The sequence below is a fragment of the Botryllus schlosseri genome, chromosome 2, assembly GCF_051294905.1.
Source record: "Botryllus schlosseri isolate E-star chromosome 2, Bs_hap1, whole genome shotgun sequence".
NCBI lineage: Eukaryota > Metazoa > Chordata > Ascidiacea > Stolidobranchia > Styelidae > Botryllus > Botryllus schlosseri.
Genome location: NC_137237.1, coordinates 15,315,204 through 15,385,802, shown reverse-complemented (window position 1 = coordinate 15,385,802; position 70,599 = coordinate 15,315,204). Strand labels below are relative to the sequence as shown.

General features: G+C 39.6%; 7 protein-coding genes across 9 annotated transcripts; 3 read left to right on the top strand and 4 right to left on the bottom strand.

The window, feature by feature from the left end:
* Positions 1-2,944: 2,944 nt before the first annotated feature.
* Positions 2,945-4,196, bottom strand: LOC145433877 (uncharacterized). The gene is made up of 5 exons (XM_080311130.1): positions 4,059-4,196; positions 3,941-3,997; positions 3,713-3,820; positions 3,165-3,329; positions 2,945-3,022 (listed from the first exon to the last, which is right to left on the bottom strand). Exons 1-5 carry the CDS (start codon positions 4,119-4,121, stop codon positions 2,945-2,947), a joined length of 471 nt encoding a protein of 156 aa, XP_080167256.1. The 5' UTR covers positions 4,122-4,196.
* On the bottom strand, positions 4,162-6,929 carry LOC145433861 (uncharacterized). Its single transcript, XM_080311116.1, has 13 exons — positions 6,897-6,929; positions 6,781-6,834; positions 6,657-6,716; positions 6,544-6,597; positions 6,232-6,339; positions 5,903-6,031; positions 5,439-5,525; positions 5,195-5,284; positions 4,917-4,994; positions 4,703-4,816; positions 4,571-4,639; positions 4,381-4,494; positions 4,162-4,316 (listed from the first exon to the last, which is right to left on the bottom strand). The coding sequence occupies exons 1-13, from the start codon at positions 6,927-6,929 to the stop codon at positions 4,224-4,226; spliced, it is 1,083 nt and encodes a 360-aa protein (XP_080167242.1). The 3' UTR covers positions 4,162-4,223.
* Positions 6,656-9,500, bottom strand: LOC145433788 (uncharacterized). Its single transcript, XM_080311043.1, has 11 exons — positions 9,420-9,500; positions 8,454-8,519; positions 8,303-8,386; positions 8,160-8,246; positions 7,915-7,980; positions 7,774-7,857; positions 7,644-7,718; positions 7,130-7,346; positions 6,980-7,063; positions 6,781-6,834; positions 6,656-6,716 (listed from the first exon to the last, which is right to left on the bottom strand). The coding sequence occupies exons 3-9, from the start codon at positions 8,363-8,365 to the stop codon at positions 6,999-7,001; spliced, it is 657 nt and encodes a 218-aa protein (XP_080167169.1). The 5' UTR covers positions 8,366-8,386; positions 8,454-8,519; positions 9,420-9,500; the 3' UTR covers positions 6,656-6,716; positions 6,781-6,834; positions 6,980-6,998.
* Positions 9,501-10,032: 532 nt separating this feature from the next.
* LOC145433830 (uncharacterized) lies at positions 10,033-11,028 on the bottom strand. Its single transcript, XM_080311083.1, has 5 exons — positions 10,905-11,028; positions 10,505-10,586; positions 10,367-10,438; positions 10,242-10,307; positions 10,033-10,173 (listed from the first exon to the last, which is right to left on the bottom strand). Exons 1-5 carry the CDS (start codon positions 10,943-10,945, stop codon positions 10,033-10,035), a joined length of 402 nt encoding a protein of 133 aa, XP_080167209.1. The 5' UTR covers positions 10,946-11,028.
* A 5,660-nt stretch (positions 11,029-16,688) lies between these two features.
* On the top strand, positions 16,689-22,008 carry LOC145433789 (uncharacterized). 2 transcript variants are annotated; one of them, XM_080311045.1, is made up of 4 exons: positions 16,689-16,990; positions 17,117-18,247; positions 18,412-18,641; positions 21,063-22,008. In XM_080311045.1, the coding sequence occupies exons 2-4, from the start codon at positions 18,159-18,161 to the stop codon at positions 21,188-21,190; spliced, it is 447 nt and encodes a 148-aa protein (XP_080167171.1). In that variant the 5' UTR covers positions 16,689-16,990; positions 17,117-18,158; the 3' UTR covers positions 21,191-22,008. The 2 variants fall into 2 exon arrangements, with proteins under 2 accessions (XP_080167171.1, XP_080167170.1); XM_080311044.1 differs by having other exon boundaries at positions 16,689-18,247.
* Positions 22,009-37,718: 15,710 nt separating this feature from the next.
* Positions 37,719-40,130, top strand: LOC145433787 (sialate:O-sulfotransferase 2-like). The gene is made up of 3 exons (XM_080311042.1): positions 37,719-38,816; positions 39,350-39,554; positions 39,623-40,130. The coding sequence occupies exons 1-3, from the start codon at positions 38,540-38,542 to the stop codon at positions 39,882-39,884; spliced, it is 744 nt and encodes a 247-aa protein (XP_080167168.1). The 5' UTR covers positions 37,719-38,539; the 3' UTR covers positions 39,885-40,130.
* A 2,599-nt stretch (positions 40,131-42,729) lies between these two features.
* LOC145433784 (uncharacterized) lies at positions 42,730-64,311 on the top strand. Of its 2 annotated transcripts, XM_080311036.1 has the most exons (14): positions 42,730-42,860; positions 44,837-44,914; positions 44,983-45,060; positions 45,131-45,214; positions 45,284-45,370; positions 45,450-45,638; positions 45,794-46,436; positions 46,496-46,588; positions 46,836-46,973; positions 47,315-47,379; positions 63,404-63,449; positions 63,523-63,684; positions 63,965-64,095; positions 64,216-64,311. In XM_080311036.1, the coding sequence occupies exons 1-14, from the start codon at positions 42,783-42,785 to the stop codon at positions 64,258-64,260; spliced, it is 1,917 nt and encodes a 638-aa protein (XP_080167162.1). In that variant the 5' UTR covers positions 42,730-42,782; the 3' UTR covers positions 64,261-64,311. The 2 variants fall into 2 exon arrangements, with proteins under 2 accessions (XP_080167162.1, XP_080167163.1); XM_080311037.1 differs by lacking the exon at positions 46,496-46,588.
* The last annotated feature ends 6,288 nt before the right edge of the window (positions 64,312-70,599 follow it).

Sequence of the window (70,599 nt, the reverse complement as noted above, 5' to 3'; positions counted from 1 at the left end):
TGTCTCGACAATTCATTGTAATTTCGAAGAATAGTAAAGTAATCACACTATTGGGATTTCGTCTGGTACGAGTACTTGAAAATGCGACCAGAAATTGCTAAAAGTGAGCAAAATTTTTATATTATCAATGCGAACCATTCGATATCACCAAGTAGAGTTGTAAAAAGTAGGTTTAACAAGACTTCAACTGGAAACTGAGCAGTCAACACAATGACTTGGACTCGGACTCGAGTCATAATACCATGACTCGGACTCGACCCTCTGCTCGCTGACTTGGACTCGGACTTGACTCATTGGTGAATTGAAAATGACTCGACTTGACTCGAGTCAAGACTATAAAAGTGAGATTGACTTGTCACCCTGTTTCAATATGAATATACTATTTAATTGTTTCTACTTGAGTAGTAATTTTAATGAAATGTAACTAGCTAACTCTGATGCTCTCTTTTCGATGGATGTTTCCATCACGTCGGTGATGGTGCTCTTAGTCTATAGCTAAATAAGGAAAGCACTTTTTATTTTGTAACATGCCAGTAGGTTTTCATCTGCTCACTTTTTCAGTGGTCACGTTTCTGGACTATATCAAAATAAACCGTTTAATTTAAAGTTGAAATACCAACTGTTTGCTTTCTGACATGTAGTAAGTAGTTTTGTTGCTCGAACACGATAATTTGGCAAGGGAAACTTATAACAGCTTCGTATACAAATCCCAGATGGATTTTTCAATGAAAACGACGGGTCAGACGACAGCTTACCCAAATACAAATCGTGGACTGACTGAACAAATGTAATAGCAGACAAAGATGAATATGCTTGTCTCAAAGATTAAGCCATGCAGGTGTAAGTACGAACTGAACGTAAAGTGAAACTGCGAACGCCTCATTAAATCAGTGCTTGAAGATATGTCAGATTATGGATGTCACTGCTACTACGCTGGTCAACTTCCTTTATGGTTCTCACAGTCTTAGTTGAAAATGACGTAATTTTCCCACGGGGACATCAGATGAAGTACCTTTGATCTGTGTAACCTGGTGTAAACTGATTACCACAGTCCAGGACGATAAGAGGATAATATAGTTGGGTTACATTTATTAGGCTTACCATATTTTGGAAATCCCAAAAGAGGACACTTTTTCAGAAATTTGCAACTTGCAAAACCGGAGTAAAATTCTGAAAAACCGGTTAATTTTTCCCACTTTGTGATCGATTGACTAAAAAAAAAAAAAGGTCATCACTTCTGCTCAGAGCTCAATAACATTTTTTACCCCACATTGCCAGGTGGATGACTAAAAAAAAAAAAAAAAAAAAAAAAAGGTCATCACTTCTGCTCAGAGCTAAAATCAGCGTTTTCCACTCCGCAAGCCCGCCGGAGCGTCAGTTCTGTGCTAATTTGCGGCATAACACTGTCAATTTGCTCTAAATCTGCCTAAATTTTCAAAAAAGAGGACAAAATCTCAAAAAAGAGGACAAAAGGGCGTCCTCCGAGGACACTTTCAAAAAAGTCAAAAAAGAGGACAAATCCTCTTAAAAGAGGACGTATGGTAAGCCTAATATTTATCATCTGTAGTCACACACAATGTACAATGCGATAAGACACAATGCCAAGTGATGAACAAATAGGACGATGTCAAACGACACGCATACAATGGCGATCCTTTTAATCTGGCATCCACCTGGGCCTAGTGTCCGATGTCACGCAGTTCTTTTCGATCTTGAACTTGTTGAGGCCCTTTATACTGCTGGTTCTTTCCATTCCTTGTGGGTGCTTTCTTTCGTTGGGTCTTTTACTGGGCGTTTTTGGTCGTCGTAAGAACGGCAACGGCAGGGGGACAGGAGCCCAGATAAACCTCCGACCGGAATCGATCCAAGTCCGCCAGATTGGTGAGCGCTCACCACTGCGCTATCTTTCCCGTCCATTCGACAACTTCCTATCTTTTCATTGTATCGCAGTGTTGCAGTCTTTTGAAATGATGAAATTGCTAATAGAAGTTCTATTATAGAAATGACACTGTGGTCCGGTGTCAACAGATTACAATGTCATGACCTGGAGCCTACGATATTCATATCGTAGGCCCCGCATGACCATTAAAAGTTTACAACATTTTAGAAATACAAAACATATAAAGTACAAAACGACATGGAATAAAGTAAAATTGTGTCGTAACTCATAACTAGACGTTGAAGAATTACATTACTTGACAAAATAAAACTACTTGACAAAATTTTCAGGAAAATATAAGCTTCAACAAAGTCCAGGAAAAGATAACTTGAGAAAATTACGAGATGCGCCTGATCCGTAGTCCGCCGTTTACATTGCAAATTTCGTGATAGTCCGCCGGTCCGCAGTTCCGCCGTTTAGTATTACATGTTCCGCTGTTCCGCCGTTTAGTATTGAGCTATTTTCTCATGGTCCGCCCGGTCCGCAGTTCCGCTCGGTCCGCTGTTTAGTATTACAGATTCCGCTGTTCCGCGGTCCGCCGTTTAGTATTGAGCTATTTTGTTACGGTCCGCTCGGTCCGCAGTTCCGCTTGGTCCGACGTTTAGTATCGCAAGTTCCGCTAGTTCCGCAGTCCGCTCGTTCCGCCGTTTAGAGTTGCCCTCCAAAATTCCAGTGTTTCAACCAGGGATGTGCAGTCGAAGTTTCCTTAAATTTTCTCTGGCTGGAGTCAAATATGCAACTCTTTGCCATGTGACTTGATAAACCAAAATAACCCGAACTCCAACCCCAGAACGAACCCTGACTCCAATCATACTTTCAAAATACCCCTAAACATAACCCCAACCCAACCCTAAGCCCCTAGCGTTAAACCACACGCTCAAATTCCGCATGCTATTGTGTGACATGCTCATGTGTCCGCGATCCATACAGGGTGGAGTCGGAGTTTGCTAAAATGCTCCGATTCAGACATCGACTCGAGGCGATTTAAAATCGAACAAAATGTTGTCAAATGTTACCAAAAAGTGCTGTTGCGATTACACAAGTTTTCACGTTTTCCACAACTTTCAAGCACTTAATTTCTTTCTGCACGCACAATCTTCTTTTTAATTAGAAAAAATGGTGTCCCTTGATAACCATAATAAATTATAATATATTTATATATATTTACTATATTATTATACAATAATAATATTATAAATGTACTAAATCGTTGCGCGATGAGTACCTGTTCTGGTAAATAGCTTCCGCTATTTGCTATATCATCCGAAACTCTGGTTTTGGATTCCCCTCTACTTTCCGCCGTGTTTTGCTCCTTTGGTTGCGTTTTCCGCAGCAACTTTTCTTCGATCGACTTCAAAAGTTCCGAAAAGTTGTCATCATCGACATCGGCCTCTAACGGCGAGACGTATCTCAGAATATTATTCGAGGCACGGTCCCAGCACGAACGTCGTAAAGTAAAGGCAGAGATTTCGGGTTATGTAAAAAGTAAACATTCTAGATCCAGTCTTGACTAAAATACTGGAAACTGACAAGTAGAAGCACAAGTATTATGAAATCATAACCATTTGAAAAAGCAGTGCAAGTCGGACAAACCAAAATGAAGTATTCATAGTTGACAAAATTCATATAAAAACCTTACGTACTCTATTTACCCTGATAGAAGTCGACGCCTCAAATCTTAGCAAATTTGCATATAGTTCACACCAATCTCGAGCGCCGACTAGCTGAGAATACCGCAAATATCCTGTGAAAACAACAAGTAAAAATGCTAACCTCGGATTTCTTATCAGCCTTGTCCTGCTTTGGTTCGAATTTTTCCGTTCTTGCTGCAGTAAACTCAGGAAGCCTGGTCAGATCTTCACATTCATCGTCGGACAGGTCCTAATAAATATAAAACGGCTCAAATATATATGACATAGCGGCATGAAAATTTACGACAATCAATTCGAAATAATAGTAGTAACTGGCGACAGAATAAGGTAAAAGCAAAATTTCACTCACCCAAGAATTGCATTCATCTTCCAAAATAAGATCGGGATCTTTCAACACTATGTCAACCTGAAACCACGCATACTTAATAATAACAAACAAACAATAATATGAAGAATGATCATTCTACCGGTTTCGGCGTTTCCTGGATGTTACGTGTTTCAAAATGTGGAAAATTCTTGATCTTTTTCATCGGGGGATTGCCAATGTTAACTTTTTGTTTGGACTTTTGACCCAGTTCATAACTCGGAAATATAAAGTATGCGATAAAGCAAGTCTAGATAGCTCTGTAGTGTCAAAAAGACAGCCAATATCTTACAGGGTTCACTTCCATCACTTGCGTAATTTCTTCCCAAATAAGATCGGAATCTTTGAACACTTTGTTAACCTGGAAGCACATGCACAATATACTTATAGCAATAGTAAATAAAACGAACGAATGGAAATTCTACCATTTTCGGTGTATCCTGGGTGTCACATGCTTTCAAATTTGTCAAGCTTTTGACCTTTTTTATCGACGAATCGCTTACACAAACTTTATCGTTAGACTTTCGATCTAGCTCAGTCTGAAATGCGAAGAATAAATTATCAACACGAAATCTAGATAGGTCTATAGTGCAAAATAATCGGGCCATATCTTACAATGCTTGCTTCCATCTCTTGTGCGATTTCTTCTAAAACAAGATCTGAACCTTCTAAACTTTCGTCAGCCTGAAAATATATGTATAATATATATCCCATTTATAAACACAAAACGAATGAATGGTGATCTACCTGTTCTGATGTCTTTGAGGTTTCAAGTGTTTCAATATCTAGCAAATCCTTGATCTTTTTCGTGGAGGAATCGCTGATGCAAGCCTTATCCTCCAACTTTTGATCAGGCTCTGCCTGAAATACATAGTCTGCGATGTAAACATTGAACTATATCGAATCAAAAATAGCCATCTTTCACCGATAAGCCCAACATTGAAAATATTACAATACAAACCTGAGGAGCATTCCGACATGGTTTGGGTGAGACGTATGTCAATCCAAAATTCTCAAACGTTTCACTATTTTGAAGATCCTGAAATGAAACAATCGAGCTACTGTAACATGGCTGGTAAAAAAGCGGGCGAGTTCATAAAATTTAACATGGTGACCAATCTACCGAGAGAAAGTGCGCCTGCCAGCAAATAAAATCTATTTGAGAATACATTTCAACCAAAATTGTAAGGAGTTATATGAGTATACATTGATTGTTGCGGAAAATCTGGGTCATTGTACCTGCCGCGGTAATTTCCTACGCTTCTTTATCTTTTTAGGAGAAGAACTGTCCGAGCTATCTCTCACACATAACTTTATATTCGGCTCAGTCTATAAGTAAATTCATATGAACAAATCAACAAGGGCAATACAGGTACAATCAAAACTCTTCGAATACATATGTCGGACAAAAGGTTTTTCTAAATCTCAATAACACATTTTATTACCCTGTACTAAAAAAATTGATAGTATTACAAAAGCTTACATGCGGATGCTGTGGAGCGTTACCAGATGACTTTCCACAGACATCTTTCTGTTCAAGTTGTTTCACAATTTCAACATGACTTTGATCCTGCAGAAAAAGAAAGGACTAGATCAGGAAAAATGTGTGATTGTTCAGCAGACTAGTGTCAACAAGAGCTTGAAAAGTGTCCAAACTCAATTGCAAAAATGCCTATTGGAATATAATAATCATGCAACTTTTAGATTTCTGGTGAAAATAGGGGTCATTATACCGGTAGGAGTAATTTACTACGCTTCTTGATCTTTTTAGAAGATTTGTTCGCGCTATCTTTCACAAATAACTGTATATTCGGATCGGTCAATAAGTAAAATTATATGAACAAATCAATACAGGCGACCACAATTGATACCATGCAAAGACACAGGAAGCATTAACACACTTCATTGACTTGTAAAGAAAAACTTGAGATAGTTAGAAAAGCTTACATGCATATCTTGTTGCGAGTTGGCAGATGGATTCAGCGAGACATCTTTCAATTCAAGTTGCTCCACAGTTTCAACTTGAGAGAGAGAGAGAGAGTCTTTATTTTCATCGAACCAAAATTGATGTTGATCCTGGAGGAAAAGAAGGAAATAGATCGGGAGTAGTGTATCGATTTTGAACAGCCTAGCTCCAAATAAGCTTGAAAAGTGTCTTGAAATTTTGCGTGAATAATAATCATTCTGCACCGCAGAATTGCTGATTATATACCATTCAGGAGTTGATCAGTAAAGTCAGCAAAACAACATAAATTCTTAACAACACAATATCCAACCTGTTTTGGAGCTTTGCTTGTTTTGAGCATCTTTTCTCTTCTCATCTCCTTTTTTGCTTGCATATCCCCCATGTCACTTCCAAGACTACGCACTGCAACAGGTTCAACCTGTGAAGTGAGAGAGTTATGAAATGCAATGATCTATCAAATTTGTTATATAGTTTGCAACTTTATCAAATGTGTGATAAGCTTCGAAAGTTACATTTTATCACAGAGAAACAGGGGTGTATGCAAATATACTTTCAGCCTATAGTCACATCGTAGTTTTTTTTATTTGATTCCAACCCAAGTGATAAGCATGACAGTTTATACCTGTTGTGGCGATGAACTTTGTTTGAGGAGATCACCGCGAGACAAGTGTGCATCCTGAAATGTGATAAGGTGTGAGTACAGGCGCATATAATCGGATGAAAATAAACAATCACCTTCGACACGGATCGACTCCTATACTTGATTCCTTCAATCGAAACGTTCCTTCCACCATTCTAAATTGATAAGAAAACGATAGAGAATCAATCCATATTCAATTATCTATCAGGAAAATGATACCTGTTGCAAACAAGCATTGTCCCCATGACCCAATGTTCTGTATTTCACATTCCTCTGTAAAGTTATTTACAATTACTTAGAAATTTGCAACTCAGTAAAGGATAGACCCGCTGTACTTGCTTGCTAGCCTCAAAGGAGCTGCAAACCATCTGGATCAGCATATATAAAAAGAGGCAATCGATAATACAAATTCACTTACCCTGGGTTCGTTATTTGGTTTATGTCGAGGTGGAGACGGATATCTGGTATACTCGCAGCTCCCCAATTGCTCTATTTTTGGAATCTGAACGAATCGTTAATCAAATATATTTACAAAGGAAGCTCAAATGGAATTTGCGCATTTTCTGACCAAAGCCACGCTTGCAGAAATATCCGACTGGGATTTCTTCACTGGATTCTGCCTTCCTGCTACGTCTGCTGAATTCGATATCTCCTGCAAATGAATAGATAGCATCATTGTCAAGACTTTGCAGCGTGTTTGAAAGTCGAAATACCTGTTGCAGGGTTTTCTTCTTCGAACGGCATTTTTCAGACGCTGGTCGACGCTTCTTTTCAGATCTTGACTTCTGTGGAATTTTTCAAGCAAAGAAAGTATTGAAGGCTACTGGAAGCGCACATAAAACAACAAACAACTGTACCTAAATATTTATCAAGCACACTTATTCACTTAACCATTACTAATAATGAACTGTACTGCTATATATCTGATTCAAAACTTAGCTGAATGCAATCACAATTAGGAAATTCACTGACTTAAATTTCAAGATGCATGTATGGAATCGGAAATGTAGATCAACTTGCAATGAAATCTTGTGTATCCAACAGGCCTATTACATCACAAATATTCAAAATAGGTCAAATACCCGTTGCTTAGGCATAGGTTCAAGTCGACATGGAATGCGTCTCAAATCTTCCTCATTATGCACCACCAATACCTGCTACCAGAAATCATGTGTTAGAAATGTTCCAGTAACTATTGTAACAAATGCATACCACAGATTTTTTTCTGGTGATAGATCTCGGTGACTGATTGACGTTATCATTCTCTAGCACCCATTTACCACATTTTCTTTCCCTCTTCAAAATAATTACATAGCTCACCTCAAGTCCTCAATACTCAAAATTAATGGGTACCTGAAGACAAGCATTGCCCTCGTGCAGAATCAACTCGGGATTAGCATTCTTTCTTGGTTTTGACTTCTAAACAATATAGATAACATCACTTTCACGGCGTGAGAATTAAAGTATGAAGGTTGTTAGGTAGCTTAACTGTGTATGACAATATTGCTGATCGAACATACCATCGCAAATACAATATCATTAAAGTCTGATACATCACTAATCAATAGGGTTTCCAATATTACAAAAAGTAAACTTACTCGAGATCTCAGAGCAGAGTTGGTGGGATGCGACATCTGGTTCGGATCACCTTGGTCCCTGACTTTCAAATGTTGTTTCCCCAACGCCTGTTATCAACAGGCTCATTACATTGAAAACATAATGAGCTGAATTCAATTCATACCAAGGATTCCTGTCTCATGTTATCCAATGGAGATTCGGTGAAAGCAATATCTTCAGATATCATTTTACCGGGTTTACGACCAGTCTTGAAAAGAGGCAAAATAATAATATAATAATTTGAGTCTTTCAGATACACTTGATAGTTAACTCACTTTTCTCTGACTAGTTTCTTCCGTCGGGATTGATCTAGGCTTTGATCTTCTCTCCCCCGTTCGTTTCTGCAAGGTATATATCTATTCCATTTAATACATTTTAAAGTATATGTATGTCTCGGTACATGTATGGCCCTATGTGTACACAGATATCTACCCCAATGACTTTAGAAACCTATACGATATGGAGTTGGGTAGCGCATCTCGTTGAATCGTCTGAGATAAACAGAATTGATAACAAAAGTATGTTCTATACATTAACAACATAGGTATCTGCAGAAGAGTATTGATGTGCTATGAAGAAAGCTAATAGTTATCAATCAATCAATTTAATGAAATAGGAAATGACACTACACGGAGCTTACACGAGATTTCACAATCTGACTTTGAGGTGAGTCAGATGCCCTCAACGAATTATCTCGTTTCAGATTCCGTTCCTCCAAATCCTCGCATTAAATAGAATGTTTCAAAATTTACCCAAGTGGTAAAATGGCTCTTTTCGTTATCAATGTTCTTGCTCTCGTGTGTCAGCCACTAGTTGTGCTCAATTACACTTCTACGGAGTGTTGTTTGGATGCCATGGGCCATAATTTCTATGGAAATACTCAAAGTGACACCTCGGATATTTCAATGACATTTCTACGCGAAACATGAGGATTGTTATCGCACAGATCTACTTCATAGCGGAGCCTTTGTTTCGAATTTGAAAACTTGGATTTTTGTTTCTGCAAAATGATGGAGTTGAATCAGCAATATTGATGAAAAGTGACATTAGACAGGCTGAAGACTGCAAAGATATAACTATAAACAGTCCATGATGATACCAAATCAAATTTGTTATCAACATTGTTGTTCTGCGGATATCTTCATCCACCACTTACAAATGCAGTATTTCTAGTTAGTTTTGAATGCACCCAAATCTACACGGTCGGTAAACAGATATACGTGAATTGATTGAATCCTTACTCGAATACTCTTTCCTGAACTTGTGCCACTGGAATTTACGGACAACTCGTCCTGTTTGCCTCTAATCGACAAGGTCAAATCCCGCAAGATTGATATACATGCTCAATTTTTTCAATAATGGACTTTAACTTAAATAATCCTCTTACCAGCATTCGGTCATGACCATTTTTGAATGAATTTCTATGGTTCCGCTGCACATCCTTCATCTCGTTAGCAATCTTATTCTGGAAGGTGTCAAAAAAATAATGTTAATATCTGTTATAGCATGGATCCATGAGTGAGTGACGTGCTGCCTTGAGTGAAATGGGACCAGCAAAGAAGTGCCGTTAAGTGGGGTCCGCAAAATGGGTTCCCATCAACTATACTAAACTACTGAACTACTACTAAATTTTATTTATTCTATATATTTTTATTGATGTCTCATCATCATCGTTGCCAATTCATAATATGGCATGCCTAGCAACTACCATAGAGAGCCTACCGGTATGTCATCCCGTGGTTTCACTATGCTATTGATATCTGGCGTAGGCCTAAGTGTAAAAAAGTGGAATGATTCTAAATTATATCCTAAAATAACTTACTTCTTCGATTGCAAGATACTCTTTAACTAATGTCAAGAACGGCAAATTCCGAGAGTCATATTCGCTGTCCACCTCTTCCTTTTCCTATTAAAGTGAGAGTAGTAAACTCCATAATGATTAGGAATGGTATGAAATCCCACCTCAAGATAATTTTTTGGCACAGGTTGTTCTCGCTAAAAATTGAATAGATTTGTGTAAATGCATGTGATAATTATATTCAATGGAGATTAACACTGCTTACTGCGCAAGGCATACAGGACAATGGTCTCATGCAGGATACCAAACTATTCCAAGCTTTCTTTAGACGCTAAAAACAATATTACTTGGTGACCATTTGCATATTGGCAAACAGCAATACAAACTTACGTTGTTATCTCTGTCAATGGGCTGGAAGTTTTGGAAACTAGCAGGATTCACATATTTTCCGTGTGAGGAAATCTAGAAAAAATTTGTGATGCCTAGTAGGGATACATGAGATGCAGTATGACATTTTATTCAACTCACATAGTTATCCTGTTCCACGAGAGGAAAATGGAAACCGATCGAAGATGACGGAAAGGCATCTTTAGCACGACGGATTGTAGCACTGAAACAGCATGATGCACAAATCTTGAAACTTAGAAACAATCAATGTATATTTTGAATGTAATCTATTTTCCAAACAGACTATATCTTATGGTTCACTGGATGTGACTGTAAGGCATGAACATAATAGTGTAGATCTGCCACCCGATCTGCCGTCCGTTAGCTCAGTACGAATGTAAGTCACAATGAATGAACAATGAACATGACATTACTTGTATTTCTGCAGCAATCGCAGAGCTAAATGCCGACTGTCACCTAATGATTGGCCGCAACACCACCACAGCTCATGCATATAAGAGAAGGATTAAAAAAAATTTACCTGCTACGAGGGCAAGAATTGCGCATTCGATAAGACGACATCGCTATCAAATTATTAGAGGCTCTTCACAAGGATAAAACTACTCGACAATGAAATACTGTAAAATTATTTTCCGTTTTATTTCAATAGCTATTATGACATCACAATTTGTCACGTGATCTATCAGCTGACTGAGTTGCCAGGGAGCCAAAATCACAATTTAAGTTGCCAGCTTCAATTCTCTTCTTTGAGTGAAATTTTCTATATCATGAAGAATCTGACTATAAATGACCAATAAATTAATACAGATTGTAGATTATCATCCAAAATTTAAAACGGATTCGAAATAAAAAAAACCTTTCCACAGAGAAAGATACGGTATGTACTTCGGAAGCGAGTACCGTGACAGCAGCTGATTTATGAAGAATATTTTATTGTTACGTCATATTGAGTCTCGAGATTATCAAGAGTCCACATTTCAACAACTCAACTAACAAGAGTTTGGCAAATATGCGACGATGTTTGGACTAGTGCACATTATTCAATCATGGGAATTCGATAATATTGGCTGCGGATACAGTAACCCTTGACTCGTGAGCCAAGTTTTTGCCAAATTTTCCATAAATTAACATAAAGTAGACCTATATTATTTTAATATTTTAGACAGATTTATTTGACTTCTGGGTAAGGGTAGAGTTCCCTTGGAAATAAGCTCATCAACACGACGCACATCAACGCGCAATCGTTGGTAGGCTACACCACAACGTGGCTCCTTTACCAAAAATGTTGGACGCCCCTGCCTTATAAGCTCCTGTACAAAATCCCACACAACTTGTTTAGCTGGTGCACTAGTTGACATAAAAACGATGGAAAGGATGAGACACTCGATGGCCCGATTCGGGGACCTCTGTAACAATATGTTGTGATTAACTGCTGGTCTGAAATTGCCTTCTACTTCTACTTTACAAACTGCAAATAGCGAAAAGAAAGTAAATCACAAAATATTACTAAGTAGAAGTAGAGAAAAAATTAGATTTACTTGAGTAAATACTAGAAGTAGACGAAAATTACTTGAGTACTTTGAAAAAGTAGTACTTCGTAACTGACAACCTCTGTATATAACACAACGTGAAGGTATATATTCTTCTCTGCTTTATGCGATCATTGCAGTATCGGGCATAGGGTTGCATTTAAAACAAATGGTATTTTGAACAGTGTTTTAAACAAAGGCCTTTACGCGAAAATCGTGTCAGGCAAAATTAGCCGAATACTCCTTCTCCAATCCTATATGATTTCAATCGAAGTCGAGTATTTTAGAATCGTGTCCAGAATGCAACATCTCTGTAGCCTGAAACGGCTATCTTTTATACTAAATTTAGAAATTATCTTTGCAGTGCAAACCATCGGATGTTTTTATCATGCTATAACAACATCACTTTGATTTTGAAGCGATACCAATCTCTGCACATGACGGATTCAAATTGCTTATTATAATGCTCAAAAAGGTATATGTATAGAATTTTCGTTCTGCGACAGATTCATCAAGCACCCAGGGATTCCAGCTCACTTTGGGCTTATTTTATGGAACGCCTAGTCCCAGAACACGGTGAGAATATAATCCGTGTCTTGTTTACGTGACAATATGGTGAAATCCATATTATTACCAGCAGAGGTGGTCAAAGTGATCAAGAAAGCTACTGAAGTAGAAGTAGAAGTAGCGTCGAAAAAAATCTTCTCGAGTACAAGTAGAAGTACTTCTTCCATAAGCAATCTAAAACTACTTGAAGTAAAAGTAGAATTGACTAACTTTAAATCTACTCAAGTAAGTAAGTAGTTGTAACAACGGCTGTAGTTAGTTCGCATGGATTGTCAAAAGCTGCAAATTGAGCTATGCGAAAAGTGCAGAGCTTGATTCATATTGATGAATACCGGGATGTATCCAATTTTCAACAGCATAAGCATTCGTCCGCATCATGGAATGAAAATGATAGTATTGATTGATACGGAAATGCGATACTAGTCCTCTGTTTACTCGAACAGCCCGTTTTACAAAATATCATGGTATTGGCGCCCTCCCCCATATTATAAGGCCTGAAGTTTAGTTGAAGAGCAATCCGGAGAAGTTGTATCGGATACGGTGTAAACACTTTGCGCGATTAGTAAAGGTTAATAAAAGATATGGTGGATCGTAGAAATGCCATATTGTGTAGCTTTATCTCCTGAAATTAAAGGCATTACTACAGTTGCTTAAATACTTCAACATATATGCTCTCCAGACAAAAGAACTGAAACTAATTAGAACCCAAAGTATTATGATGGGAATTGAAAGAAAAATATAAATACCACTTCTGAAGAGCTTCTTGGAGGTACAGAACTTCAATATACAATTAAATAGTATATTCATATTGAAATGAACCCGAATATTTTCGGCTGACACTCGTCAGGGGTAATCGTCAGCAACTAGTAGAGAATTGGAAAGAACATTGTATATCAACAATCGTATCACAAAATATGACGTCACCAGCATGAAATTTCGAATGAGAGAGCGTTCAATGTACTATTTTTAGGTGATACACGAACTCCTTTTGTTGACAGAGTTTTGGTTGGTGTATTTTGATAAAAGTTGATTCCAAGGCACACAAATGGAATTGTGAACGGCCTCGACCTACGATTCGAAATCGGTCGTCTCGATAATTATTCGCACAAATCGGATTATCCAACATCCCAATACCACTTCTAAAAGCGGAAAAGTTACTTCATGTCTTTAGTCCAGAAAGTTTCAAAAGTGGTATGCTAAATCAGGTCTAAAGCTGAAAAAGTCAGAGTCCTCTTTTCCAGATTAGGACACGCCGTGGACTGCTAGTTTACGATATGATAAGTGAATTCTAGATTGCGAAACATCAGTTTCAAACGTTGTGATGGGCCATATATCCTGTGATGAAATATTTCATATGGGCGACAATGCGGTGTGAACGGAACCTGTTACTCGGAGGAATCAATCGAACACTTCTTGGTCCAGTGCAGCAGATACGACGAACATCGAACTTCGCTTAAAGGAGCCGCCGATCAACTAGGCATATGTTTTGTACTGGACAATTTATTATATATAAAGTAATGGTGAATATATATATATATTCACCATTACTTTCGTGAAATCATATGGTCACTCCATATCCACTGTGCGCGACGAAAATTCTGGGCTTTACTCAACTTTTATGAAAATTAAATGTTGATGCTCCGTCAAAGCACCCTCGAAATTTCTCAGGCTATCTTCTTGAATGGAGGATTAAACCACTTCTACTTGACAAACTGAAAATAGCGAAAAGTAAATAAGTAGACCACAAAATATTACGAAGTAGAAGTAGCGGTACATTAGATCTACTTGAGTAAGTACCAAAGTAGCGGAAAACTACTTGAGTACTTCAAAAAAGTGAAAGTACTTCGTTACTGACCACCTCTGATTACCAGGCACGTAATAATACACCTGGATTATCCATGGCGCAAAGCTATGTTTAGATGTGGTCAGTAACTCAGGATATTATACACCAAACTTAAATCAAGTTGGGTTTGACACCTCTTGGTCAAGGAGCTCCTGCCATATAGCCCAGTTCCCGTAATCTTCGTGGAAAAATTGTGTTTTTCACTGCAACTGTCGACCCAAACTGTAACTTATTTTAGATCTTTTATATATTTTGACATAACAAAGACAGTATCAATTCAATTCAATTCAATTTATTGCTAATAATTTCATCATTTCAATACACCACAAGACTGCGACTCTGCGATACAATGAAAGATAAGAAGGTGTCGAAACGACTTGAAGTAGTCTTCGATATCAGACACCCCCCTGACCTAGGCGATATAAAAAGTAGGCATGCACACTGCACAGTGCACACTGAATGAAAAATAAAGGAAGATAATATAAAAGGACAGTAAAAAGGTGGCATATGTCGGAAGGCGAGATCGATATGTCAGGTCGTGGTGCGGTAAAATAGATGGTTAATTTCGTTAAAGAAGCTATATTTACCCTATATTTTCAATTATCAATGTCAATCCCATATGACGTCACAATTGAATATTCGTGACGTCATTGCTTTAAAAACAAAAAACAATAAAAAACATGTTTTAAACAAGGGCCTTGTTCTAAACATGTTTGTTTTAAATTGATTTTTGTTTTAAACACAACCGTAATAGCGCATCTGCAATTTACGAAATACGCAACATAACAGTATCTTCAATGCGCTGTCTGCCTTTACGCATGACTATGTAATGACCAATTGATTTTCCACTTATTTCGGCCAAAGTGTCCGAATCATGTGAAGTAGACGGTATATGGATTAAAAATATATAACAGCTACATCAGAAAGGGAATGTATCTGCACTGCACTTCCTGGTCGCCGTCACAACTCCACGATTCATACCACGCCGACAGTTCGTGAAGTCGAGAGCGCATTGCTTCATTGCGCTACGATCGTCAGTGAGGCTAATTCTTCTGTGCCTTATCTGGCTATTGTTTCTCTGTAGCGACCTTATACATAAGAACGCGCAATATAAAAATCCTTGGCCATTTTGAGGAGATTCTGGTGCTCTGACAATATTGATAGTAGGCATTATGAGCTGTTTATGATGAATTTCGCTATCACAAATGAGGCAGGCTCGTCCGCGTCTCGTCTCTCCTTTCGCTCTGTATTTTCGGAGAATAAATAGGAAAATTGCGTGATTATACTAGTGTAAAACTTTCAAAATTAGTCATTCATGAACGGCGACAGAAAATATCAAAATCAATGAAAGTTTTCACAATTTTCTCTTACTCATCCTCACGACAGATGAGGCACAGCCTCACTTGCCTCCCGTGACCGCACGTCACTGATACCAAGTACCGAATATCACAATTCAATATTGTGCAGTACAAAATTGATGCATCGCTATTACAATAATAATAGTTATAATTACATTTCTAATTTACCAAGTGCCGAATCCAACATGTAGAATTCACTGGTGACTAGGGCTGGACACAATGATTCGAGTACTCGAATCTGAATCGAGTATTAAATTTAATGATTCGAGTCGAGTAGTAAAAGACGATTTTTTCGAGTACTGAAATTGTACGCTCCTCGCAACTGAAAGTTAATGAACTAACGAGAATTATAGTTTTGATAATATTTTCCACTGAGGAAGCCTTGAAACCTTGATTGACCGTGTCGCAGCATGATAGACATAGTACAAATCTACGAACGTTACTGGAAATAACACATTTCCGAAGTCATGATCGTTCCACAACATTGTCAAGAAGTGCAATGAAGTCGGTATGGTCGAAAACATACCGAAGTATCATTAATGTGACGGGTAACAGGCATTATGTTCTTCGTGGTGGCATAAAAGGTACATATTTAAACTTTTACATAGTACATTCTGTTGTGACGTCATAATGAGTGATACTCGAATACTCGACTCGACTCGAAGCATTTTACGTGATTCAGAATCGAATCACTCAGGTACTCGATTTTGCCCAGCCCTACTGGTGACCAATTAATGAATTCTCTATAAATGACATTATGCACCAGTTGCTCAGCAGTCACCGGTATTGGCTTCATGAGATGATATTTGAGCGCGTGTTTTCTCAGGTTTGGCCAAATGTTCAGTGAAGCGACTTACCAAAATACCGGCATATAGGCTACATATGGTATATGCCGTATATGATCCTAATTTGAATGACAGTTAGCTACGTCAATTGTGTAGAAATTGCCCGAGGCAATTAATAGACAGTATACTAGTAAAGTCTGCGTCATTTTCTCGTCAGGATTTTTACGTCGACAAAATATAGCCTACCAGGGTTCATATACCGTTCTAGAACAGGCAATTGTAATGAGTTACGGAATTTAGGTAACATATAGTAGGCCTATATATACACGTAGTTACGAGCAAAGTTATCAACGACTGAAGTGTAAGCATTAGCAATTTGAGCGATTTCACCTAATGTTCGACAATTTACCAAATATATCCTATGTATTATATACTTCTAAGCCGATTTGTCATGCGAGATCCCGCCCCTTGGCTGGATATAATTGGCGGAATATAACTGGAGTATCCAGATTATTCTCCGTGTAGTGGCCTGTTATTACTGCACTGTTCTCAGCAATCATTTGTGTTACATTGGGTCGGGACCGCTTTCGGCGAAGATTGGTCTTCAAGTTCTATAGGGCAGTTAGATATAATTCCAACATATTATAGAGCGGGTTCGTGTAGCTCCGACACATCGATTCAAGTGGAAACAGTATAAGGATAGCATTGAATTAATATATCTAAAGCTAAACGCTCATTCCTATACCCGTAATAACCAGAGACACCTAGATCTGACAGTAACCCAGTAATATTACTGACCATTTCATGTCGCCAGCGTCCTGTTACCATGTTATAACTAGGGCTGGGTAAAATCGACTACCTGATGAGTGATTCGATTCGGAGTAGACAGTAGAGAGAGTATTGAGCTTCGAGTCGAGCATACAAGTACCACTTGTTATGATGTCATATCACGATCAGTAAGACAGACGTGAAGTGTTCAAATATGTACCTTACAATACACGCATATCGTGTGTATTGTGTATCATGAGTCGGTGTATATATGCCGCAGAAACATCAAGGACAAACATAAACTACGTCCTTTCCTTTCCTGTAATAATGCCGATTACAATTATACTGCATAAAAGAATTTTGGGTGATTAAATCCCTGTAGTCGAAAACATCTGATGCTCAATTCGGATTTGAGTACTCCGATGGTTACCCATAGTCCTAACTGCAATGTACGAAAGACAGTGATTGTTGATATACGAGACGGATATGAATCGGCAAGCAGATCCTATTATTGTTGAGTTGTTGAATCCCATGAATGTCGAATTTATATTCGTTCAGTAACTAGCGCTTGCGAACGATTGTAGCAGAACTTGTGAGAAAATTTAGAAATTATACTGCGGTGGCGTGCAAGTAGAGGCGATCTTCTGTATCTGCTGGATATTTCTATTCGGCTTCTAGGGAACAGTTCAATCCACTATTGCCTCATACTTATCAATATGCCTATATGGCTGTCACCGGTCATACTTCATCGCATTTATTTTACGTTTGGTAACTTGTTGCCCTCTAGTTATAAGTAGGTGTTTACCATCGTCACGAATGGGGAACTAGGGATGAAGATCGTACTTCGCTAAGCGAGAAAAATACACGATATTCATTTAACGGATTTCGCTCTCCTTGCCGGACCTTACATTGCAATTCGAAGGCATGATCACAAGAAATCGAAAATCTCTTGCTGTGGGAATACTGGGCGTAGCAGTGTGTACAGCGTTGATATACAATCATTCTTCCAGAAGGTGAGATCATTGAAGTTATTGCGCTCATTAAATATATTTATGATAACTCCTGGATAATGGATATCCTTTTTACGATGGATGTAAAATAAGTTGAAAGGGTACTGTGTAATTAGCCTATATTAAGAGTCAATATCTATGAATGTAACAAAAATATACGCATTTAGGACGATTCGACGGAGCGAATTAGTTCAAGACAATAAGGAACATTTACCATTCGTACTTCAGCAGTCATGTTGCTACGATAAAAAGAAAACAACCACTGTGGAATATCCTCGGAACAGCGGAAATCTTCAGCGAAGTCCACCGTTTTCCAAATCTTCAAGTAGGCAGAAAAAGTTTAGCGCCGATAAAAGAGGTTGGAGTTACAAAGGGGACGGTCAATATCGATGCAGAGGTACGCTACCGTTTATGAACAGTTGACCACGGGTCATTCCAGAGACTTCGAAAATCGGAATAAAAATAATCATCACTGAATTTACCTTCCGGCACAATTCAAAAATAAAATTATGGCAACGGGCGCGTGCACGAAGGGTTATTATGTATGGATTACACGTTTTGTCAGAGGTGGGCAAACTGTAGAGGTTTATCTACACGCTCCTCCTCGCCATCTCATCCGTTAAATCGGTGTCTTTAAAAAGCCTAAAAGTGGGCCGTGCTACAAGCCAGCAGCAACGGAATCAAAAAATAACAAATATCGGCCTCGGTGTAAATGACCATTGTATTCGACAAACACCATGAATACCAAAAACAAACAAACGAGCAAAATGTGTCCCACGAGCGACTGTTCTGTGTAGGGTTGCATTTAAAACAAACGGTGTTTTAAAACACTTTCTTTAAGGCGTTTTAAACAGTGTTTTAAAAAAAGACGTATTTTTCAAGCTGTAAAATTATGCCATAATTATGTCAATACTTTAAAAATGCATGTTGTATGAGCCTACGGACAATTACCACCCGATGTAGCCGACGTATATCGATATAGGATGATTGGAGCCCTCAAAATAGTCGGTTCAACAGCAATAGTACATATATTTCGTCAAAGGAGCTATTTTTACCCTTTATTTTCAATTGTCAATGCCAATCAACTATGACGTCACAATTGAATATTTGTGACGTATTTCTTTAAAAAAACCATGAAAAACAATAAAAACTTGTTTTAAATTAGGGCCTTGTTTTAAACATGTCTTTTTAAAATTGATTTTTGTTTTAAATGCAACCCTAGTTCTGCGGCAGGCGAGGACAATTCGGACTTTTTGTACATACTCAATATTCGGGTGTTAAGGAGATAAAAATACCACCATCGATTCAATTATCGTTGCGCCAACGTTCCGAGTGGAAGCTTCCCATAGTGGCAAATTGACCATAGACCATAGACCATAGACCAGGGGCGGGCAACTTCTCCAGTCGGCGGGCCGGACATAGGAAAATTAGGAACTTGGCGGGTCGGATTGCTGAACATTATTCGCCCATTTATCCATATATACAAGGAATAAATCGTATTTAATGACTGAATTTCAACGACAGCAATGTAACTTCAAAGCCATTTCTCGCCAATAATGACGAAGACAATGTGGATTTGAGAACAGCATTGTCATACAGGCACCACCATGTCTGCTTCTCTCTGATCAATCAACACACGGTGAAATCCTTAATTAAGATTTCAAGGCATTCGATAAGCCCGGTACCCCAAATTTACCAAGATATCAATTCATTAGGGTTTAGTAGGTGACGAGATAGCGAGGTTGTTCAACTGTGAGGCCTATTTTTATCTCGATATTGAATTCATGCGGTCGCGGCCTCTACGAAATTTGAAAGTGGCCCAGACCCGTGTTGAGTTGGCGACCCCTGGCATAAGCGATGTCTTACAGAAGCCTATAGAAGTGTGCCGTGCTACAGGTCGACGGTTGCGGAATCAAAAATAAGAAATATCGGCCTGGTGTAAATGACCATTAGTCGACAAAAACCATGATTACCACAAATGCCATTTGGGTTGAGTACATCGTAAATGCCGATAAGGCGATAAGTCTTCTCGATTCGACGAACTTACGCGTATAAGCTCCACCCTCGCTCGCTGCGCATACATGTGTATAATGAGTAATGACATACAGGCACTAAAATTTGACGTATGTAAGCAAGTAGTGGGGAATCTCGGAAGACTGGGGCCGCGGGCCCCTTTATCTTGTAAGACGGAAAACTGTCCGCGGGCCAGACAAAATCCCTTCACGGGCCGGATCAGGCCCGCGGGACGTATGTTGCCCGCCCCTGCCATAGACCAATATATAAACGAAGCACGATTCATGGCTGTTGTGCACAGGGTGCCGATTTATCTTGGAAATGTCAATTCCTTTTCTGGGTTTAGGTTTCGAAGCCAAGTCATAATCCAACACTGAAATTCATTCCGCATCATCACGTCTGAATCTGGCAATAACGTAATCATTCAAATGTTGTTCCACGTGCAGATGACGCCACATCATCTCCATAGGCACATCGGTGGTAACGATGCTGATACTGGTGATATGACAATAAACTGCGTTTCGTCATTCGCTCCCTACCAATACTCTGAAAGGTTTCATGACAATCGTAAGTTGGCACTGAGTCCAACATGCCTAGCACGATTGCCCATAACCAGGTAGGCCTAGTACTCAAAATGTTCTTGGCTTTTCTTTGCTACCACGGGTATCGTGTCAGGCAAAATTAGCCGAATACCCCTCCTCCAATCCTATGAAGCCCAATCGAAGTCGAGAATTTTAGAATCGTGTCCGGAATGCAGCATCTATAAGCCTATTTTTTGTACTAAATTGAGAAATTATCTTTGCAGTGCAAACAATCGGATGTTTTTATCCTGCTCTAAAAAACCGCACATCTTCTTCAATTTTGAAGCGGTACCAATCTCCGCAAATGACGGATTCAAATTGCATATTACAATGCTCAAAAAGGTATGTATAGAAATCTGGTTCTGTGACAGATCCACTAAGCACTCAGGGATTCCAGCTCACGTTGGGATTATTTAATGCATGGAACGCCTAGTCCCAGAACACGGTGAGAATATGATTCGTGTCTTGTTTCCGTGACAATATGGTGAAACCCACATTATAACCAGACACGTAATAATACACCTGGAATTACCCATGGCACACATCTATGTTTAGATGTGCTCAGTAGCTCCGGATATCATACAGTACACCAAACATAAATCAAGTTGTGTTTAACACCCATGGTCAAGGCGCTCCTGCCATATAGCCCATGTTCCCGTAATATTCGTAGAAAAATTGTGTTCTTCACTGCAACTGTCGACCCAAACTGTAATTTATTTTTGGTCTCTTGTATATTCTGACATAACAAAGACAGTATCATATTTTAACAAGCGAGAATTATTAGATACGCCAGAACAGTATTCACCAAATCTTTTTACATAACATTTCACTTTGGACAACATTTCAGGTACCATACTCTCCTGATCCCTCAAAAACATGTTATGCTTATTGCATATACAAACTACGTTGACGCTTATTATGACCATTGTAGGTTGATCTAATTCATAGTCATCAAGGTATGCATTTTGTCCGTCACAACTCTTTAGTAAGGACAGGGAGGTCGGAATTAAATAAAAGGCAACTTCCCTACTAACACCACATCGTGTCTCGTTGTGGCACGTAAGCATTAAAAACTCCATCCTCGATGTTAAAAAGTAGACCGCTGGGTGTTCAGGATCTACGCTCTAGCCCAGTGGTTCTCAACCAGGAGGGCGCGTAAAAGCATCTGAAGGGGGGGGGGGGCGCGAAGAAGCGGTCAACTAGAAAAATATTTTGCTCTCTGCGCGATTTACCTCCAATTCACGCGTGTTTCTCTATAATTAGACCGAATTTCATATTTTTTTAAAAGTATCTTATCAACAGTCATAACCTTCCATGCCATCAAACAATCTGTTGGGGTTGCTAGCATCCCGGTTGGATTTTGTGAGATGACGATAAGGGGGGGGGGGGGGCGCGAAATTGTTCACTATCATAAAGGGGGGCGTGTCTTAAAAAAGGTTGAGAACCACTGCTCTAGCCGCTCGAAAGACCTCGCTGGCTAATATAATTCTGTTCGGTATTTGATTTATTTATTTATTAATTTATTGGTTAGAAAACTGATTGTTGCATAACAATTAACATCCGTGCAGTACGATGCTGACTAATGACCATGTCCGATTGGATACGCTTTGTACGTCGCGAAAGACGTGACCAAAATCATATTCATATATATACATATACAATACATATACATGTTCACAGCGCACAAACGGAACTATTGATTGACGGATTTCCCAAACATATTTCTATAGCGCAGAACGCCATCCTTCATCGCTCTGTTTGTAGCGAGCGCCATATTCCAGGTCGCTAACACATACAGGGGCGTTGGCAACCACTTTGGGGACCACTGCGCTGGAACATATTTGACACTTCATGTTCAATTGCTCATGCCGGGTCGACAGCCATACGTGACGAGTGTCATCATTCATGATCGACAGAATTAAATTTTAGATCATGTCAATATTACCACAAGTATTGAACCTGTAGTTATTGTGACTAAATCAAGTTAAAGTATGAACAGCAATCCCCAAAACTTGTCCAAACTACTTCAAGTAGAAATAGAAAAGAGTAGGCTTGGACAATGCTCATGTAGTGTGAAAAGTAGATACGGAGTTCTCGGAAGGTATGAATAGCAAAAATAATAGGTGCAGTGTGAATCAATGTAAGTTTGTCTAATATAAATCTTTTTTACGTCATTGGTGCAACTGCAATGCATTAACAGGTTTAAACTCGAGCGGTTGTTTAATATCTGACTGATTTCGTTTTTTAACAAACTTTGAAGTACATTTGTAGAGGATAACACACTGCTGATTCTCCAGGAGCTCGCTATTAGCACGCAAAGCTGCCAATTGTTCAATTCTCATATGTGAGTTTGAGCACTAATGAGCCGAGTTAGTGCACAAAGTCAAATGTCTCATCAACTCCGATAGTATTTAGTGGCGTTGCGGTATAGCACTAACAGGAATAACCAATAAACACAGGTACATTCAAGTAACATAAGTAATTTAGGTCAGTGGTTCTCAACCTTTTTCACCTCGCGGACCGGTAAAAATTCAAAAAATGTCTGGCGGACCGGTGAACTTTCAAAATTGAAATGAAGCCAAAATGTAAAGTATGCAACCGTTTTTTGCAATTATATGGTGCTAGAGAGCGATATTTAGAGGGTTTTGATCGTATTTAATTATATTCATGATGGCATCCACGTGATTTTATGGTAGTGAGTCTGCCGAGTCGAGGTAAAATTGCCTTGTCCAGATAAACGTGCTACCGCCGAGAGTCCTTTACAGTCTTTCGCGCCGAAGGCCGTCGGTTTAACCGACCACGCCAACTCTAATAATAGTCTTCTCTTTGACAATATCGAGCGATGAAGGGTATCGGAGTCGAACCAAGCACCTTGTCGTGCTACATTGCTCATTGCCCACTGCCACCAGACGCAGGCTACTCTGGCAACTACCTATACGAATACAATGCGTGCTGCAAGAAAACACATTACAGCAGCTATACCGCCCATCCGCAAATCCGAGCCGAAAAAGCACTTCGTCAGCCCATCCCCAAAGACGCTGGTCTTGGGATCCCCACAGGGCGATAAGTCAAACTTCCGGGGGCTTCACCCCCAGTCCCTACCATTGGGTGGATGTTTTCACCTGTACTTGTGAGTAGTATAGTCGATCGGTCGTGACGGGCTATAGGGTTCTTATGGGCGGGGTGGTGAGGTGCCTGAAAACCGGGGGTGGTGAGGTGACCCTTATCTCTTATGGCGGGGGTGGTGAGGTGCCATTGTGTCTTATGGCGGGGGTGGTGAGGTGCCATGTGTTCTTATGGGTGCGTCGGCATATCGTACTTTCGGGTGTAGGCATCTCTCGCACATCGTACTTTCGCATGTCGTACTTTCGCGTATAGGCTGTGTTGGTGATTCGGTATGTGTTCTTATGGGTGCGGTCGTGATTCGCCTTTTCGGGTATAGGCCGCGGTCGTGATTCGCCGTGAAAACTCGTGGTCGTGACTCGCCTTTTTTGCTATAGGCGGTTGCGGCGATTCGCCTGTCGTGTATTCTTACGGGATCTGTGGTGATTCACCATGTGTTCTTATGGGTGCGGTCGTGATTCGCACTTTCAGGCATCTCTCGCGCGGTGTTGAATATGTACGAGTCACCAACAATAACCGCGCAAACGGAAACGTGGTTTGTCGTGAGGATTAAGCAGTGCGTGCGACCTATATTTCGAATGACCTGTGCGCTGAATTATTTCTCGTCCAGCCGCTACTATCGATTATTACACTATTCCATTCAGTGCGAAATAGTTTGATCGTAAATTATGATATATGATGTCGTAGTTTAGTCGTATCAAATGACCGATCGTGTTCTCTCTTTCCTCGCTATTGATTGCTACCTGAATAATATTTTCGGCTTATTCACTGTTTCGCGCCTACAAAATAGTCTGCTGTTCATAGTCACAGATTCATCGCGATAGCACAATTTTCACACCTCGATCAGTAGAACAACACCGCGCTAACCCAGTTGTCGAATCACATAGGTCATACATTTACGTGAAATGAAATATTGTATTGCGATATACAAATATGCAAACTATTCTTTCAATTCGACAAGTCTAGTTAACTGATCGATTTTCAATCTGCCGACACAGTTTTTAACACGAGTGAGTTGATATTTCTTCCCGGGTACGAGCGAGGCTTTGTTCCATTGATCCAAAACCACCTCACCAGTATCATCCTTCAATGTAAAACTGTGTAATTTCAACTCCTTTCCGGCACCAGAATTGACCATCTTCTCCTCTCGAGAAACACAAGTAGCGGCGATCGAGACGTATTCATCTTTATTTCCGTATACCGATTCACAGGTCAATAATGGGTATTCTTCAGTCGTATGTCTCGATTTTCCATGTATGGTTACTGACGAAGCCCGTCCCAGTAATACAGCAGGTTTTCCAGTAAATTTGTCAATTTGGATCCAACCGGATTTGACCATGAGTTTTTTTCGTCTGGAGAATGCTTTCTCAACGACCCCGAACAATTCACGATTGAAACACGTGAAAGATATCTCTTCGTTATTACCGTCGATGAATATACCTTTGATATATTGGCTAACGCCACCTCTTTTGGGTGATGAGACGAATTTGACGCCGACGTGAAAATTTGAAGCGGCTCCGACTTGCATAGTGTTAATGATGCTGTTCGATGCCATATCGTTTGGTAAAGTGTCAACTTGAAATGTAACTCACTACACAAATCGAGTTGAATCGTATTTGAATGTATTGATTCGACCCAACTCAAATCCTTTGACAAATCCTATTAACGCGATCTGTTGAATCGAACGTAACCTGAATATTACTGACGCCAACATTCACCCGCATCGGATCATTCACACATTCCACGCCGCTGTTTTAACACTTATAGAATCAATACCAACTATCTCTAACCCGATAATATTCAATCATTTTGGTAATTTGCCAACTTTAAATCCATTCGCGGGATGTACTAAAGGTAAATCCAAATAATCCAGAATGAAATATTTGGACTTTGACATTGCGTGAATTGAAATATATTGACAAACATGACTACCAACTTTGATCCAGTCACATTTCAAGATCATACTTTGAAACAATCCTTGAAACTGACAACTCTATTCACGACTCCGTTTCCGTTTGTAAAATAGAGTTTTAGAAATACTATCACTATGACAACTCAACATTTTAACATCTCGCCATGCACAAACGAGTAAAATACAAAAACCTTGGTAAGTCAATCCGTTTGTAGTAACTCACCAAACCAAAACAAAAAGTGTCCGTATGAAAAGTAGACAAGACTACGCGAGTAATCACTACAACCTACAAACATACCAACTCAGTTGTATCCATATCCCATATTTTTTATTCAACTGTAAGATGAAGTAATTACTACTTGGCGCGCGGTTTGAGATTAACACATTACATTTGAGTATACGAGATTTGAATGTCTGACCAACGTAGTTGAGAATTCTTACAATCGAACGATGGTGTTATATTCAAAGTTATCATGCTGTGGACAAAAGGATTGACGCATTGATTTGACATATGAGATTTGTAATAGTCGATCATTACTTGATTATTAAATTATGACATTATTAGACCAGGGTTGTGTTGAAGGTTATTACGATACCAACAAACTTTTCAGAAACATTGTTATTAACATATCGATTTGTAAAACTAGATTAACATGTCTGAAATGTTTTGGTTGGGAAGATTAAGCCGTGTTCGTAAAAACCACGCAGCGTATTGTGGAAATCAGGAAATAATTTACAAATATAATTGTCTCCAGTAACCAAGACTAAAGATGAAACAACAATTTTCTTTGTTGAACAATAACCGGTACAATACTTTATCGTCGTAATATGCGGTGGGAATTGAAACACTTTCGCACATTTCCCGGTGTCAAGATATCACACTAGGTGAATTGACATATCGCCGCTTGATTAATGCTTAATCCGTTCACGCCATTTCACACACTTTGATCATTACAAAAAACAAATTGGAATATGTTTGCTAGATGCATTCAATTCGGTTAGAAATGTCTGGTACACAACAATCGTAATATCAATGAAGTACTTGCTACACTGTAATTCACTTAACGTGTTTTGCATTGTTGTTCATTTGTAGTATTGATTGTTTTTGAACCCCCAAATAATAATTCCCCGACATGAAACCAAACCGTTGAAAGTCGTTACCATCACAACGAACCAATTTGTACGATGTTTGCTAAATGCATCCTATAGTTAGGTGTACTAGAATTATTTGTCTAACACATACACCGACAATGCAATCGAAAATTTTTCCGTTGTCATTGCTAGAGTAAATGTCATCACAATACTCTGTCACTAAAAGACGTTACTTGTATGTGATTGAATCCCTAACAATTATCTCACTAAACCGAACTCCAAAGAAATTTTACTCACTCGACGGATATGAAACAGCGTCGCTTAATCGGTCTATATCGTTTTTCTAAAGGTAAATCATATCCATCCAATAGAAAACAATTTTCACTAGCTTGGTAATGAAACCGAAGTCTTCAGTCGATATTTTGTTTGCGTCAAATACTTTGTAATAAACACATTTGAGTGGTTGAGCTTTACATCATCAAGCTGTCATCTGTAAATCGAGATTACATCCGACTTGTAACTCTATCGTTTAACTAACCGAGTTGTATGCACAGTTTGATATTTTGGTCATTTAGTGATTGCTGAACATACCAAACGATGCACACCCACCGCCGAAATACTGCGTTGATCTTAATTTCCATCATCGTGATAATCGAAGTACATTTCTTTCGAATTCGTAACAACCGACTACGACATGATAAATTTTTGACAAGTTTACTTAGAAGGTTTGTTGCATATCGCGAAAAATAATATACCACTCATATTGATACTGTTACTTCATTGATCGATATTTTCAAACGAGTAAAATTTATTACTTGAGTTTCTCCGCTTAATGTAAATGTAAAGTCAGTCGTCTTTTAACATCCCAAATACATTGATAAAAAGTAGGCAATCAAACACAACACTTTGTACGACACTAATTATTGTTCCACACATCTCATTTCATACTAAGTGTATACGAAAGATATTCACGACACATGAAAATATTCGCTCATGCTACGAACATACGCAATGATTGGTGGTGCTTTCAAACTCTTTCGATATCACAAGAATTTTATTGTCTGAATGGGTGTTCATGTATCTTAATAATCAAATAGTTCAACACAGAACTAGTACTAACAGAAACATCAGAGAGTTGTTTACACAAAAGTTTGTATGTGTACAGTATGCGAATACCATGTGTAAGTCCAGCACAATTGCAGTATCCATCCGAGTATAGTCAACACAAATTTATTACAACGGAGCCACGTAAACTTTCGTGAAAGAAAAGCATACTCACTTCCAGAGGGTTATGTCAACACCATAGCAGTAAATCAGCTACTCCAACAACAGAGTACATATGTTTTCTAGTTACGGTGCTTACATCTTACACACAAATCAATCTAGTTTGCTAACGAAAAGTGCTGAGTCATCAAGTGATTGGCCTAGCAACAAAACAACTAGTAGATATTATCATTCAAAATATTCCTAACCCTTTACACACCAGTGACAAATCATACAACGAATATGTTTTGTGGGTCGAATTGTTGTTCAGTGTCAAGTCTACCTGTTGAAACGTACATTAAAACAGCGCAATTCAATTAAAACCACGAATCTATTTTCATTTCCTCACAAACTGTCACATACAGAAAAATAAATTTTATTCCGCCAAAACATACTTGTAACCAATCGCTTTCATTAAACACACAACACCATAAAAGTATTTACTTTCTACAACATAGACATTCCGACGTAGTCAAGAAATATTTTTATTAATCAAAATCATCGACTTCTGTTTACGGCGTTAGTGTGTGCATGTCATACATGTGGGATCCGTATTAAAATGGACACGACACGACTGAATGTAAGGAGATAGAAGTCTATCGCATAGATTTACATGTGGTCTTCGCTACGGTTTCAAAAAACGAATCATCTCTTTTGCATTGATCGAGACCGAGCAAGTTAGTTAATGGCCATGATTGTGTTTGTCATATGCGAATGATAGGGTTACTGTCAAATCTACATACAACAACCTTCTGGCACTCATAATAGCAATTTCATTCTCTCCCTTCGTAATTGTAGACTCACGACAAGTATATTGTACAACTCGACAGCTACGTTTAACAACACCAACGACACTAAACATACGATACCTACCCAAGTAAAATTACCATTTTCACTTGGAGGTCAGTCGTTACCTGAGTAAAAATACCGTTATTCTTTGAAGATTTATCGTTTAATCAGAGTAACAAAACATTTTCACTTGGGGGTCTATCGTTTCCAAGAGTAACAAGCCGCCTTTCCTTTGGAAATCTATTTTTTCCCTGGGTAACAAACCTTTTTCACTTGGAAATATATTTTTTCTCTGGATAACAAACCTTTATCACTTGGAAATATATTTTTTTCCCTGAGCAACAAACCTTTTTCACTTGGGAATATATTTTTTCTCTGGATAACAAACCTTTTTTACTTGGAAATATATTTTTTCTCTGGGTAACAAACCTTTTTCACTTGGAAATATATTTTTATCCTACAGCAACAAACCATTTTCACATGGAAAACTACTTTTACCTAGAGTAACTAATAATTTTCTTTTGGAAATATATTTTCTCCCTGGGTAACAAACCCGTTTCGTTTGGAAAACTATCATTTACCTGAGTACCAATACCGTTTGCACTTGGAAATCTATCTTTTCTCTAGGTAACAATACCATTTTCGTTTTTGAAAACTGACAACCACACCCGACAATTCGATATTTTTGTATATTGTTACAACGGGCAGTGACAAAATATACACCAACAACGACTCCGATACATTTGTGCAATCGCATATTTACTTGTGTTGGTGCATCCCATCAAAATCATCGGTTACCCACATGCAATGTGCTCTTGTATATCGAAATGTATGTTTGGGAAATTGGACAATAGGTTTCGATAGGTCTGTGATGTCCGGGTTCGTGCTTTGGATTTTCCAGAGTCAAAATGTCTGAATAAAACACCTCCTCGACGATGGTTGGTATGTGGATAACGGTGTTCGGAAAACGGTTGGATTTATGTCACCCATCGCGATAACAATTCCAGGTCGAGTTTTCCCCGCATGTTTACTATATTGTGTCTTTATTGGTCATGTATGTCTCAACATTCAGTTTGAAATCGGAAACTCTGATAAAGTACGTAACTGGATCCGGATATCAACTCTGAATCGATAAACCAATGAACAATATTCAAAGTAAACATGTTACACCCTGTGTTTCCACGAAAAAATACCATCCAGACATACGTCGCGCTTGTTTGCCCACACCAGTATATGCGTAAATGGAGGTGTGTGACATTGCATGCAATGTGTTGGTATACAAACATCGATCCACAGACATTATCATAGCCGGTAGTTTTGATGTAGATCGAATGTCATCACACCCGATAACAATACCAATAAGCCACATTGCAATGACTCTGAGTCCGCGCTATGACATCGATATCTCGACACCGTTCACTGATTTATTCGATGGTGTTATCGCGTTGTAACATTACAAGATAGTCATGACCCTATCTCCGGACAGACCACCCAGATTAATTGGATACATCGGTCAATATCCGTCGTGTTGTCGACACCGAAGTTTTCTGCTGCAGCGTTTGACCAATGTGAACTATCGAAGTACGGGTGCTCGAAATGATTGCGATCAGTCTTTCATTCACGATGCATGGATATCGCTACTCCCACATAACGACTCCAAATAAATATCGTGCAAATCTCGGACTGATACTGTGATCCAATAAGGTGTGTTTCTGTGGAATGAAGACTGCAATCGTACACCACAATAGAACACTACCTCGTGATTTCACACGCAAGCATATTACACACTTTCGTAAGGGTCCAGTTCGTCCGGCGACATTTCGAAACGGTCATCGCCACAGGAGATCGAGGTTGGTCTCGTCATATCGGAGCATTTTGAAACTGTCATCACCACAAGGTTATTGACGTCGATTCTGTTGGTCATGTCAATCCGTTTCACAATCCACCGTTTTTCAACTCCCCGCACCATAGTGTTACGACACAGACAAGAAGCGTCGGTGGAAATAATAAAACACGGAAAGCACACTTTGGTGTTATTTGACATGGATTTTACACCCGACGAACCTTACATTCGAGCGATGCATTGGAATGACGCTTGTATTATTGACGTAGAAGGAACAGAAATGTATCGATTTATTGGTTTCGTACATATCCAACTAAAAACAGGGTATGTGATTGTGCGTGGTTCGCATATTCGACTGTGAACGCTCTATTGGTATATGCTGTATAGTTCACTTTCACCGTCGTGCGAATAACCCATGTTACGGTTCCATGTTTGTGTGTCTGTATGTCATGCTTCAGATTGACTCAGAGTCATTGCAATGTGGCTTATTGGTATTGTTATCGGGTGTGATGACATTCGATCTACATCAAAACTACCGGCTATGATAATGTCTGTGGATCGATGTTTGTATACCAACACATTGCATGCAATGTCACACACCTCCATTTACGCATATACTGGTGTGGGCAAACAAGCGCGACGTATGTCTGGATGGTATTTTTTCGTGGAAACACAGGGTGTAACATGTTTACTTTGAATATTGTTCATTGGTTTATCGATTCAGAGTTGATATCCGGATCCAGTTACGTACTTTATCAGAGTTTCCGATTTCAAACTGAATGTTGAGACATACATGACCAATAAAGACACAATATAGTAAACATGCGGGGAAAACTCGACCTGGAATTGTTATCGCGATGGGTGACATAAATCCAACCGTTTTCCGAACACCGTTATCCACATACCAACCATCGTCGAGGAGGTGTTTTATTCAGACATTTTGACTCTGGAAAATCCAAAGCACGAACCCGGACATCACAGACCTATCGAAACCTATTGTCCAATTTCCCAAACATACATTTCGATATACAAGAGCACATTGCATGTGGGTAACCGATGATTTTGATGGGATGCACCAACACAAGTAAATATGCGATTGCACAAATGTATCGGAGTCGTTGTTGGTGTATATTTTGTCACTGCCCGTTGTAACAATATACAAAAATATCGAATTGTCGGGTGTGGTTGTCAGTTTTCAAAAACGAAAATGGTATTGTTACCTAGAGAAAAGATAGATTTCCAAGTGCAAACGGTATTGGTACTCAGGTAAATGATAGTTTTCCAAACGAAACGGGTTTGTTACCCAGGGAGAAAATATATTTCCAAAAGAAAATTATTAGTTACTCTAGGTAAAAGTAGTTTTCCATGTGAAAATGGTTTGTTGCTGTAGGATAAAAATATATTTCCAAGTGAAAAAGGTTTGTTACCCAGAGAAAAAATATATTTCCAAGTAAAAAAGGTTTGTTATCCAGAGAAAAAATATATTCCCAAGTGAAAAAGGTTTGTTGCTCAGGGAAAAAAATATATTTCCAAGTGATAAAGGTTTGTTATCCAGAGAAAAAATAGATTTCCAAAGGAAAGGCGGCTTGTTACTCTTGGAAACGATAGACCCCCAAGTGAAAATGTTTTGTTACTCTGATTAAACGATAAATCTTCAAAGAATATCGGTATTTTTACTCAGGTAACGACTGACCTCCAAGTGAAAATGGTAATTTTACTTGGGTAGGTATCGTATGTTTAGTGTCGTTGGTGTTGTTAAACGTAGCTGTCGAGTTGTACAATATACTTGTCGTGAGTCTACAATTACGAAGGGAGAGAATGAAATTGCTATTATGAGTGCCAGAAGGTTGTTGTATGTAGATTTGACAGTAACCCTATCATTCGCATATGACAAACACAATCATGGCCATTAACTAACTTGCTCGGTCTCGATCAATGCAAAAGAGATGATTCGTTTTTTGAAACCGTAGCGAAGACCACATGTAAATCTATGCGATAGACTTCTATCTCCTTACATTCAGTCGTGTCGTGTCCATTTTAATACGGATCCCACATGTATGACATGCACACACTAACGCCGTAAACAGAAGTCGATGATTTTGATTAATAAAAATATTTCTTGACTACGTCGGAATGTCTATGTTGTAGAAAGTAAATACTTTTATGGTGTTGTGTGTTTAATGAAAGCGATTGGTTACAAGTATGTTTTGGCGGAATAAAATTTATTTTTCTGTATGTGACAGTTTGTGAGGAAATGAAAATAGATTCGTGGTTTTAATTGAATTGCGCTGTTTTAATGTACGTTTCAACAGGTAGACTTGACACTGAACAACAATTCGACCCACAAAACATATTCGTTGTATGATTTGTCACTGGTGTGTAAAGGGTTAGGAATATTTTGAATGATAATATCTACTAGTTGTTTTGTTGCTAGGCCAATCACTTGATGACTCAGCACTTTTCGTTAGCAAACTAGATTGATTTGTGTGTAAGATGTAAGCACCGTAACTAGAAAACATATGTACTCTGTTGTTGGAGTAGCTGATTTACTGCTATGGTGTTGACATAACCCTCTGGAAGTGAGTATGCTTTTCTTTCACGAAAGTTTACGTGGCTCCGTTGTAATAAATTTGTGTTGACTATACTCGGATGGATACTGCAATTGTGCTGGACTTACACATGGTATTCGCATACTGTACACATACAAACTTTTGTGTAAACAACTCTCTGATGTTTCTGTTAGTACTAGTTCTGTGTTGAACTATTTGATTATTAAGATACATGAACACCCATTCAGACAATAAAATTCTTGTGATATCGAAAGAGTTTGAAAGCACCACCAATCATTGCGTATGTTCGTAGCATGAGCGAATATTTTCATGTGTCGTGAATATCTTTCGTATACACTTAGTATGAAATGAGATGTGTGGAACAATAATTAGTGTCGTACAAAGTGTTGTGTTTGATTGCCTACTTTTTATCAATGTATTTGGGATGTTAAAAGACGACTGACTTTACATTTACATTAAGCGGAGAAACTCAAGTAATAAATTTTACTCGTTTGAAAATATCGATCAATGAAGTAACAGTATCAATATGAGTGGTATATTATTTTTCGCGATATGCAACAAACCTTCTAAGTAAACTTGTCAAAAATTTATCATGTCGTAGTCGGTTGTTACGAATTCGAAAGAAATGTACTTCGATTATCACGATGATGGAAATTAAGATCAACGCAGTATTTCGGCGGTGGGTGTGCATCGTTTGGTATGTTCAGCAATCACTAAATGACCAAAATATCAAACTGTGCATACAACTCGGTTAGTTAAACGATAGAGTTACAAGTCGGATGTAATCTCGATTTACAGATGACAGCTTGATGATGTAAAGCTCAACCACTCAAATGTGTTTATTACAAAGTATTTGACGCAAACAAAATATCGACTGAAGACTTCGGTTTCATTACCAAGCTAGTGAAAATTGTTTTCTATTGGATGGATATGATTTACCTTTAGAAAAACGATATAGACCGATTAAGCGACGCTGTTTCATATCCGTCGAGTGAGTAAAATTTCTTTGGAGTTCGGTTTAGTGAGATAATTGTTAGGGATTCAATCACATACAAGTAACGTCTTTTAGTGACAGAGTATTGTGATGACATTTACTCTAGCAATGACAACGGAAAAATTTTCGATTGCATTGTCGGTGTATGTGTTAGACAAATAATTCTAGTACACCTAACTATAGGATGCATTTAGCAAACATCGTACAAATTGGTTCGTTGTGATGGTAACGACTTTCAACGGTTTGGTTTCATGTCGGGGAATTATTATTTGGGGGTTCAAAAACAATCAATACTACAAATGAACAACAATGCAAAACACGTTAAGTGAATTACAGTGTAGCAAGTACTTCATTGATATTACGATTGTTGTGTACCAGACATTTCTAACCGAATTGAATGCATCTAGCAAACATATTCCAATTTGTTTTTTGTAATGATCAAAGTGTGTGAAATGGCGTGAACGGATTAAGCATTAATCAAGCGGCGATATGTCAATTCACCTAGTGTGATATCTTGACACCGGGAAATGTGCGAAAGTGTTTCAATTCCCACCGCATATTACGACGATAAAGTATTGTACCGGTTATTGTTCAACAAAGAAAATTGTTGTTTCATCTTTAGTCTTGGTTACTGGAGACAATTATATTTGTAAATTATTTCCTGATTTCCACAATACGCTGCGTGGTTTTTACGAACACGGCTTAATCTTCCCAACCAAAACATTTCAGACATGTTAATCTAGTTTTACAAATCGATATGTTAATAACAATGTTTCTGAAAAGTTTGTTGGTATCGTAATAACCTTCAACACAACCCTGGTCTAATAATGTCATAATTTAATAATCAAGTAATGATCGACTATTACAAATCTCATATGTCAAATCAATGCGTCAATCCTTTTGTCCACAGCATGATAACTTTGAATATAACACCATCGTTCGATTGTAAGAATTCTCAACTACGTTGGTCAGACATTCAAATCTCGTATACTCAAATGTAATGTGTTAATCTCAAACCGCGCGCCAAGTAGTAATTACTTCATCTTACAGTTGAATAAAAAATATGGGATATGGATACAACTGAGTTGGTATGTTTGTAGGTTGTAGTGATTACTCGCGTAGTCTTGTCTACTTTTCATACGGACACTTTTTGTTTTGGTTTGGTGAGTTACTACAAACGGATTGACTTACCAAGGTTTTTGTATTTTACTCGTTTGTGCATGGCGAGATGTTAAAATGTTGAGTTGTCATAGTGATAGTATTTCTAAAACTCTATTTTACAAACGGAAACGGAGTCGTGAATAGAGTTGTCAGTTTCAAGGATTGTTTCAAAGTATGATCTTGAAATGGGACTGGATCAAAGTTGGTAGTCATGTTTGTCAATATATTTCAATTCACGCAATGTCAAAGTCCAAATATTTCATTCTGGATTATTTGGATTTACCTTTAGTACATCCCGCGAATGGATTTAAAGTTGGCAAATTACCAAAATGATTGAATATTATCGGGTTAGAGATAGTTGGTATTGATTCTATAAGTGTTAAAACAGCGGCGTGGAATGTGTGAATGATCCGATGCGGGTGAATGTTGGCGTCAGTAATATTCAGGTTACGTTCGATTCAACAGATCGCGTTAATAGGATTTGTCAAAGGATTTGAGTTGGGTCGAATCAATACATTCAAATACGATTCAACTCGATTTGTGTAGTGAGTTACATTTCAAGTTGACACTTTACCAAACGATATGGCATCGAACAGCATCATTAACACTATGCAAGTCGGAGCCGCTTCAAATTTTCACGTCGGCGTCAAATTCGTCTCATCACCCAAAAGAGGTGGCGTTAGCCAATATATCAAAGGTATATTCATCGACGGTAATAACGAAGAGATATCTTTCACGTGTTTCAATCGTGAATTGTTCGGGGTCGTTGAGAAAGCATTCTCCAGACGAAAAAAACTCATGGTCAAATCCGGTTGGATCCAAATTGACAAATTTACTGGAAAACCTGCTGTATTACTGGGACGGGCTTCGTCAGTAACCATACATGGAAAATCGAGACATACGACTGAAGAATACCCATTATTGACCTGTGAATCGGTATACGGAAATAAAGATGAATACGTCTCGATCGCCGCTACTTGTGTTTCTCGAGAGGAGAAGATGGTCAATTCTGGTGCCGGAAAGGAGTTGAAATTACACAGTTTTACATTGAAGGATGATACTGGTGAGGTGGTTTTGGATCAATGGAACAAAGCCTCGCTCGTACCCGGGAAGAAATATCAACTCACTCGTGTTAAAAACTGTGTCGGCAGATTGAAAATCGATCAGTTAACTAGACTTGTCGAATTGAAAGAATAGTTTGCATATTTGTATATCGCAATACAATATTTCATTTCACGTAAATGTATGACCTATGTGATTCGACAACTGGGTTAGCGCGGTGTTGTTCTACTGATCGAGGTGTGAAAATTGTGCTATCGCGATGAATCTGTGACTATGAACAGCAGACTATTTTGTAGGCGCGAAACAGTGAATAAGCCGAAAATATTATTCAGGTAGCAATCAATAGCGAGGAAAGAGAGAACACGATCGGTCATTTGATACGACTAAACTACGACATCATATATCATAATTTACGATCAAACTATTTCGCACTGAATGGAATAGTGTAATAATCGATAGTAGCGGCTGGACGAGAAATAATTCAGCGCACAGGTCATTCGAAATATAGGTCGCACGCACTGCTTAATCCTCACGACAAACCACGTTTCCGTTTGCGCGGTTATTGTTGGTGACTCGTACATATTCAACACCGCGCGAGAGATGCCTGAAAGTGCGAATCACGACCGCACCCATAAGAACACATGGTGAATCACCACAGATCCCGTAAGAATACACGACAGGCGAATCGCCGCAACCGCCTATAGCAAAAAAGGCGAGTCACGACCACGAGTTTTCACGGCGAATCACGACCGCGGCCTATACCCGAAAAGGCGAATCACGACCGCACCCATAAGAACACATACCGAATCACCAACACAGCCTATACGCGAAAGTACGACATGCGAAAGTACGATGTGCGAGAGATGCCTACACCCGAAAGTACGATATGCCGACGCACCCATAAGAACACATGGCACCTCACCACCCCCGCCATAAGACACAATGGCACCTCACCACCCCCGCCATAAGAGATAAGGGTCACCTCACCACCCCCGGTTTTCAGGCACCTCACCACCCCGCCCATAAGAACCCTATAGCCCGTCACGACCGATCGACTATACTACTCTTGTGAGCACATCCATTCTACTCAGCGTAAGCAGAGAGTTTACGTAGCTTAATCGCGCCAATAGAGAAAATTTTCGATCATTCACGAGTGAAGCAGTTTTCTCGCGGCCAAATTTTTGGCCCAAGCTTGATTATGTGTTGGTGCGTCGTGGCGTGGTAATGGCTGATGCCAAAATACCAATAAATCATTACGTATTTCTCAGAAAAGGGCACCTAATAAGCAAGACATTTAGGGATACTAAATCGTGAAAAGCGCGAAAAGAAATTGAAAAATGTTAGAAAAAGTTTCAAATAAATACGCTATGATTTATGTTCATTTGCGAAATAATTTTGAGCCCTATTCAAGCTCGGCCCCTCTCCAATTGGGCGGTTTGTGGTGCCCCAGTTACGGTCCTGCACAAAATGAATGAATCGAAAACCAATGATCAAACTGCGCTGTTTAGCGAGGAGTCGGCTCGTATCTGTTCTGTGTACTTGCCGCTCGCATATCGTCAAATGACACGTCTTGAACTTCAAGTCAAATCGAACATGTTTCCAGCCCTAATGTTACCTCAGGAAGTTATCAATCAGTTTAAAATTTGATGTTTTATTTATTTTATCAATGAACAAGCCTTCAACATTGCATCTTGAAATTAAAGTATAAAATTCTAATATGCTTGGCGGACCGGCAGGAATGTCGTCGCGGACCGGCGGTTGAGAACCACTGATTTAGGTGGTAGCCGTGTAGTGAAAAACAACTTGGAGGTACGCCATGTGTTAAAAATCGAATTAGTGCTGGCACCGCTGGTACACGTTGGGAAAGAATTTGAGAAACACTGATATAAGAGATGCTCGAATTAGATGTGATAGCGATCCTTTCCATTGGTTACTTCAGCCCTGTTAAACTTATGTATGTCTTGTCCAGGGTGAAGCAGAAGAAATTTGTCTTTGCTGGAATAAGAAACGGAAATGAATGTATTTGTAGCTACTATCCCCGTGCATTCATCGCCATAGAAGAAGGTGGAAATAAATGCAAATTACCTTGCGTTGGTGATGAATCAAGAATGTGTGGTGGCTACAGAGACCTAACGATGGTATACCTAGTGAAATCACAGTGTAAACCAGGTAACCCAATATGTATTCTTTGTCTGTTCAATAAGGCCTTGGCATGAATGAGTCTTTTAACGAAGTATTTGAAAAAGGTAGTTATAAAATTGTTACTTTATTTAAAAAAAACTCATTAAATTTGGTACTCAATATTGAACAAGCATACCATTATTACCGACCAAACTGAATTTATTAGCATCAAGAATCAACTTTAGCAGATACGATTATGAGAAGAATTCATTGTTTTTCGAGCATTATGTTGATAGACGTAATTTAATATATGTACGTGTTGTGCTACTATGGTGACGCTATAATCATATAGTTGGTATAGTTATTGTTATCCCACATAGCAGCATCACCACTGGCATTTACAGAAAGAAGGAGCGGGGTCCTGTGTGCCCAAACACTTTGACATATTAACGTCACGTTTGAATAACTAAATGCCACAATGTTTTTGTTCGATAAATTTCGCCTAAATTTTCAACTGGCCCTCTAACATTTTCACCCTGGCTACACTTCTGATGAATCGCTGCTTACTCGAATCGTTCCAGCTGGTCCGCTTGCCAATATTGTGAACGAAAAGTCGGTGATTGGATGCTATCGCAAGCCTAATAATCTCCGCGCATTCATGGACGAGTACTCCGTCATTGGGGACATGGTCGTAGCGCGATGCCTGCTTCAATGCGAGTATGTTGGCCTGGTATTGGCTATTCCGACAAACACGAATGTTTGTTACTGCGGCTTGACTACCGCAAAGTAAGCACAGTCTGATCTGCAACCTAAGTTAATCTTTATCTGACCTGTTATCAACATTTGCGTTGCAGGTTCGACTTGTCTCGACCTGTGAATATGACTCGATGTTCAGGGAGCGATCGGAATTACGTTATTGTATATCGCACGAATAGTGAAGACAAGCGGTGTGAGCATAAACGATTTTTGAAAGTAGGGGAATTGGATCGGAAAGTCGGCCTGATCAGTTTTCCCGGGTCGGGTAATACCTGGATCCGGCACCTACTAGAATCCGCAACTGGGATTTACACGGGAAGCGTATTCGGCGATCCCTTTCTTGTCAACGGGGGTGAGTAGGTATCAGCGGTTTGGGTCGAATTTTTTGCAACACAACTCATGTTCACTTCTTGGATGAAGCTCGTTGCGAGCACAGGGAAAACTTATGTCGTCAAATTGTTGATTCCAAATACCATTTTTCGAACGTGTAGTTGCACATGTGAGGAAAGATAAACAAAATGAGGCATTTGCTTTCTCTGTTACCGTACTTTCATCAATTGTGACCTCACCATGGTGAAATTCAAATTTGAGTGTGATATGAGCAGAGGTGTTCGAAGTACTCAAGACACACAATCCAGGACCCTCCTAGAGTCTACCCCGTAGCCCATAAAAAATTGGTGTTACGGCCGTAGATTGCTTGACCTTTACCCACATTAAGTACTCCACAGTCCACAGTAATAGACCGATGTCCATTTCTACAAACATCTAATCTATATCGTATTCAATAACCTTATTCATCAAATACTTAATTCTCTCCTTTACATGCCGTGATTCAGTTTCACTTTTACAGTTTCATTTTAGCTCGATTAGTTCCATTGCAATATTCCATTGATGGGAATATATATCTAATGTAACTAACTGTCTTAGTCATTTCAACACCATCCTATCTTTTCGTGTTATCGTGACTTGAATTGATGAAAATACTTATAAATCAAAGGATAACGATGACTGGTATCTGTAGTGGAACTTGAAACTCAAAGTCACTCATTGACTTCGGTGATGCCGTGATGGAAGTTAACTCTAGGGATTTCCCCATTTATGATATTGGGCAAAGATCATTTCAAGCACGAAGCAAAAAACAAAAAGGGGGGTGATTTGGCGGTCTCGGGGAGGGCGAAAATAACGAAGGGGGCGATAGGGAGGCGATGGCGCGAACATCTATATTGGAGCCTTTTTTAGTCAACTCACGAAAATTTAGCTGTAAAGTGTAATTGCGAGGTCGAGTCAAAAAGTTGACCATTTTTAGTCAACTCGCCGGTGATTACAGTTTGTATGCCCATTTTTTGGTTCCCAATATTTGGGGGCGATGGTCGTTTTGGAGCTTGAAAAGGTCGAAAAAGGTTGGGAACCACTGTACTAAATCAACGGAATCAATGTCTAGTAGCATAGCAATTTACAACGTAGCTACGTTGTAAATTGTTACGCTAGTAGTATTGCAACTACTGTTATAGTTAGATGTGTACCGATCATGGTTTTCGGGATAAGGATCCGATCCCGTTCGATAAAATGGAATCCTCATTCAATCCGGATCCCGTTTCTGTCTCAAATGTTAAAATCTGGATCCAAAAATATTCTGAACAAGGTTGAACAGCTATTTGACTCTGTATCAGGGATTTTTCAAAATACTGGTGCAACGCTGAAGTCAGCTGATTCCAAGATCATTCAAAACATCGAAGTAAACAATCAGAAAGCGAATTCCGTATATTTAAAATCCTGTCGTGATCCAGATCCGGCAGTTGTGTAAAATGTGAATCCGGATCCAATCTTGTTTGAGAAAAACATGACGGATTCCTATCCGGTTAGAATCAAAAATCCTGATCCTGTACATCTCTAACTGCTGTACTATCGAATGTAAACATGGAATGGCAACGACAAATTTTTCTGTTTCGATCTGATAAGCGGAGGCTGGAATCTGGATTGATTCGCGGCTGCGACTGTAGGATTTCTGGCAATCCAAAAGCTATCACCCAGAGCGCTGAATTTACTGAATTTGGTCATCGAAAGCAGGGATATAGACCTAGAGTTCTATATATCCCTGATCGAAAGCTACTGTCGCACCGATTCTGAAAATATGAATTTAAAGATAATGTTGGTGGGGATTTGGAAAAAAATCCATTTTCTCTTATGAATGGTATAATCGCTATTCCAAAATCTCTTCAAGATGAGCTGGTATAAATAGAAAAGACTAGGCTGGAAGTTCTATGTTTATTAGCAATTGTATTTCTCAATTTTGGTGCCATATATGTTGCGACCATCATACCCAACGATGTCGACGGAAGCGTTACGCGTTATTATTACATTCGCCACCTTATATCTTTGTGGAATTGGATTTTCGGCACTAGTTCATATCAAATCGACGACGCGAATTTTCAGCACACAACCACGTATTTCAAGAAATGCAGATACAGAATTCACTTTGAAATAATAAAAGTCTTCCCAAGTTCTACATAAATAGTAGGCCTATCATGTTATTTTCGACAAAAGTCATTTTGTTGCTGTTTATACTACAGTTACTATTTGCACAAGACAGGTGACTGTTGCATGATGACTGAGCTATATTTAAAATATAATTTAGTGTATGTGTATGGGGGGGCGTGACGGCCCAAAGGGGGTCCGCAAAGACAGAAAAATTGAGAACCACTGACCTATAGTAGTCATCGCTGTATTGTCAAAGGTCAATCATCTTATAATAGGGTTACCATACGTCCTCTTTTAAAGGGGATTTGTCCTCTATTTTTACTTTTTTGAAAGTGTCCTCGGAGGACGCCTGTCGTCGGAGGACGTCCTCTTTTTTGAGAATTTTGGTTAAATATAGGGCAAAATTCGACTGAGATAGAGTAAACCAGCACTTAAGTAACGCACCGGCGGCTATTTCGGGAGCTGAGCCGGAAAGTTGACTTTTTTGAGTCAACCAACTGATAATGGGCAAGGAAAGACTGTATTTTGGGACCTGAGCAGGAAATTTGACCTTTTTTTAGTCAACCGGCCACGAAGTGCAAAAAATTTACCATTTTTTCAGGGGTTTCTTCCGGTATTGCAAGTCTGAAAATTTTGAAAAAGTGCCCTCTTTTCAGATTTCCAAAATATGGTAACCCCATCTTATGAGAACTATATGCTCATGTGACGTCATAATAATATGAAAATAGTTCACCTAGCGGATTTTTGTAATATTCTACATCATGTGCGTATCCTTGTGAAATGGCTTCGCGTAACTCTCTATCAATACAATTGTCTTCTATTCGATCGATAATGTTGTCTGGCAATATGGATGCTCAGGTAAGAAAAATTTTCGGTGAAAATTCGCGATATCCTTGAGTGAGAGACCTTGAGACCGGACTCCGAAACTGCTGATTCTACAACATTTTTTCAGGAAATCCTGTTGTGTTGACTGAAAAAAGGTTCTCTTTCCGGCTCGTCTCCCGAATGACACACTTTATAATAATGCTGCTGTGGTGTTGACTAAAAAACAAAAAAGTTTTTTTTCAGTCCAGAAAGACCCGCTCGAACATCCCCATTGCAGATTGCGCGTAATTTAGGGCGTGTTTTTGGTTGTGCCTGTCCATTAGCCTAGCCGTAAAATCTGTAAAGGATGACGAATTCTCAGAAAGGAGTGCATTTAGGCGTCCTCGGACGACATTTTCGATTTCCTGAGTAGGCTACATAGGACAAAACCTCACCCTACATATAATGGTTCAATCGAATTTTTTCAATAGTTATTCAATGCTTGTCTGGTCATAGCAATTTCTCTATAACAGTGTTTATGGTCTCGTTGTAATTATTCATTTAGGATCATCAGTTATTTCCGTGTAACAATTGCGTAAATGATCCGAGAATAATAATACATCTGAGACATTGCTTTGAAGATACGCGTAGCGGGATTTCTTCAGACAGGGGTTTATCACATTATTTGTCCTACATTATTAATTCAGGTATACGTCGCAGAAAATTACAACTTGGATTCGTATAATGTGTAATCTGATCACTTTTGCTGAGTGAAGATCAGGAATTGATCGCAATATAGGCAAGCATCAACATTATTAACAGAATACATTATTAACTTCAAAAGTTTCTCACGCTCCAAGCAATTACGAAATATGTACACTGATTTTTCATAACATGAATACTCACTATTTTGGTGCGCAGCTCCCTGATAGCTGTCGCGGCTTTCTGTGAATCGATCAATACTGGAGTTATAGTTAAGTATGAAACGGCTGTGTGTGTTTGCTAATCACAATCACAACTGATAGTTTAGTGATGCAGTGACCGGTATAAAAAGGGGGTGGAGTTGATCACTATATGTAGAGTCAATGAGCCCCCTGACCGTGCTGTACGTCAATATATCTCAATGCAGCCAATTTATCTACTCTGCATCAGCCGACATATTAAGTCAAAGTAGTCAAGAAAGCTACTCAAGTAAGTAAGATATATTGGATCGTAAAAACGCCATACTGTAATTCTATTTCCAGAAACTAAAGGCAATACTACATTTGGTTTCAACCGCCAACAATCGTCATATATGATCGCCAGATAAAAAAAAATGAAATGAATTACAAGACTTGTGAATTAAAATAGAAATACAAATGCTACTAAGAAGCGAAATATTATTTCAAGTCTTTTGTCGAGAAAGCTTCAACGCTGGTGCACTAAAACAGGTTTATAGCTAGAGACCATTTTTCCAGATTAGGACACGCCATGTGCTGCTGCATTACGATACGATAGGTATAGATGCTAGATGGATAAACGGTAGTTCCAAGCGTTTTTATGAGCCATATTTACTGTGATGAAACATATCATATGGGCGACAATGCGGCGTGTGCAGAACCACGCGACCCGCCACCTAAATTATCTTCGCCGAAACTTCCACGAAAACATATCTGTCACTCCATATCTACTTTGCGCGAAACGCGACGAAAATTCTGGGCTTTACTCAACTTTTGTGAAAATTAAATTATTGATGATACTCTGTGAAAACAGGTCCGAAAAGGAATATAATACTTCTACTTGACAAACTGAAAATAGCGAAAAGTAAGTAGGTAAATCACAAAAGATTATGAAATAGAAGTAGCAGAAATTCGATGTGCTTGATTAAATACTGCAATTGGTGGAAAACTACATGAGTATTTTAAAAAAGTAGAATTACCTCGGTATTGTATTACCAGTGACCACTTCTGGTGGTGGGTCGCAACGTTAAACATGGTATGATATATGGGTAATGAGTTAGGTAGAGTTCATGGCTTTATGTCTTCTTGCAGAATGGCACTGAGCGCTGCGACTCTGAGATATCGGATATTCTAAAGTCTGAGGAATCACCAAAGAACACCCTGGAGCAGGTATGTTTTTTTATTTACATCAAGTTGTCTTTTCGGCGGTAATCTCACATGGTTTCAATTTTACATAGCAAAATTCCGATTCGGAGTCGTTAAATATCTCCGATATCCTCAAATCAGAAGATTCGACAAAGAATATCCCCGAGAAGGTGTGCTTTCTTATTCTCATCAAGTTTCTCTTTTTTTCAGTAATCTCACAGTGGTTTCAATTTTACATAGCAACATTCTGATTCGGAGTCGTTGAATGTCTCCGACATCCTCAAATCGGAGGGATCCGCGAAAAACATCGCGATCCCGGAACAGGTATGCTTTTTGAACCACATCAAGTTTCTCTTGTCGGCAGTAATCTCACAATTGTTTCAATTTAAATAGCAACATTCCGATTCGGAGTCAGTCAATATTTCCGACATTCTCAAATCGGAAGGCTCTGGGAAGGACCCGCGAAAACTGGAATGCTTTGTAATTTCTTTTCGTATTGAATTTATGTCGTTTACTTTATAATATGACTCTGTATTCAATACTCTTGTTGCATATTCAGAACCACTCTAGTACAGACAACGCTGTCGATTTGAAGTTGGAAGAGAAGTTACATAAATTACATCTTATATCTCACGAAACAGCCGACAAAAAGTTCAATCGTTCTGCCAGCAATCCGGAGAAACCAGAAAAGGAAATTCAGAAAGGCGACTCGACGATGATGGGCATTTTGAATTATAAGAAAATATTGGTGGGCTTGTAATTTGATCATCCGCAATCTGATAAATACTTTAAACGACTATCCACAGGACGAGAAACCAGGTGTCTAGGTTTCTAGTTGTCTAGCTCTGCTATACAGGCGTTATTGATAAGGTGACGTTGGTCAGTGCTCACTATTATTTTTAGACGTCAGAAAGCTCATCATCATCAGACAATGAAGCGTATCCTGCAAAACTACACGAAAAACACGGTGACGAGGAAATACAATCTTTCAACTTGGAGTTGAACGGAAAGAAATCCAAGAAAGCCTTGAAAAATATTCATAAAGAAAACAAAAAGAAGGAATACAAAGAACGGAAGGAGGAGAAAGCTCTAAGGAAGAAGCAGAAAAGAAAGGAAAGGAAAGAAAGGAAGCTCGTCGAAAAAATGAAGGAGAAAGAAAGTAAAGAACATAGCAGGATAGTTAAGGAGTTTCTCCGCAACCAGGACAAAGAGGACAGATTGCAATTGAAATTGGAGCGGGAGAAGGAGAGACAAGAAAGAAAAGAGGCTGGCAATAGCAGCGGATTGTCTGTGAGCAGAGTGTTTAGGGCGCCTCAGAAATGGTTGCCCGTGAAATTGAAATTGGAGGACGACTTCGACAGAGTAGAGAAGCAGCGTCGAAAAGAGAGAAAGGAGCAGAAAAAGAGAGAGCGAGAGGAAAAGAGAAAGGGAGAGAAGTTGGAGCAAGACCTAAGATCGATTACTTTGTCGCTGAAAGAAGTCGACAGGAGGTCACACGGGAGATATTACAAGTTTCTGAGGGGGCAGTCGCTGTCACAGAGACTCAGTGAGTCTTTCTGATAGGCTCTTTACGCGTTTAGGCCGGTATTACATGCCGATTTTCAGATTCTCGCATTCGATACCCGCGAAAAGAGAATACGACTGACGAGTATTTCCAGCCATGCATCCGCAGAGCTTGGGAAGGGAATTACTATCCCGGTGAGCGGGATTCGTTTGGTAGATTTATGAGCGGATTGATTATATTTCTGACCCGTAAAACGTAATATTCGGGTTTATTTCAATGGACACAATAGTCGGTAAAGTTTTCCTTTGTCATGCATCTGCTTTTGACGCAATCCTTATTCAAACACTGTGAATTTCCGATCGTCCATGACTGAGGATCGAATTCACCCTGCATTTTGAGCATTGAAAATCAATGTTTCAACGCCTGATATTCACGTTCCAGAAACGCCTTCGAATAGTGATGTGACGCTCACGCTGGTGGAACCTCTGAAGGTGTTTGAGCACACGGGATTTGAAGAACGACTGGCTTCATCGATTGAGACCGGAGTTCGCGTTATCATCGAAAAGCAGAGGCTTCTAGGTGACTTTCAAATGTTTACAGCATTCGAAATCGAAATAATGTTGAATCCGAACTTGCATGAAAATAGAATCTATTAGCAGCTAAAGTCGATTCGACTTAATTAGTTCATCGCCCATGTCTGCGATATCATTATCATCGACTCCTAGCAAACCATCCTTTACTTTGATTACCGCTTTGTCAAATATATACCTTTTATGATTTTGACCGCATTGTTAAATTGACTCGATTCTGGGCCTTCCAAAATTGACAACGAATCCCTGAAGTTTTTTTATCGGTCGCCAGCGGTGCTCTCAACACTACTTGTATGTCATGACGTCTGACGCGTAATATTCTTTGATTAGGCCAATCGAAGGGCAACCAGGACGAAAAGAAAAGGTTCAAAGAGTTCTTTTCATTTGGCGAACCGGTGAGATCATTCTTTTCTATTCTGATTGAATGTTGGTGTTTGAGCGTTAGTAGTATAGTCGATCGCTCGCATGCGGCTATGGGGTTCTTATGGGCCCGCTGGTGAGGTGCCGCGAAACTCGTATTGGTGATGGCACCCTTTTGACCCCCCCTTCCGCTGGTGAGGTGCCATGTATTCTTATGGGATCTCTGGTGATGGTACCCTTTCGGGTATAGGCTTCGTCGGTGATGTGTCGTGAAAACTCGTGTTGGTGAGTCGTACTTTCAGACCCCTATCGCTCGTGATGTGCCATTGTTTCTTACGAGATCTCTGGTGAGGTGCCATGTGTTCTTATGGGATCTCTGGTGAGGTGCCATGTGTTCTTATGGGTGCGGTCGTGATTCGTAGTTTTGGGTATAGGCATCTCTCGCATGGTGTGGAATATGTATCAGGTATGGTAAATAGTCATGTGATTGGATCTTAGTTAATGTGTATATTCCAAATTACGGCGAGTACGACAATGATATATCGTTATTCTTATGGACGCGGTGATGATTCGTACTTTCAGGCATCTCTCGACCGGTGTTGAATATGTATCAAGTAAATAGTCATGTGAATGAATCTTTGTTAATGTGTATATCGTGAAAACTCGTGGTCGTGACTCGCCTTTTTTGCTATAGGCGGTGGCGGTGATTCGCCTGTCGTGTATTCTCACGGGATCTGTGGTGACTCGCCATGTGTTCTTATGTGTGCGGTCGCATGCGGCTATTGCGTCTTATGGCGGGGGTGGCGAGCGGCTATTGATGCTAACACGAAACCCGGGGTGGCGAGCGGCACTTATTTCTTATGGCGGGGGTGGCGAGCGGCTATTGATGCTAACACGAAACCCGGGGTGGCGAGCGGCACTTATTTCTTATGGCGGGGGTCGCAAGCGGCTCTTATTTCTTATGGCGGGGATCGCAAGCGGCTCTTATGTCTTATGGCGGGGCGGCATGCGGCTATTGCGTCTTATGGATGCGGCGATGATTCGTACTTTCGGGTATAGGCGGCGTGCTAACGTGAAAACCGGGAGGTGGCATGCTAATGTTTTTAGGTACACGCGCGGCGACATGCTAACGATGATAATGTGTCTGTCATGTATTCTTACGGGATCTCTGGTGATGTGCCATTGTTTCTTATGGGTGCGACGGCATATCGTACTTTCGGATATAGGAATCTCTCACACGGTGTTGAATATGTATCAAGTAAATAGTCACGAGTATCGCTAAACAGGAAATTCACTAAACCGCAGTGCAATGTGCGACTTTGGAAAACAGATGTTCGCGACCGCGTTTTGATATTTCTGACCCACTAAATACATCCGTTTTGGAAACGCGTCCTGTTGTGAAGATTTCGAGCGCGCACTATCGTATCGATTATTACACTAATCCAGTCAGTACTATTACATGCAGGAGTATTCAGTATTCAGCAACGACACGAAAAGCGACCAACAAATAACCGCACTCGTAAATTAACACCTTAAAAAGTGTAAAATAGATTGCAAATCCCGCGATCGCTAACAAGATAATGGCTCTGGCATAACCATTTTTAGTGACTTGGTGTTAAAGACATACCGATCGCTCACAAGGTAATATTTCGGTAATTAGTTTGTCACAGAACCGTCACAGTCGGTGATTCGAAAACCAACAATTTGACACTTTCTGGTGGTCGCTATATGTTTTGACACTTCGGAACGCGGTTGACTTTAGTTGCGTGATACAAATCATGAGAATATTCAATCAATGTGTCAATTTGTCAACTTGAAATGTAACTCACTACACAAATCAAGTTGAATCGTATTTGAATGTATTGATTCGACCCGACTCAAATCCTTTGACAAATCCTATTAACGCGATCTGTTGAATCGAACGTAACCTGAATATTACTGACGCCAACATTCACCCGCATCGGATCATTCACACATTCCACGCCGCTGTTTTAACACTTATAGAATCAATACCAACTATCTCTAACCCGATAATATTCAATCATTTTGGTAATTTGCCAACTTTAAATCCATTCGCGGGATGTACTAAAGGTAAATCCAAATAATCCAGAATGAAATATTTGGACTTTGACATTGCGTGAATTGAAATAGGTTTGACAAACATGACTACCAACTTTCACCCAGTCACATTTCAAGATTATACTTTGAAACAATCCTTGAAACTGACAACTCTATTCACGACTCCGTTTCCGTTTGTAAAATAGAGTTTCAGAAATACTATCACTATGACAACTCAACATTTTAACATCTCGCCATGCACAAACGAGTAAAATACAAAAACCTTGGTAAGTCAATCCGTTTGTAGTAACTCACCAAACCAAAACAAAAAGTGTCCGTATGAAAAGTAGACAAGACTACGCGAGTAATCACTACAACCCACAAACATACCAACTCAGTTGTATCCATATCCCATATTTTTTATTCAACTGTAAGATGAAGTAATTACTACTTGGCGCGCGACTTGAGATTAACACATTACATTTGAGTATACGAGATTTGAATGTCTGACCAACGTAGTTGAGAATTCTTACAATCGAACGCAGGTGTTATATTGAAAATTTTCACGAATTGACACATTGATTTTGACATATGAGATTTTGTAATAGTCGATCATGACTTGATTATTAAATTATGATATTATTACACCAGGTTGTGTTGAAGGTTATTACGATACCAACAAACTTTTCAGAAACATTGTTATTAACATATCGATTTGTAAAACTAGATTAACATGTCTGAAATGTTTTGATTGGGAAGATTAAGCCGTGTTCGTAAAAACCACGCAGCGTATTGTGGAAATCAGGAAATAATTTACAAATGTAATTGTCTCCAGTAACCAAGACTAAAGATGAAACAACAATTTTCTTTGTTGAACAATAACCGGTACAATACTTTATCGTCGTAATCTGCGGTGGGAATTGAAACACTTTCGCACATTTCCCGGTGTCAAGATATCACACTAGGTGAATTGACATATCGCCGCTTGATTAATGCTTAATCCGTTCGCGCCATTTCACACACTTTGATCATTACAAAAGAAAAATTGGAATATGTTTGCTAGATGCATTCAATTCAGTTAGAAATGTCTGGTACACAACAATCGTAATATCAATGAAGTACTTGCTACACTGTAATTCACTTAACGTGTTTTGCATTGTTGTTCATTTGTGGTATTGATTGTTTTTGAACCCCCAAATAATAATTCCCCGACATGAAACCAAACCGCTGAAAGTCGTTACCATCACAACGAAACAATTTGTACGATGTTTGCCAAATGTATCCTATAGTTAGGTGTACTAGAATTATTTGTCTAACACATACACCGACAATGCAATCGAAAATTTTTCCGTTGTCATTCGCTAGAGTAAATGTCATCACAATACTCTGTCACTAAAAGACGTTACTTGTATGTGATTGAATCCCTAACAATTATCTCACTAAACCGAACTCCAAAGAAATTTTACTCACTCGACGGATATGAAACAGCGTCGCTTAATCGGTCTATATCGTTTTTCTAAAGGTAAATCATATCCATCCAATAGAAAACAATTTTCACTAGCTTGGTAATGAAACCGAAGTCTTCATTCGATATTTTGTTTGTGTCAAATACTTTGTAATAAACACATTTGAGTGGTTGAGCTTTACATCATCAAGCTGTTATTTGTAAATCAAGATTTCGGTAAACTTGTAAATGTATCGTTTAACTAACCGACATTTAGTGATTGGCGAACATACCAAACGATACACACCCATCTCCGAAATACTGCATTGATCTTAATTTCCACCATCGTGATAATCGAAGTACATTTCTTTCGAATTCGTAACAACCGACTACGACACGATAAATTTTTTACAAGTTACGCTTAGAAGATTGGTTGCATATCGCGAAAAAAATAATATACCACTCATATTGGTACTGTTACTCCATTGATCGATATTTTCAAACGAGTAAAATTTATTACTTGAGTTTCTCCGCTTAATGTAAATGAAAACTCAGCCGTCTTTTAACATCACAAAGACATTGATAAAAAGTAGGCAATCAAACACAACACTTTGTACGACACTAATTATTGTTCCACACATCTCATTTCATACTAAGTGTACACGAAAGATATTCATGACACATGAAAATATTCGCTCATGCTACGAACATACGCAATGATTGGTGGTGCTTCCAAACTGTTTCGATATCACAAGACCTTTATTGTCTGAATGGGTGTTCATGTATCTTAATAATCAAATAGTTCAACACAGAACTAGAACTAGTACTAACAGAAACATCACAGAGTTGTTTACACAAAAGTTTGTATATGTGCACAGTATGCGAATACCATGTGTAAGTCCAGCACAATTGCGGTATCCATCCGAGTTTAGTTAACACAAATTTATTACAACGGAGCCACGTAAACTTTCGTGAAAGAAAAGCATACTCACTCCCAGAGGGTTATGTCAATGCCATAGCAGTACCCCAACAACAAAGTACATATGTTTCTAGTCACGGTCCTTACATCTTTCACTTAGATCAGGGGTGGGCAAACTACGGCCCGCGGGCCGCATGCGGCCCGCCACACCGTTCTGTGCGGCCCGCGAGAGTCTAAAGAAACTTTTTAAAAATATTGATAAAATCCGTACTAAAAATCGAATAAATGCAGGGACTTCAATAAACTTTTTCTTAGTTTATTTCACCATGATAATTTGAAGACAGTGGTTCTAAAACTGGGGTGCGCCCCCTCCACTGAAAAATTTTTTCGAAATGTTGCCGGACGAACTGGACCCTTACGATGATGTGTTTTATGATTGTGTGTGAAATCGCGAGGTAGTGTTCTATTGTGGTGTACGATTGCAGTCTTCATTCCACAGAAACATACCTTATTGGATCACAGTATCAGTCCGAGATTTTCAGAATCACTGTTCACGATATTTATCTGGAGTCGTTATGTGGGAGTAGCGACATCCTTGCATCGTGACTGAAAGACTGATCACAATCATTTCAAGCACCGTACTTCGATAGTTCACATTGGTGAAACGCTGCAGTCTCAGCAGAAAACTTCGGTCTCGACAACACGATGGATATTGACCCATGTATCCAATTGATCTGGGACGTCTGTCCGGAGCTAGGGTCATGACTATCTTGTAATGTTACAACGCGATAAAACAATCGAGTAAATCAGTGAACGGTGTCTGTATGTCCTGCTTCAGATTGACTCAGAGTCATTGCAATGTGGCTTATTGGTATGACATTGTTATCGGGTGTGATGACATTCGATCTACATCAAAACTACCGGCTATGATAATGTCTGTGGATCGAAGGCTTACTCCCCGATGTTTGTATACCAACACATTGCATGCAATGTCACACACCTCCATTTACGCGTATACTGTTGTGGGCAAACAAGCGCGACGTATGTGTGGATGGTTTTTTTTTTTCGTGGAAACACAGGGTGTAACATGTTTACTTTGAATATTGTTCATTGGTTTATCGATTCAGAGTTGATATCCGGATCCGGTTACGTACTTTATCAGGGTTTCCGATTTCAAACTGAATGTCGAGACATACACTGACCAATAAAGACACAATATAGTAAACATGCAGGGGGGAAAACTCGACCTGGAGTTGTTATCACGATGGGTAACATAAATCCAACCGTTTTCCGAACACCGTTATCCACATACCAACCATCGTCGAGGAGGTGTTTTATTCAGACATTTTGACTCTGGAAAATCCAAAGCACGAACCCGGACATCACAGAACTATCGAAGCCTATTGTCCAATTTTCCGAAACATACATTTCTGTGTACAAGAGTATATTGTATGTGGTTAACCGATGATATTGATGTGATACGACTGATGGAGGTATATACTCTGTAACCGGTAGTCCGTGTATATTTCCGTCACTGTTCGTTGTAATCTATTTCAAACTATCGTCAATACAACAAATACCAAATTGTCAGGTGTGTTTGTCAGATTTCAAAATGAAAATGGTTTTGTTACTCTAGGAAAAGCTAGATGACCAAGAGAAAATTTATTGTTACACTAGGTAAACGCCGGATCTCCAAAGGAAAATGATATTTTTATTAAGGTAAACGACGACCCGCCAAGTGAAAATGGTTTGTTGCTCAGGGAAAAAAAATATATTTCCAAGTGAAAAAGGTTTGTTACCAAGAGAAAAAATATATTTCCAAGTGAAAAAGGTTTGTTACCAAGAGAAAAAATATATTTCCAAGTGAAAAAGGTTTGTTATCCAGGACAAAAATAGATTTCCAAGTGAAAAGGGGATTGTTACACTGGGTAAACGATAAATCTCCAAAGGACAATGGTATTTTAGTTAGGTGACGGTGGACCTCTAGGTGAAAATGATAATTTTACTTGGGTAGGTATCTTGTGTTCAACGCTGGTAGTGTGATTGGTCTTGTTAAACGTAGTTACCGAGTTGTACAATTATGAAGGGGCGGAAAATGAAATTGCTATTATGATCGTCAGAAGATTGTTGTATGTAGATTTGACAGTAACCCTATCATTCACATATGACAAACACAATCATGGTCATTAACTAACTTGCTCGGTCTAGATCAATGCAAAAGAGATGATTCGTTTTTTGAAACCGTAGCGAAGACCACATGTAAATCTATGCGATAGACTTCTATCTCCTTACAGTCAGTCGTGTCGTGTCCATTTTAATACGGGCCCACATGTATGACATGCACACACTAGCACCGTAAACAGATGTCGATGATTTTGACTATTAAAAATATTTCTTGACTACACCGGAATGTCTATGTTGTAGAAAGTAAATACTATTATGGTGTTGTGTGTTTAATGAAAGCGATTGGTTACAAGTATGTTTTGGGAAATTAAATTTATTTTTCTGTATGTGACAGTTTGCGAGGAAATGAAAATAGATTCGTGGTTTTAATTTGATTGTGACTGTGTTGTTTTAATGTACGTTTCAACAGGTAGACTTGACACTGAACAACAATTCGACCCACAAAACATATTCGTTGTATGATTTGTTACTGGTGTGTAAAGGGTTAGGAATATTTTGAATGATAATATCTACTAGCTGTTTTGTTGTGAGAGCGATCATGTGATGACTCAGCACTTTTCGTTAGCAAAGTAGATTGATCTAAGTCAGGGGTGGGCAAACTTTTGAGCTCGCGGGCCGCATTCAACATCTAAATTCATTCGCGGGCCACATTGTATAAAATTGAGATTATATAGTGAGGACATGGAGATTATATATGTTCCTATTTAAAACAAAACAAACATTGCTTTGATGATATCGTACACACGTCAGAAACATGGCGAGATTTCATTGGCTGGTCGACTTCAATAACCAATTTGTCAAAACTATATAGATGAAAATCGGTTGTCCCGATTCTTAGAACAGGATTGGAATTTAAATCTATGAGCAGCGATCTGTTCATAGATTTACTAATTCCACTTTTGGTTCAGTTCCAGGACACACAATACTCACAGCATCATAACCATGTTAGCTTCAAACACCCATCTACGATGTGTGGATAAAATATAAATACCCCAATTCTACACATACAGAGAACGAATCTACCTAAGACACGCGTAAATCGTTTGTATAAGCACATCACTGAAATAATTAAAACTGAAGTTATCCGAGTTATCCGAGTTACATCAATCTCGTTTAGGATTTCTGTGATGTTTAGTATATATAGTTGAAACCTTTCAAACTGCGTGGGCCTTGAGATCGGGCTGTCGCGCCAGAAATTAAACATAAAGTAAGGAAGTATTTACCTTAAAATAGTGGCTCTCAAACTTTTTGAGACACGCCCCCCTTATGATGGTGAAAAATTTCGCGCCACCCTTATCGTCATATCACAAAACGCAACTATTGGGTGCTAGCAAACCTAACAGATAGTTAGATGGCACGGAAGGTTACGAATGTGGATCAGGAATTTTTCAATATGAAATTTAGACTAAATACACAGCAACAATCATGACGTGAACGAGAATCGCGCGAAGCGCGAAAAAATTTTTCAGTCGAGGGGGCGCACCCCAGTTTTAGAGCCACTGTCTTCAAATTATCATGGTGAAATAAACTAAGAAAAAGTTTATTGAAGTCCCTGCATTTATTCGATTTTTAGTACGGATTTTATCAATATTTTTAAAAAGTTTCTTTAGACTCTCGCGGGCCGCACAGAACGGTGTGGCGGGCCGCATGCGGCCCGCGGGCCGTAGTTTGCCCACCCCTGATCTAAGTGAAAGATGTAAGGACCGTGACTAGAAACATATGTACTTTGTTGTTGGGGTACTGCTATGGCATTGACATAACCCTCTGGGAGTGAGTATGCTTTTCTTTCACGAAAGTTTACGTGGCTCCGTTGTAATAAATTTGTGTTAACTAAACTCGGATGGATATCGCAATTGTGCTGGACTTACACATGGTATTCGCATACTGTGCACATATACAAACTTTTGTGTAAACAACTCTGTGATGTTTCTGTTAGTACTAGTTCTAGTTCTGTGTTGAACTATTTGATTATTAAGATACATGAACACCCATTCAGACAATAAAGGTCTTGTGATATCGAAACAGTTTGGAAGCACCACCAATCATTGCGTATGTTCGTAGCATGAGCGAATATTTTCATGTGTCATGAATATCTTTCGTGTACACTTAGTATGAAATGAGATGTGTGGAACAATAATTAGTGTCGTACAAAGTGTTGTGTTTGATTGCCTACTTTTTATCAATGTCTTTGTGATGTTAAAAGACGGCTGAGTTTTCATTTACATTAAGCGGAGAAACTCAAGTAATAAATTTTACTCGTTTGAAAATATCGATCAATGGAGTAACAGTACCAATATGAGTGGTATATTATTTTTTTCGCGATATGCAACCAATCTTCTAAGCGTAACTTGTAAAAAATTTATCGTGTCGTAGTCGGTTGTTACGAATTCGAAAGAAATGTACTTCGATTATCACGATGGTGGAAATTAAGATCAATGCAGTATTTCGGAGATGGGTGTGTATCGTTTGGTATGTTCGCCAATCACTAAATGTCGGTTAGTTAAACGATACATTTACAAGTTTACCGAAATCTTGATTTACAAATAACAGCTTGATGATGTAAAGCTCAACCACTCAAATGTGTTTATTACAAAGTATTTGACACAAACAAAATATCGAATGAAGACTTCGGTTTCATTACCAAGCTAGTGAAAATTGTTTTCTATTGGATGGATATGATTTACCTTTAGAAAAACGATATAGACCGATTAAGCGACGCTGTTTCATATCCGTCGAGTGAGTAAAATTTCTTTGGAGTTCGGTTTAGTGAGATAATTGTTAGGGATTCAATCACATACAAGTAACGTCTTTTAGTGACAGAGTATTGTGATGACATTTACTCTAGCGAATGACAACGGAAAAATTTTCGATTGCATTGTCGGTGTATGTGTTAGACAAATAATTCTAGTACACCTAACTATAGGATACATTTGGCAAACATCGTACAAATTGTTTCGTTGTGATGGTAACGACTTTCAGCGGTTTGGTTTCATGTCGGGGAATTATTATTTGGGGGTTCAAAAACAATCAATACTACAAATGAACAACAATGCAAAACACGTTAAGTGAATTACAGTGTAGCAAGTACTTCATTGATATTACGATTGTTGTGTACCAGACATTTCTAACTGAATTGAATGCATCTAGCAAACATATTCCAATTTTTCTTTTGTAATGATCAAAGTGTGTGAAATGGCGCGAACGGATTAAGCATTAATCAAGCGGCGATATGTCAATTCACCTAGTGTGATATCTTGACACCGGGAAATGTGCGAAAGTGTTTCAATTCCCACCGCAGATTACGACGATAAAGTATTGTACCGGTTATTGTTCAACAAAGAAAATTGTTGTTTCATCTTTAGTCTTGGTTACTGGAGACAATTACATTTGTAAATTATTTCCTGATTTCCACAATACGCTGCGTGGTTTTTACGAACACGGCTTAATCTTCCCAATCAAAACATTTCAGACATGTTAATCTAGTTTTACAAATCGATATGTTAATAACAATGTTTCTGAAAAGTTTGTTGGTATAGTAATAACCTTCAACACAACCTGGTCTAATAATATCATAATTTAATAATCAAGTCATGATCGACTATTACAAAATCTCATATGTCAAAATCAATGTGTCAATTCGTGAAAATTTTCAATATAACACCTGCGTTCGATTGTAAGAATTCTCAACTACGTTGGTCAGACATTCAAATCTCGTATACTCAAATGTAATGTGTTAATCTCAAGTCGCGCGCCAAGTAGTAATTACTTCATCTTACAGTTGAATAAAAAATATGGGATATGGATACAACTGTGTGGGTTGTAGTGATTACTCGCGTAGTCTTGTCTACTTTTCATACGGACACTTTTTGTTTTGGTTTGGTGAGTTACTACAAACGGATTGACTTACCAAGGTTTTTGTATTTTACTCGTTTGTGCATGGCGAGATGTTAAAATGTTGAGTTGTCATAGTGATAGTATTTCTGAAACTCTATTTTACAAACGGAAACGGAGTCGTGAATAGAGTTGTCAGTTTCAAGGATTGTTTCAAAGTATAATCTTGAAATGTGACTGGGTGAAAGTTGGTAGTCATGTTTGTCAAACCTATTTCAATTCACGCAATGTCAAAGTCCAAATATTTCATTCTGGATTATTTGGATTTACCTTTAGTACATCCCGCGAATGGATTTAAAGTTGGCAAATTACCAAAATGATTGAATATTATCGGGTTAGAGATAGTTGGTATTGATTCTATAAGTGTTAAAACAGCGGCGTGGAATGTGTGAATGATCCGATGCGGGTGAATGTTGGCGTCAGTAATATTCAGGTTACGTTCGATTCAACAGATCGCGTTAATAGGATTTGTCAAAGGATTTGAGTCGGGTCGAATCAATACATTCAAATACGATTCAACTTGATTTGTGTAGTGAGTTACATTTCAAGTTGACAAATTGACACATTGATTGAATATTCTCATGATTTGTATCACGCAACTAAAGTCAACCGCGTTCCGAAGTGTCAAAACATATAGCGACCACCAGAAAGTGTCAAATTGTTGGTTTTCGAATCACCGACTGTGACGGTTCTGTGACAAACTAATTACCGAAATATTACCTTGTGAGCGATCGGTATGTCTTTAACACCAAGTCACTAAAAATGGTTATGCCAGAGCCATTATCTTGTTAGCGATCGCGGGATTTGCAATCTATTTTACACTTTTTAAGGTGTTAATTTACGAGTGCGGTTATTTGTTGGTCGCTTTTCGTGTCGTTGCTGAATACTGAATACTCCTGCATGTAATAGTACTGACTGGATTAGTGTAATAATCGATACGATAGTGCGCGCTCGAAATCTTCACAACAGGACGCGTTTCCAAAACGGATGTATTTAGTGGGTCAGAAATATCAAAACGCGGTCGCGAACATCTGTTTTCCAAAGTCGCACATTGCACTGCGGTTTAGTGAATTTCCTGTTTAGCGATACTCGTGACTATTTACTTGATACATATTCAACACCGTGTGAGAGATTCCTATATCCGAAAGTACGATATGCCGTCGCACCCATAAGAAACAATGGCACATCACCAGAGATCCCGTAAGAATACATGACAGACACATTATCATCGTTAGCATGTCGCCGCGCGTGTACCTAAAAACATTAGCATGCCACCTCCCGGTTTTCACGTTAGCACGCCGCCTATACCCGAAAGTACGAATCATCGCCGCATCCATAAGACGCAATAGCCGCATGCCGCCCCGCCATAAGACATAAGAGCCGCTTGCGATCCCCGCCATAAGAAATAAGAGCCGCTTGCGACCCCCGCCATAAGAAATAAGTGCCGCTCGCCACCCCGGGTTTCGTGTTAGCATCAATAGCCGCTCGCCACCCCCGCCATAAGAAATAAGTGCCGCTCGCCACCCCGGGTTTCGTGTTAGCATCAATAGCCGCTCGCCACCCCCGCCATAAGACGCAATAGCCGCATGCGACCGCACACATAAGAACACATGGCGAGTCACCACAGATCCCGTGAGAATACACGACAGGCGAATCACCGCCACCGCCTATAGCAAAAAAGGCGAGTCACGACCACGAGTTTTCACGATATACACATTAACAAAGATTCATTCACATGACTATTTACTTGATACATATTCAACACCGGTCGAGAGATGCCTGAAAGTACGAATCATCACCGCGTCCATAAGAATAACGATATATCATTGTCGTACTCGCCGTAATTTGGAATATACACATTAACTAAGATCCAATCACATGACTATTTACCATACCTGATACATATTCCACACCATGCGAGAGATGCCTATACCCAAAACTACGAATCACGACCGCACCCATAAGAACACATGGCACCTCACCAGAGATCCCATAAGAACACATGGCACCTCACCAGAGATCTCGTAAGAAACAATGGCACATCACGAGCGATAGGGGTCTGAAAGTACGACTCACCAACACGAGTTTTCACGACACATCACCGACGAAGCCTATACCCGAAAGGGTACCATCACCAGAGATCCCATAAGAATACATGGCACCTCACCAGCGGAAGGGGGGGTCAAAAGGGTGCCATCACCAATACGAGTTTCGCGGCACCTCACCAGCGGGCCCATAAGAACCCCATAGCCGCATGCGAGCGATCGACTATACTACTAGCGTTGTCGTGACCTTTCGTGGAAAACCCACCAATAAGCATACGGCTTTCTAAGCTTTTATTCACTAAAAGTGTAGCATGGGTGTCAAACTCAAATTGCGTCGCCGGCCGGATTCAAGCCTTCTAATCGGCCGCAAATCGGACCAGTCAACTCATTCCAAAATGTTACCCCGTGCCCTTGATTTTTACTTGAATTCTTCATTAATAAGCTTATATGGATAAATAATACACACTTCATAGGGGTTTTATTATAGCTCGTCACAATACCTTTATTCGCAAGCAATCGAATTGGCAAAAATACGATGGTGGTCCGGTTGAATTATAGATTACCAACCTAATCTCGAGTCCGGGGACCGATAGGGTGGGAAGCGACAAAGCAGTGCGATTATAAATATATGAATTGGATTTTTGTGTAGCTAATATATCTTCAATGTAAACTGCATAAACCTGTTCGGCGTTGGTGTTTTCGCTTCTTTGAAGAACTACTTTGGGTCTATTTTCAATAAAACTCTGAACTCAGTGTGTACTTTTTGCTCTCTCGAATAAGAGAGAGTGAAATCACAACGCCATAGTCGGGTGGTTATGTGACCTATGAACAATGAACATGCTCGACATTTGCTGTCTTGAGGGATTACTTTAAAAAAGTATTTGCTGCAGAAAATCTCAATGTTTGTTACAAATGTGATGGATACTGAAACAATTTTTCAACCTACTCAGAATTGCTTCACAGGCCGGATGAAATCGCCTGGTGGGCCGGATGCGGCCCGCGGGCCGTATGTTTTACACCCCTGTTGTAGACTATGATACAAAGAATATAAACGTTAAAACATACGTAAATCAGGAAACACATGCTACTCACAGAACTCCCTACACCAGAATGCTGAACTAACTGATAGACAAACGGACGAAATAATTACTAGCGGAACAGTGGCGTATCCAGGGCGGGGGGTTAGGGGGTCGGAACCCCTCCTTTTCAAAATACTAAAAATTGATGTCAAATATAGCCTCTAATAATTGCTAATTTATTAGTTTAACATATTCGTTTTTACGTATGAGAAGGCGAATGTGGCGTCTTAATATTATTTAAGGGGACTAAAACCCCTACAAAATATGGAAATTATGCGCCGAATTAGTTGAAAGGATAAAATAAGTCATTATATTTCGCTAATTCCATACGAATTCTGCGCTTGTTCATCTACATTTCAGCTGTGGCAGTTGCTGACGTTCTCAACCTTCTTCCCTCGCCTTGCTAAAACGAGAGACGCATTTTAGGAAAATCTAATCTAATTGGCCGTCGCGATACGTAATTGCAAAGACGAAGTTGTCGGCAATCAACATCGCCCGCGAATTCGCTGCACCTGCTCGCTTTTAAATCCTAATTAATAATTGCACGGCGTGTTGATTGATCAGCAAGACGCAGACACGGCGACACCAGTACGACAATGCTGTTCTCAAATCCACATTGTCTTCGCGGTTATTGGCGAGAAGTGGCCTACGATAGACATTCACATTTCAAAATACAAGCCTAGCAATCCACGTTCCCGATTGTTAGGTGGCTTGCTGTCGTCCAAATACAGGCCTATATTGTCGCTGAACGGGAGAATTGAGTAGGCCTAGTAGTTAAGTTAACCTAATTATATCGGCTGACAAGTTTCTCAGTCGATCAAGTTATTATCCCAGCCCAGTGTGTACTCTGTATTAATTCGCGCGTACTACACGCTCAGCCGTACGGCTAGTAAAGCCATCGAAAAGCACATATTCGTGTACGACGTACGCTGTTCACACCACTCCTCTCTCTGGCGATCGCGATCGCCCTCGTTTATGCTTCCGCGCTTGTTCGTCCGCTGCGATACTACCGGCCGTACGCATAATATCGTCAAAACCCAACAAAATCGCGCATCTCTGGCCGGAAGTAGGCGCTTGAACAGAACACGGGCGGCGTTTGCCGGCTCATGACTAAATGTGAGCATTTACGAATTTCTTTCAATCATACCGTATAAAAACGCGATTTTCAGGCATTGACTGTATCGTATTCGTACATCTCCCACTCACCGCAAATCTATTTTTATTATTAAAGTATAATATATCGTAAATATTCGCCATTGCGTGGAGACGAGTGATCGTAGTAATGACGTCATAAAAGCCAATTTCGTAACGCAACCCCCCCCCATTTTTCGCGCTCGGGATACGCGCCTGTAGCGGAACCGGAGATGAAGAGAAAGTAGACAGCTTACGGATTAATATAACACCTCAAGCGCATTTAACTCATGGACCCAATCATTGTCGCAGTACAAATTCGAGGACGTTTTTCGTATATGTGAAATTCTTGCGCATTCGATTCTTCATTTATTAGACTAGTCAGTAGTGGCTCCTAACCTTTGAACAAAATAGTAATTCTGCGAACCCCTGCCTAAATTTTGCCTGAAAATCGATTAACATTTATACTATTGGCTTTTATAAAAATTATGGTAGTCAACTATACTATTTACTGTGTCAAATTGTCATTCGACCAAACAAAAGAACAAGAGTTGCATATACCATTGGAATAAAATTGAATCAACAATTTACATAATACTAAGATACAGAAACATCTCCACACCAGGGGAAGTGGGCCAGAGGTTTTTAGTGGGAGTTGCTCCTCGCCCTGACTTATATAAAGGCTGTTGTTACCTTTCCAGAACTAAACTGCATGTTTTCTATTACGTAATAGACGAGGTAATCCTGATTTGACTCTAATCGACATGCGTTATGATAGTGGTAGAATTGTACTGTAATGTAAGGTCAATGTACATTACACACTGTTGGCAACAGCATCTATTTATCTTATTGCATTCCGACACAGTTTATGGTCGCATGTTTGAGTTTGACACATGTGCATTTAAAGAGAAAATGAAAGTAAAAAGATCGCTTCTCGTTTTTCCCAAAAAAATCAACAAGGTAATCACGGACCCCCAAATGCCTTCTCACGGACTCTAAGTTAGGAACCACTGCATTAGAAAGTACAAATGTTTGTTAAACTATATATTGTGTGACCTTAATTACACACCACGGCGGCTTTTGCGAAAAGCTCTTGGTGGCATATAGCAAGGCTATGATTTGACCCGACCTGGATTACAAACCATGTCTGCCAGCAGAATAGAAACCAACACAGATTTTTCAGTGTTTCCTATATGACTTCACCTGTGTGGCAGTTAATGTTTGGAAACCATCGATGCATCTCGATTTCCATTTGCAAACGGACGGTTATCATCACCCAAACTTAAACTAGTGTCTATTTCTTTTTAGATCCCGAAGAAACCAGGGTACTATCCTGATGAATATTCCCAGAAATGCAAGTGTTACGATGTCGTGCAAACAGGATTTGAATGGATGTAACACAACTACCGCCACTTTTTGTCTCACAGGTGTGAACGTTCCCATTCCACTTGAAGTATTAAAGCCCTCGGAAAAAGTCAAGCTCCACCGCTTTTTGAAAGCAGCGGGCCGAAATGTCCGAGATTTGAAAGGGCTGAACGTATTATGGGATTACACACTGTGCTTTCACCCTTGCATGCCCGGTGCTGCCTGTAAGATTGCAATTTGTCCATTTAGGCGACACTTCTATTGGTTTTCCTTAGTGTTCGTTAATTAGCTTGTCGATATTATTGGAATTTTCAAATTTATAGATTTCGGTTTTCCATTTGCACGACGGAATCGTAAGAGGTTTGTCGAAATAACTGCCTGTATGTCAACCGGGCCTATCTTGCGTAACCCATACATTTATTTGAAGGGTCATATTGTTACCGCAATACAACACATAGCAAACTCATCATATAAATTTTATTTGCTGTTTCATTGTCATTTCAGGCAAGCGTGTACCGAGGATAGACATAAAGCTGGCATTAGCGAATATGAATTTGTCTATTGAAGAATATGCGGTTCGCACTGCAGGTAAAATGATGGAATCGCTGGATCGAGCAAACGAAGTTTGGTTTTCGGTAAGTCAAATCGACTGATTATCACTGAGTAAGTTAACGATGGGTCTGCAATGCAGTTGCGTTGTTTAATTACACTGTGATGTTAATTAAAACGGTTTGATGTTTCTTCTTTCTTTTCAGCATCCGCCAACATCTGCAGCTTTGGCGTCGTCTATATATTATTGAACATAAGATGAGATTTTGTTTTTTAAACATAATAAATTATAAAACATATAAGTTGAGAGTCTTACAAGCGGACAGGGTTGTAACCAAGTCACATGGTTCCGAGTCACGAGTCAATCTTACTTTTGTGGTTTTGACTCGAGTCAAGTCGAGTTATTTTCAGTTCATCACCGAGTCGAGTCCGAGTCCAAGTCACCGTTTAAAGGGTCAAGTCCGAGTCATAGCGTTATGAATCGAGTCCGAGTCCAAGTCACAGTATTGAAGTCATGTTCAACTCATGTTTTCAATCCTGCTTGGGTGATATCGAATTTCGATGCTACAGATAGACGAGACAGGCCTCCAATATGATAACTCTAATCTTAGAACTTAAAATCAAATATCTGTCTTGTCATTCTGATATGCATCATAAATACAAGCATCGACGACAGCTCACAAATAGCTGATAGAGAACCAACGAATTCACGTCTACATGCTATCTGATAGAGAACCAACGAATTCGCGTCTAGATACCAGCTGATATAGAATCAACAAATTCATGTTTGTGTCTGGAGAGGTATTTTCACCAGGCCAGCATACTGTAAAAGCGTGCATGCGACTATATGTGCACTGTGCAGTGACAAAAGAACAGATACACTTTGATATTACTAAAGGTTTTCCCAATTGCATTACAGACTTCATCGCAGTTACAGCATTGGAGAAATAATTGTAAAATGTACAACGGAGCTGTTCATAATCATTTTTTCAAATTTTCCGACTACTTTTTAGAATTGTACATAGTAATTGTACATAGTAAAGTCATGCTCATGTCACATCGATAAGATTATTAATCTGCCTAATGCCTGTGCGCAATGCACCACTGAGCTATATAAACACCGCACACCTGGTGGTTTCCAACCGTTTATGGTTGCGACTCCATTTCCAATATGAAAATGTTCCGTGGCCCACCTCAAAATTTGATAAGCTGATTACTAATTAAAGGTCGGCACATTTGCCCCGACTTATCCACGGCCTATTTGGAAACTGATTTGATTGCATTCAACATCTTCGCGAACCCCAAAATAAAGGCAAACCACCCCCAGGTTTAGAACCTCTATCTTTGAATAAAGCATCGAGACGGCGTAAACCGACTCTGCGAATATACCGTTATCTTGTAATTGTAATTGCGATTACAATTAGACTTATTTCTGTAAATGATTGTTATTTTTATTTATCTTGAGGGTGGTAGTCTCCATATTAAAGGCGACATACGTGATACTAAATCGCGCGTAGCGCGAACAAAAATTTCATGTAGCATAAATCTACCCAAATATAATATTGTTCATGTTGATTCAGGAAAAAATTATGAATTCCAGACATTTCGGCATATTTCGACATTCCTCCCGGACGCAGTTCCAACAGTGAAATTTCGGACATGTCCGGGAAATTCCTACCTTAGAATAAACCCACCTCTACTAAATACACGTTCCAATGGTGCACTAAATGCAGGAATGGACAAGCATTTTTGAACCACACTGAAGAGCATTGAATACTCATTCTTTCTAGTCGCCGAAAAATGCAAAGAATCATCGCCTTCAAATCCACACAAGAGCTTATCAATCTATAGCTCTTCTGACCATATGAGTCATTGCATTGGTTCTAAGTGAACTTTGCTTCGATTGTTTGCTTGTATAATTGAAAAGTCTTGGGTACTTTGCTTGCGGAGGATCTATTACACCTTCATTACTGGATCATTTTGTGCAATGCATTGCTAATATGTACCATTGTCTGTTGTTTTTACGGCGGCATATCTGATATCAGACGAGTGCATCGGAAGCAGTGGTGACGAATAGCGATCGCGGCAGAATTCGTCAGATGCGTTGATCTAGCCATTACGATTTGCAAATTTCTTCATCTTCAAGTCATATAAAATAAGCCGAGTCAATGACTTGGGTCGAGTCATGCGTAATGACTCGAGTACAAGTCGAGTCAATCCAAATATTGACTTGAGTCGAGTCGAGTCATTTTTCCATTACAAGAAAATGACTCGAGTCAAGTCGAGTCACAAAAAAATCGTGACTCGAGTCTGACTCGAGTCGAGTCATGACTCGAGTCATTACAACCCTGCAAGCGGATCGACTCGCTTTCAAAGAAGGCCAGTAGAAGAGGTCAAAGTAGTTCATTTTGGTACTCGACAAGAAGTACGCTATACGTGCGGTGAGGTTCATGGCTGGCGAGGCAGTATGAGGCACTGACACCCCGCACACACATTGTGTTATTCAGTATGCCTGTGAATTGCAACGCATTCCTGAGCATTCGCGAACGTTAATCGCAAAATGCAGGATTTGTTCTCTTTTTGACTTTTTTGAAAGTGTCCTCGGAGGACGCCCAAATGTCCTCTTTTTGGGGATTTTGTCCTCTTTTTGAGAATTTTGGTTGAATATTGGGCAAAATTCGACTGAGATACAATAAATCTACACTAAAGTAACGCTCCGGCGGCTATTTCTAGAGCTGGGCCGGAAAGTTGACTTTTTTTAGTCAACCAACGGATAACGTTGAAGAAAAACTATGTTTCGGGAGATGAGCCGGAAAGTTGACCTTTTTTTCTTTAGTCAACCGACCACGAAGTGGGAAAAATTCACCATTTTTTCAGGATTTACCTCCGGTAGCCTATTGCAAGTCTGAAGAATTTGAAAAAGTGTACTCTTTTCAGAAATTCAAAAATATGGCAGCCCTAGCTAACTGCGATGGCAGCGCAGAACCCCATTATGTTGGATGCTTGAGACGAATTACTGGTTGGAGGCGCGCTTCGCGTCAGGTGTTTCGGCGATTATTTATTATTATGTGCTTGATACACTCGTATTCCCGAATTGTTACGCAAAGTCACTTGATGGTGCGTAGTTCAATTCACATTACTCAGTACTCATTAACGGCGTTGAATATTCTGATTTTCTGCGATTAGTTTGAACGATAACCTTCGATATAACAATGAAGTTGATCGCCGCCGGACAGACTAGTGACAGAGCGCACCAATATAAAATTTCAACAAGTTGCGCATTTGGCAAAAAGCGGATTTCTATTGACATGGTTATAGGCTACCATAGTGTCCTATATGGTGTGGATACAAGCAAATCTCACGGCTCAGCGAAATTGGTATACGTCACACTTTCCATTCGGTCAAATGTAATTTGACGGTAATTTTTGACCGGCTTGCCAACCATTAAATTTAAAAAAAAAACGGGTATCAATCGAAAGCTATACCGCGATATTGATTGCGACAAAGTGATTGCTCTCAGACCTTGCTCCTATAATTCTTTCTCTTTTCCTTTCTTCCACCGCAAAAAAATACATAATTTGCCGGTACGCAGCAAAAAAATAACGCAATGCGGAAATAATTTTCCGCAAAAAAAACAAACAAGCGCTAATCCACCCTCCCCTCCCCTCTAAACAAGTCAAATACCGCACCCAAAACCCTCTAGGTCTGCAGACTTGATCCATGGCATTGCAGCAAAACTCCGTATTGGCGACTTTAACAAATTCAATGGCCTGAAAAGGTGGACCCAGTTTTAAATGTATTTTTGGCGGTCTTGCCCGGGCGTCCGTAAAATGGGAAATGACCTCAAATCTAAGCGGTAGTGAATTAATCAAGCGATCTATATCAAAACTTGACCTCGAAATACTAGACACAACCTGTTGCCGGTTGCGCGGGCTTGGCCCAAAGCCAAGTCATATTTCCACTTCTAATTTAGTTCGGCCACTGTCGTGTTAGGCTGGGCCGCTGGGGTTGTTGAACTTCTAGCTCGCAAGCCAGCTGTTGCGTCCTGGGCTTTGGAGCAGCCGTAAATTTAAACTGCTCCGGCTCCGGCTCCGGAGCTCTCTTCTATCATACATTAGCTCCGGCTCCAGCTCCGGAGCCGCATTATTACTACTGCTCCGGCTCCAGCTCCGGCTCTGAAATTATCGAATTGGCCTATCTATATCAGGAGTGGCCAACCCGCGGGCCAAATGTGGCCCGCGAGAGGTTTTGCGTGGCCCGTGAGGTAATCTCCTATTATATTATCGAAAATGAATTGCTCAGATTGTGAACTTGCAATGCCAACCAAAAATTACAATTCTGGCTGCGACACTTGGGATATTGATGACTAAAATATCAGTTCCGACGCATTGGCAGATCCAGGGTTCAGTCACATTTTCAGTAAATCGTCGTACATTACAATAAACTAAAATAGTAGCGACATTTTTCTTCGCGCCTCGCGTGTTTAACTGTCACACGATTTCTTGCTTGGTAGCCTACCCCCTACTGACAATGAAAAAACGCCCAATTTACCCGATTTAGTCTAACTGTACTCGCAATTACGCGTGAAAGTCTTTTCGTGTTTGCGCTCGCATAAAGATCGTCGACAGTGAAATGTAGGCACAACATTATTGTCGCATATTAACGGAGACCTTCGATATCGATGTGGCCATAGACGCCGAATAGTCGTGTCCTTGCAAACTGAGCCTAGCGGGCGGTATACAATAGACCCGCAATACTCAAGTAATAATATTATTGACCTCGTTTATTTATAAACTTAGAAAAGTTTATCCGCTTGGCGCGGCTAGTGGACCGCACACTCGTTCTTCAATTGCATGTGCCCCTTTAGCCGAAAAGGTTGGCCATTCCTGGTCTATATAGATTACTAATCTACCCACAGGTTAGTTATCTATAGTAATCTAGAGTCTGTCAGCCGTCAGTAACATCCGATGTAGCAACGAAGACATATAGGTGCCGCCGTGCCAGCTTGTGACGTCATACTGAATACTTGTCAATTGTCGACAACATCATAGTTGCACTAGAACGCAGTTTACTCTATCTATGCCAGTGGTTCCCAACCTTTTTGTCTTCATTCCCCACTTCAGATTCATTCCGAGACTTCATTCCCCACCTGGACCGTAACAGCACTTCGTCAGCCCCCATAAAAATAACGTTGGTCTTGGGCCCCCACAGGGTGATAAACCGTTTTTCCGGGGGGGTTTGCACCCCATAACCCCCTCAGCCCCCCTGAGCCTGTACGCTTTCCCCCGTTACTTATCAACTACATTGGGTCTACTGTTTAGTGCGTCGCCTTTATTTCGACTAAACGCGCGAAGCACGAAAAATTTATATAACTAATGTTTGAATCTGTCAATATGATCGGGAATTGCATATATTTTGCTATCAATTATTTATCCTCTCTCTGCTCACGTAATCAGATTTACCGGTGGAGCTGAGTGAGGTGTGTTGGAAAAGATAGAACACTTAAATAATAATTAAACATCTTCGGGCGGACCCGTTGGTATATTGACTTCGTTACATTATGCTATTTTGTGACCTCCTATATCTGCTATGCCAAAAGATATGCAAATCTCCAAAACTAAAAGGCACATACGATTTCAAATTGGTATTGCTTTACTGGCAAATAATTTTTCCCTGTGTGATGGCATTTGTCCTGTGGGGTTCAGATCGCCAGGACAGGAACATTCGGTGCCAGCCATTTAGCCACCCATGTACAATTCAACATTTATGTATATTATTGTATATATATCGAAGTTTTCGGTCAGCACAAGGGCATTCCTTCACGGCCAAGCTCTTCTCGCTGATGATCGCTCTGGCACACTTCTCGGAGTCACATTTAACATGGCCTATAACTTCATATGTCTTGGTGCGTCGAGGCGCAGTAATAGCCGAAGTCTCCATTTCTATAAAATTTACGTATTTTCGTGGGGGAAGGGTACCCAATAATCAATATATATGGCAATATTAAATTGCGGCCCCAGCGCGAAAAATTTTTGAAAAAGTGGCATAAATTTCCAAAAAATACTCTGTAATTTATGTGAATTCACGAAATAATTTTGGGCCCCTTCGTGATTGCCCCCCCAATTTAAGGGTTTGGGGTGCGGCAGCTACGGTCCTGTTCCCCACTACCCAACACTTTTGTCATCACAGAGCAGCTATTTGCTGGTTTGACTACACAATACACACCAGTACGCAAGAAAATCGCCTATAACTGCAACATGAAACGTATTGTGAACCGATTCCAGTAACGGTCAAAATTTCGTGAAAGGGTTATTTCACGTCAAACTAGTCGTGCTGGATGCGTCTGTTGCGCCATGATGGGCCATCCAGAGTTAAAAATGATATTCTGTGAACAACACGCAATATAATTTTCGATACATAGGCCTACATTCCAGAGCAGTTAACTGGTACCGTAGCGGTACTTGCTTACGTGCCTCCGTGAACATGTAGACTGTCCTGTATATAATTTTGAACAAATGCGTCTATTCCCCACCAGAAACCATTGAATTCCCCACCAGTGGGGAATCCCCCACTGTTTGGGAACCACTGAT

What these genes read in the sequence shown, in the direction of transcription:
- LOC145433877 (XM_080311130.1), bottom strand. Translation starts at nt 4,121, where the DNA reads ATGAAAAAGATCAAGAATTTTCCACATTTTGAAACACGTAACATCCAG. An exon ending in AAGATGAATGCAATTCTTGG is followed by an intron (nt 3,821 to 3,940) that starts GTGAGTGAAATT and finishes TATATTTATTAG; the next exon opens with GACCTGTCCGACGATGAATG. An exon ending in GAAGCTATTTACCAGAACAG is followed by an intron (nt 3,023 to 3,164) that starts GTACTCATCGCG and finishes TTGTGCGTGCAG; the next exon opens with AAAGAAATTAAGTGCTTGAA.
- LOC145433861 (XM_080311116.1), bottom strand. Translation starts at nt 6,929, where the DNA reads ATGGTTTGCAGCTCCTTTGAGGCTAGCAAGCAA. An exon ending in CAAGCAAAGCTCCAAAACAG is followed by an intron (nt 6,032 to 6,231) that starts GTTGGATATTGT and finishes CTTTTCCTCCAG; the next exon opens with GATCAACATCAATTTTGGTT. An exon ending in ACGCTCCACAGCATCCGCAT is followed by an intron (nt 5,285 to 5,438) that starts GTAAGCTTTTGT and finishes ATTTACTTATAG; the next exon opens with ACTGAGCCGAATATAAAGTT.
- LOC145433788 (XM_080311043.1), bottom strand. Translation starts at nt 8,365, where the DNA reads ATGATATCTGAAGATATTGCTTTCACCGAATCTCCATTGGATAACATG. An exon ending in ACTCTGCTCTGAGATCTCGA is followed by an intron (nt 7,981 to 8,159) that starts GTAAGTTTACTT and finishes TATATTGTTTAG; the next exon opens with AAGTCAAAACCAAGAAAGAA. An exon ending in AGGGCAATGCTTGTCTTCAG is followed by an intron (nt 7,858 to 7,914) that starts GTACCCATTAAT and finishes ATTATTTTGAAG; the next exon opens with AGGGAAAGAAAATGTGGTAA.
- LOC145433830 (XM_080311083.1), bottom strand. Translation starts at nt 10,945, where the DNA reads ATGTCGTCTTATCGAATGCGCAATTCTTGCCCTCGTAGCAG. An exon ending in AATTCTTGCCCTCGTAGCAG is followed by an intron (nt 10,587 to 10,904) that starts GTAAATTTTTTT and finishes ATGCTGTTTCAG; the next exon opens with TGCTACAATCCGTCGTGCTA. An exon ending in CCATTGACAGAGATAACAAC is followed by an intron (nt 10,308 to 10,366) that starts GTAAGTTTGTAT and finishes TATTGTTTTTAG; the next exon opens with CGTCTAAAGAAAGCTTGGAA.
- LOC145433789 (XM_080311045.1), top strand. Translation starts at nt 18,159, where the DNA reads ATGATCACAAGAAATCGAAAATCTCTTGCTGTGGGAATACTGGGCGTA. An exon ending in TACAATCATTCTTCCAGAAG is followed by an intron (nt 18,248 to 18,411) that starts GTGAGATCATTG and finishes ATACGCATTTAG; the next exon opens with GACGATTCGACGGAGCGAAT. An exon ending in CGGTCAATATCGATGCAGAG is followed by an intron (nt 18,642 to 21,062) that starts GTACGCTACCGT and finishes TTATCTTTGCAG; the next exon opens with TGCAAACAATCGGATGTTTT.
- LOC145433787 (XM_080311042.1), top strand. Translation starts at nt 38,540, where the DNA reads ATGCTCGAATTAGATGTGATAGCGATCCTTTCCATTGGTTACTTCAGC. An exon ending in GAAATCACAGTGTAAACCAG is followed by an intron (nt 38,817 to 39,349) that starts GTAACCCAATAT and finishes GAATCGTTCCAG; the next exon opens with CTGGTCCGCTTGCCAATATT. An exon ending in TGCGGCTTGACTACCGCAAA is followed by an intron (nt 39,555 to 39,622) that starts GTAAGCACAGTC and finishes TTTGCGTTGCAG; the next exon opens with GTTCGACTTGTCTCGACCTG.
- LOC145433784 (XM_080311036.1), top strand. Translation starts at nt 42,783, where the DNA reads ATGGCTTCGCGTAACTCTCTATCAATACAATTGTCTTCTATTCGATCG. An exon ending in CGCGAAAACTGGAATGCTTT is followed by an intron (nt 45,371 to 45,449) that starts GTAATTTCTTTT and finishes TTGCATATTCAG; the next exon opens with AACCACTCTAGTACAGACAA. An exon ending in TCTTTTCATTTGGCGAACCG is followed by an intron (nt 47,380 to 63,403) that starts GTGAGATCATTC and finishes ATTTCTTTTTAG; the next exon opens with ATCCCGAAGAAACCAGGGTA.